At 36.4% G+C, this 64,995-nt stretch overlaps 1 protein-coding gene and 5 long non-coding RNA genes across 6 annotated transcripts; 5 read left to right on the top strand and 1 right to left on the bottom strand.

The window, feature by feature from the left end:
- Positions 1-100: 100 nt before the first annotated feature.
- On the top strand, positions 101-2,309 carry LOC141363502 (uncharacterized). The gene is made up of 2 exons (XR_012368991.1): positions 101-1,433; positions 1,816-2,309. It is a non-coding gene; the product is annotated as an uncharacterized lncRNA (long non-coding RNA).
- Positions 2,310-7,145: 4,836 nt separating this feature from the next.
- LOC141363504 (uncharacterized) lies at positions 7,146-23,581 on the top strand. Its single transcript, XR_012368993.1, has 3 exons — positions 7,146-7,544; positions 21,933-22,037; positions 22,321-23,581. It is a non-coding gene; the product is annotated as an uncharacterized lncRNA (long non-coding RNA).
- A 9,865-nt stretch (positions 23,582-33,446) lies between these two features.
- Positions 33,447-48,718, top strand: LOC141363501 (uncharacterized). Its single transcript, XR_012368990.1, has 3 exons — positions 33,447-33,770; positions 46,508-46,591; positions 48,646-48,718. It is a non-coding gene; the product is annotated as an uncharacterized lncRNA (long non-coding RNA).
- LOC129425587 (uncharacterized) lies at positions 42,970-46,451 on the top strand. The gene is made up of 7 exons (XM_073866102.1): positions 42,970-43,036; positions 43,126-43,314; positions 43,408-43,513; positions 43,729-44,213; positions 44,313-44,524; positions 44,757-44,916; positions 45,067-46,451. The coding sequence occupies exons 1-7, from the start codon at positions 42,970-42,972 to the stop codon at positions 45,207-45,209; spliced, it is 1,362 nt and encodes a 453-aa protein (XP_073722203.1). The 3' UTR covers positions 45,210-46,451.
- An 8,277-nt stretch (positions 48,719-56,995) lies between the features above and the next one.
- On the top strand, positions 56,996-60,448 carry LOC141363500 (uncharacterized). The gene is made up of 5 exons (XR_012368989.1): positions 56,996-57,302; positions 57,960-58,008; positions 58,094-58,227; positions 58,333-58,428; positions 59,719-60,448. It is a non-coding gene; the product is annotated as an uncharacterized lncRNA (long non-coding RNA).
- Positions 60,449-62,339: 1,891 nt separating this feature from the next.
- On the bottom strand, positions 62,340-64,921 carry LOC141363503 (uncharacterized). The gene is made up of 3 exons (XR_012368992.1): positions 64,423-64,921; positions 64,204-64,311; positions 62,340-63,833 (listed from the first exon to the last, which is right to left on the bottom strand). It is a non-coding gene; the product is annotated as an uncharacterized lncRNA (long non-coding RNA).
- Positions 64,922-64,995: the final 74 nt, after the last annotated feature.

Here is a 64,995-nt window from a genome sequence, read left to right as displayed (position 1 = left end):
TAACCCAGCTATTTATATTACTTCATTTCAGGATTTAATCTGTCACACATCACTTGTTCAGAAGTTTTAATGTTCGTAGTGACTTAAACAGTTAGCCATACTGAAAACAAGAAATCAAAACATAATTTCAGTGTAAGCCATTACTTGTCACCCAAAGTTAGGGATGAGGATAGGGGAGACCGGGGCTGGTTGTCTCACGGGTTGGTTGTCACATTGCTTATTACAGACACACTACATGGCGCTGTGGTACAATTTTGATATCAATCTGTTAGCCTTTAATAGCTTACTCATTTGCACTTGTAATTTTGCTGAGCAGACAGAAAACATTGACGTTAGGAGACAATTTTTTATTTTTATGGGTCAGAGTAAATTTTTATGTTGGTTTTGTTTTTGTGTTGAGATCTTGTAGGATATTAGTCATTCAAAAACAAAACACTCATGAAAAAGCCAAAAGTATTAGCTTTATTTTGAGTCATATTTTAGCTATCAAGTTAAAGCCGTGTGGCAGCTAGCTTAGCATGTTTGTCAAGAAGTCAGTTGGGGATGGTTGTCACACAGCTTGCGGGGTTGGTTGTCACATGTAAGTATTGGAAATGTAGACCTTTTAAGACTGTTTGTCTGTTTGTTTGTTTTTGTTTGCTGTTAAAATAAATAAATAAAGCATTAAATAAAGAGGTTTTAACTAAAATTATAAACACTAAAAATTATTTCATTATATTTCTCAACACAGTAGACAATTCAAGTAACTGATCACCCACTTTAATCCCATTGTTTAAACATAATGGGCATTGATGACAACTATCAGAGGGTTGGTATTCATTTTAAAACTTATTTGCAGTTTCTAGCTTAAAAAACTAAAAAGTTACACATTATTTTTTCAGATCCCAATTTATCACTGAAATCCTATTGAATCACTATAGGGACAACCAACCCCATACCCTGTGACAACCAACCCCGTGATGGGGTTGGTTGTCACATTGTGTCAGAGTGTCTTTGATGGTTAATTACTTCCTGTTACAATATATTATAAAAGTAAAAAGTATACACATTTAAAGCCAAGACCCCAAGGTTTCATTTCATGTAGGAATTACTGCTGAAAGATTTTTTGAAAATGAGCAATTCATGCATGAGTAAAAATTGTGACAACCAACCCCGGTCTCCCCTATAGTTCATAGCACTTGTTACATGGTAGATGAAACAAGTGAAGTTGTGAAGTGTTAACCCATAGTGTATGTTTAAACATTGTATGCAATTGCTCATTACTGTTAATTGTGATTTATTGACCTTTAGGTTATTTGTCTAAGGTGAAGTAATCTTACATTTCTTTCACAGAATGATGTCAAATTGTCTTATGGCAAAGTTCAATATGAGGGGTGGTGGACATCTGGAAAATAAGTCTTTTAAAGGCACACCTTTGTATTATGTTATTCAAGGTAATTTGGGGAATGTTGATCTAAAAAAACTTGTTCTTGTATATTGATTGTAATTTTATTGTTATGCTTGATCTATTCGGGGGACATCACAGCTCACCTGTCTTTATCAGAAATATCCTGTTCATTTTTTGACACACCTAGTTAAGGGTCTTTCTCAAGGGCACCACAGTGGTTTTGTAGAGGGAGGGGACAAATGCTGTATCCCCCACAACTGATCTAACACTTATTTAAAGCAGAGCATATTTTGTACAATAATATATATAATATTAATATATCATTTTAGCTGTAGACCATAAAGATTTTGAAAGTAAGTGCATGTCATTTACCTCAAAATTTTAATTGTATTTATTTTAAAAAGAAACATATTCTTCTCTTCCTTCAGATGCTGTGAAGAGGTGGAGCCCAAATGCCAGAGACTCAGAAATAGATGCAGCTATGGCAGACCACCTCAAGCACGCTCCAGGAAGAGCTGGGGGTGGTGGATACAAAAAAGCCAAACAGCTGTGATGTGTTAAAGAGAGAGTTCACCAAAAAAGGAAAATTGTTATAATTTTCTTATCCACATGTTTCAAACCTGTATACCTTTATATTTTCTGCTGAACACAAAGATTGCAGAATGTTTGTAACTTCACAACCAATTAACTGTCAATATTTTTTTTACAATTGTAGTAATGGGTTGTGGGATCTGCTTTGTTAAAAACATTCTTTCACATATCTTTGTGTTCAGCAGAACATAGAAGGGTATACAGGTTTGAAACATGAGAGGGAATAAATGACTAAATATTAATTTTTGGGTGAACTATCCCTTTATAGAAAGTGTTTTGAAGTTGTTATTATAGTTAAATGGTTAAAAAAATAAAAAGTGCTAAATCAGAACATGCTTCTTTTTTTGTTATGGCCACAAATAATGTATTCTTTAATGTGTTTGTGAAGTACACGTGGTTAAAACGGTTTATGGACGTTCAGGTCTGACTGGACCAATATTGAACTGATTTTGAACCTTTGTGAATATGTGTTAAACCTCAATACAATTGATTGCCTTTCACGATGTTACACAATGGGTGTATATTCATTTTATATGCATACATATAAACTATGCAGCAACACATTTAAACATCCAGAAGACGGCACATTTAGACGTCCAGGGACGGGCAGAAAAGACGTGTAATTCACGGCCAAATGACGTCAAAGACGTCCGCTCAACTTTAATTTAGGGTATTTTTCAACCGCGATGGGACGTGACGAAGGGTCGTCTTTTCAACGGTCATAAAACGTACACATGTTTGCTATATGATGGCTTAAAACATATATTTAAACTATGCAGGAACACATTTAAACATCCAAAATACAGCGCATTTAGACGTCCAGGGACCTGCAGAAAAGACGTGTAATTCACGGCCAGATGACGTCAAAGACGTCGGCTCAACTTTCATTTTGGATATATTTTTCAACGCGGACGGGACGTGACGAACGGACGTCTTTTCAACGGTCATCACACGTCCAAATGTTTGTTGGGTTAGCACTCAACATCTCGGCTTCCTCACATTGCCCTTTTTCGCTGTCATCGGAGGCACCGGTGGTGGGCGTGCACGGGCCGCTAATGGACTGTTCTGCTTTCTCACTGTCGGCAGCCGGAATGTTTTGCATATTAAAGTCAATTATTGTGGCCTCTCTCTCGCTAACCTGTAGTCCGGTTCTTTTGAGATCGACTCCGCTGGTTCTGTGAATGTCTTGAATGCTGTTCTGTGCTGTTTCTTCCACGCAGATTGTCGGTTGTTCGTCGCTGATCTGCTGCCCTCCCACGGTGCTAACACCCTCACTGAGACGATCGCGATTGTCATATATTTCTAGCGTCTTACCGCCGTCATCACCAATATTTGGCTTATTTTTCGGAAAGACCCAATTTGTAAGAGAGTTTTTCAATTTTTTTACCTCTTCATCCTTACTTTTTTTGAGTTTTCGTTTTTGGGCGCCTGACAAATGCTTCTTTCGGTCCATAGTTAAATTTTGCGTCAACGTCATGGCGCTGGTTGACGAGCGTCATGGTCACGCAGAACTTTAATTATCAATTATTTAATTTTATTTACATGGAATTTATTTTATTTCACCACATTGTTATTATTAAGAATATATGTGTGTATGTACGATTAAAAAAAAACTAATTGGAAATTTTTTAATTGATGATTCTGGGGCCCCCTAGCGTTTTCTTGGGCCCATATGCCTTGCATACTCTGCACCCCCCCTAACGGCGCCCCTGTGTAGGGACATTCAGTTTTAGTGCCTCTTTAGCCAATTTGTCAGCTCTTTCATTTCCTGGTATATACATATACCCAAACAAAAGTAATTATTATTCCAGCCTGCCTTAGTCTATATAGAATATTCAATATTTCTATATAAATATCATATCTGACTGATTGATGTGTTTGTAGACTTACAAGTGATGCCATTGAATCTGAACAAATCACTTCATCTTCCCAACTAAGTGCCATTTGAATTGCCACCAATTCTGCTGTATACACTGAAGTCCCATCTGTTAATCTCCCATATTTTTCTTCTTTAAATTCTGGAACATAAAAAGCTGACAGATCGTTTTTGACGTCTTATTTCTAATGGGGAATCTCCTGTTTCAACTTGCATGTCTGAGATTGGAGTCGTTTTAATTGCTCCTGTGATGCAGGATCTCAAAGCTCGTGCTTGAATTAAATCTAACCTTTTAAGCATGCTATTTGATGCAGATCCATATATAATGCATCCATAATCTAATACAGATCGGAAGAGAGCATAGTATATACTGATCATAGACTGTTTATCAGTCCCCAATTCTTGGCCTACTAAACATCTCATTAGATTTAGTACTTTGCTGCATTTCACTTCAATATATTTGACATGAATTTTCCATGTTAATTTGGAGTCAAACCATAAACCTAAATATTTAAAATGTAATACCCTTTCTAGTGGCTGTTTATATAAATAAAGTTTAATTTCTTCTGCAATCTTCTTTTTTTTGTAAAAAACTGACAACACGTTTTGGATATAGAGAATCTAAATCCCCACTCCACTGACCATTTCTCTACAACCTCAATTGCTTCTTGAATTTTTTGTACTATATATTTAACATTTCTTTCCCTCTTCCACATCGCTCCATCATCTGCATACAATGATGTTTTAATTGATCATTATGTTAAATAATACAGGACTTATGGCACTTCATTATGGGGTGCCGGTAAAGTTATTACATTTTTTAAACTTTAAAATTACATCAATGGAATCCGTGGCTTACACCAAACAAAGCATACATCTCTGTTTTTCCACCATAAAAATAATTAGATATTTTTAATTTCTGAAGAAAAAAAACCTCCTACAACCTTTGTTCGATTTGCATGAAATTGGTTAAGCCTATAGCATCTAGACCATAGACTATAAAAAAAGATCTATACACAAGCCATGCTGCTGGGTTAAATAACACTCAAGCTGTGTCTGAAACAGCTCCCTATCCACTATATAGTGCACTATATCTGGTGTCGGCCATTTTGTAGTGGTGTCCGAAACCTGATGCTGCATCCGAAAACGCCTACTTCCATACTATAGTACGCAAAAAAGCAGGCGAGGCAAGTAGTATCTCCGAATACAGAGTATTCCAAAAACAGTATGCGAAAAGTACCCGGATTACCTACTACTTACGGTTAGATTTTGCAGTGTGCATACGATGGACACTTCACTATCCCATGATCCCCCCGGAGAGGAGTTATCCAACGAAGAAGAGGCATGCAGCTGTTTTCGAGGTGGAATGATATGACGTTATGACGACGTATGTCACGTGAGGTAGCAACATGGTGGATGTAGTACGTCCGAATCTTATTCATACTAGGACTATACAGTACTGTTTTAACGGCAAGTAAGTAGCTACTTCATCTTATTCAGTACCTACTGTACAGTATGCGGTTTTGGAAGCAGCCTGAGTGAACAACTTCATTCCCAACATTTGTTCACTAATTTTTACCCACAATGCACTCTGATTTTGCGGGTATTCGATGTACACTCGCTCACTCATATTTCCCATGATGCAACGCATGAGTGGAATCAGCCAAAGGATACTGACAGTAAACACCAAACATTTACGTTTATACACAACTTTTTTAATTCTTTGTCAGTTATTTTCTACTTTTTGTTTTAAATAAACGAATTCAAAATAATTGTGATATCTTATATTTAATTATAATACACATTTTTATTAATTAATAAATAAACAACAGTAAATAAATATGACAAGCAGTTATTTTGTTCTTTTTATTATTAACTAATACAATAAACATGACAAATGACGTGACAAACAGTTAGAAAGTAAACTTTACCGTTTCACGGTACAATCAATAAAGCCACACTCAGGTGTAAACCGGGTGTGCCTCATAAGCCTTGAAAAGTGAAGCCTCTGACTCTTTGATCGCCCCCTGGTGGCTGGCTGCAGTACAAGTCATAAACCCGCCCTCTCCATTCAAATGAATGGGACTATGCTCTAAATAAAAAAATATTTACACTTCCAATAAAAGTTTTCGAAAGATGGTTTTGGTCCTTTCAAGTAGTTGTTATCACGCTGATATATGTTCAAGTGTTCATTTTTGTGATAAATTTCATTTTAGCTTGTAATTTGATGCTATAGAAACGGGGCGTGTCGTTATGAATGGAGTGGTTGAATTGGCCGCGCGAGCGTTTGGGCGGAAGTTTGATACCGCGGCTCCGCCTCTGGCTCCGCGGACGATTCCTTCTGGGCATGCCTTGGCTCCAAACTGACGTTTTACGTAACATGGCGGCGACCGTGGTCGAAAATTTTTGGCTTCAATTCATTACTATGGTGGGAGGCGACGTCCATCTTTTTTTACAGTCAATGGGTAACTCATGGTTGCGTGCGATGTTCAACCATCTGTCGTCAGAGCAAGGCTCTGTGCTTTAGCCAATTCGTACACAATACTGTTGCATGTCTTTTCGTAGAGGTTGGGAATTATCTCAGTGCTGAAATAAGTGCGAGACGGTAGTTTGTAACACGGATCGAGTGTTTTTATTAGATGACAAAAGCCTGCATCTCCGATCCCCGAAAACGGCTGTAAATCTTTGGCAATGAACACCCCCACTGCCATTGTTAGTTTTATGTGCCTCTCGGAATCAGTTGGGTATTTAATGTTATTCTGGAACGATTCAGCGAGGGACTGTTGTTTTTTGCAGGACTTTACCTGCTCTGCTATCCTGCCTTCAGACAGTGATATTGTTTGGTGATGGCGCCTCAGATGCGAAGTCATGTTGGAAGTGTTTCCGTGCGACTAGGCTATACGTATAAAACAATGCTTGCAGACAGTCATTTTTTTGTTTACTGTTTTTTCTTCCTCTGCATTATACTCAACTGCAAATCCGAAATGTCTCCACACCACGGATTTTAAAGACGCCGGCGCTTCCTCGAACAGTAGCCTGACTTCACCGCCGCTCGCCATGTTAAAGTGTGCAATGATGTTCACGCCCCCTAACTAGAGCATAGTGTGAGTGACTCGCAGGGAGGGGTTCCCTCATCTCAGCTCGTAGACTTACAGGCACACACAAACAGTCAATTCGGAGAGAAATAAAATGCACATAAATCATTTAAACGTAAAAACCGAAAAACCGAAATTCACAAGCGTGTATTGAACCATGGATGTCGCACCGTACGGTTCAATATTATATTGAGAATTGTGGCATCCCTATTGGCCAGTGGTATTCCAGTACTGATTTTGCTTTCAGTGTTTTTATGAAAGTTGAAATTGAGACTGAGGTGATTTATTTATGTGTCCTTAGATTACAGTATTGTTTACAGTGTTATGCAATTGATAACCTGACATGATTTAGCCTATTTCCATAAGTGGCCCACTACTTACCAGTATACTCATTTTCTGTGAAGTATTGAAGTTGTGTCCTGATTCTGAATGTGAAAATGACATGTATTGTCTTAATGTTTAGATTGACTGCTTACCAGTTGACATTTCAGTGAAAGACTGTTCCTGTGTTGCTGGAAGAGCACCCGACTGAGAGCTCACCCTTCCAACTGATGGAAAATAAATGTCCCATCTGGGGTCGTGGCTGTAAGCAGAGGTAAGAGTTTCACAGGTGACTGGGACTTTAACTTTTTCTCAGCAGGTGACTGGAACTTTTCCCTCTCGCTCCTTAGATTCTTTACGGTAATTTCCTCACGATTCCTCTGAACTCGGAGTGGCTTCTGTTCTGTCAACACAAGTACAGTGCAAGCCTTAGGTGTACACACACAATGAAGACAAAGACTCACCCACGACACTCCACACACTTTAAGTGAACTAAGGACTTAGCCAAATTCGGCCCGGGTTCGTCGTGTGGCTGGTTAGACGGTGTTCTCACCCACGCTTCTCTCCACGGTCGGGCCGCAACTGTTCATTGAATTCACAACACACGTTAGATATTATACCCTTTTCCACTCTGCACAGTACAATGTGCAGCGTTTCTCACGTGCGATGTCGATGCTTCACAGCGTTGGCTCTCTATATAGCAGGGGTCTCCAACCCTTTTTCACTGCAGAGCTACTTTCTAAAAAATAAAAGTGGTCGAGAGCTACTTGTGTCACGTAATACCTATATTGTTAGTGAGTTAATAGACACCTGTCTATTAACTCACTGTGATTTGATCTCTATACCCGCCAGCATTTTTTTAAAAAGTTGCCAGCCAGTGCCAGCATTTTTCCCCCCACAAAATTTTAATACCTTCCAGAAAATGCTTTTCTTTAAACATAAACATACGATACATCAAATTAAAGAACCTTTTTAGACAACAACAACAACAACCTTTCATGTTGTCTTTATTTATACTTTTTTTATCACCTCTTAGATAGGATTCTTCCAAAAATACCACATTTTGAATAAAAAAATCATTTATTAAAGATCAGATTTTGAAAGATGATCCAAACATACACAGAGTATTTACTGCTTTTGGATTCATAATAATAGGGATGTGCATGTATGTCATTTTTTCATTTCGATTAAGCCATAGGTCTGAAAAACGAGCACTGGATTAACTGAGGGCGAGGCAGTGAAAAGGGCGTCATTTTGAAAATTAAAATATTTTTATAAAAAAAACTCAAATAAAAACTTAATTTTGATGAAACTATGACAGAAAAATGAACCCTTACTAGATTATTAATGAAATAAATGTTTTTTTTTACAGAAACCTCTAACAGGAAAAGATGGGTGATACTAAAGGGTTATAAAAAAACAGACTGATGCGCTTTACATGATATTAATCCTTAATACAACATACATGTATTATACAACGTGTATCTGCACAAAATTCAAGACTTAAACTAAGTTATGTACTGGACAGAAAGTTTAACTCCTGTTGTGGATGCGCATCATCAGCATGCTTTTAAACACGTCCAGTCTTCATAATATTAAGCAGCTTTAAGTCTTTTGCTATCATTTTAGCGATTAGCGATAGCTGTGTCATGTCGTCCTCTCACCTGTTCTCAGTCAAGATGTAATGCTCATATGGCTCTCTTGGTATCTCTTGACATTTGATGTTTAAATATGAGATGATAACCAATTGAACTTGTGATGACGACTGTATTTTCATTTGATCAAAAGTGAATCCGAAAATCACGGCATCCTTTTTAACTATAGTGCCTCGACTCGAGGTGTGTCCGGCTTAACAGCGTTGCGCGGATCGGCTGGTTGCCGCGCGCGGGCTTCAAAGCGTTGCACGAATCGACCGGTTGCAGCGGCGCGGGTGCACGGACTAATCTATTTGTTTTTGAATCATACATGCTAAATTACTGATGTCATATGATACGCCGGTCTACACCGCTCAACGCGACATCAAACACGCACCCAGTCTTTACTACCACAGGCGCTTGAAACACTAACCAGACATCCAAATGCGTCATAAGAACCACAGAAAATAAATAAATAAACCCACGAGCGAGCTACCTGCAATTAAGAGACGAGCTACCAGTAGCTCGCGAGCGACGTGTTGGAGACCCCTGCTATATAGACTCCCAGTATTACTCCCCGGCTCACCACGCTTCTCTCCACAGTGGGGCCGCAACTCTGAGTGCTAGACTCACAACACGGCAGAGAAAAAGCACTTTTTCCATGGCGCTCCTTTAATTTCCAGTCACAACTCCTTCCTCTTCGCCTCTTTCGGCTACTGCACTCCTCCACTCGCTCTAAGCGATCCCTTGATCAACGACGCCTTTAGGCTCTTCAAAGGAAGTGTGAGTTGTTGTCCGCCCTTGGCGGAAAGGCTCTCGCCCCGAAATCAACCGCCCTAAGCGGAACTGCATCTGCCCAAAGTCAACCGCTCTCTTGTGTTTCTCCAGCTCTATTTATATGTCTCATCTTCACACCTCTTCCAATCACGAGTAGCCACATAAATCTTCCACACCTGTTGCTCGTAGAGCCATGATTTGGGTTGTCAAAGAGACCAGGAAGTACTGTTGTTCGAAAAATGAGGTCTGGGCGGAAACCATCTTCGGGCGGAACCAATCTTCGCCGCTTTTGGTTCCGCCCTATAATAGTCACCCTGTGACATCTGCACTACATTTTTCCTCTTTAATAAATAGATTACTTTAATGTGCTCCTATGTGTGGCTTCCTCTTAATGCTATCAGGTCAAGTGTATAAAGCAATGCTAAACTTTCCTTAGTTGTAACGTGTAACTGTCCATCTCATAAGTTTTGGAGAATGAAGTTTAAAGGGTTCATATAATCTTTTTAATAATGTAAATGATGTAAACAAAATATTGTTTCATTAATCAATTCTGGTAAGTAAATATCTAACAAAATTACAGAACATTATTTATAAAGTACCGTATTTTCCGGACTATAAGTCACACTTTTTTTCATAGTTTGGTTGGTCCTGCAACGTATAGTCAGGTGCGACTTATATGTCAAAATTAATGAGATGGGTATAAACGGAGGTCGGAGCCAGCTGCAAATGGGTGGGTTAGCAGCAAGTGGGTGGAGCTTTACCCGCAAGTGGGCTGTACAAACTTCCAGAGGATTTTGATTGGTTTATTTATATCACCTGTAGCAGCTATTGGTTTATGCTCCACAGTTGGTGGCGCTAATGTGTAAGTTTTGTTGCGATCGATCAGAAAACAAAGAAGAAACCCGCTTTCACATGTTAGCGTGTCGTTGAAATGAAGGTGTAAGCTTGCTTTACAGTTTTTAGTTTTGTAAAAAAGCATTATAATTTCTGAAGAAGACCATTTTATAATGGCGTTTGTACGCTGTTTTTAGTCTTGATGTATTAAAAAAGATAAGGGTAAAGTGTATCCAGATACATTTCTGTAGTTTTTTTATTAGCACACAAATTACAAAATCTGTAACGTGGATGACAAAATCTTTTCTGCATTCCATTTCTACAATTTGCTCTCCAGATTATGGATTCTGAAGACCATAATAATAAGGTATTGTGGTTGTGTAATTTTTGTACGTTTTAGGTCTGCATTGATTTTCAAATTGTAAATGTCTTAAACGTTTTATAAATGGATTTGATATTACAATAACGTTGCAACTCCTAATTTAATTGTACAATGCATGCAATTCTTTTAAAACTTTTAATTTTTAAAAGTTTTCATTGTAGTTATGCTTTTTTTCTGCGTAATCCATAATGTTATGTAATGTAATGTAATGTAATTGAAACATTTGTTTTCATATCATAATTATTTTATAAAATGTATTACTCATAACCATCAGTGAAATAATTGTGAAACGCATGTTATTGTGTTTTAGGTTCACTTATCAGTAAAAGATATTTTTTGATGTTCCACATGACTATGATCACAGCTTCTGCTGTAATGTATAAAGTTCTTAATTTACAAGTTGTTGTGTGTTTATCACATCAATTAATAATTTATGGTGTGTTTGATTTCATTGCTAGGACAATGCAGGACAAAGGCTGTCAAATAACTGGAGTGATTGTCTTGAGGGCAAGTACGTACTGTAAATGAGGAACATCGAGGTGTAATCAATTGCTGTTACCATTTAACTTTTTTGGTGTGTCTTTCCATATTATAGTATGCACTGTATGTTATTCTGGGACAGAAGTTTGACTTCACTGAAGTAAGTATTTATTTTTGTAGCTATATGCATTTTAATATAATTGAAAATTGTACTAATTCATTACTTTATGTACACAGCTAAACATGAAGAACATAGAAAATGGTGGTGTGCCATCTTGCTTGAAAATTAAGTAAGTGTGAAAAAATTAGCTGTACTTTTAACGTGGTGTTTTAAGAAACTCTTAAAGAAGTGAAGAAATCTTGTTCAGTCTGTAAACTGTTTTGGGAAGACATGGAACGGAATGATTTAGTGACTCGCTCATAACACTATTTCAGTAAAAATATATACTGCAGACACTTTGAGTGAAAAGAGTGTTTCAGTGATGATGAAAATCAGCAAGTGTAAACACTACTTGCTCTATCAAACTCCTTTAATAGCTGTTCTTAATACTATTAGGGGTTGGCAAGATTTTGAAATGTTGTTATATTCATTGGTGAATTCATTGGTGAATAATTTAAAATTGGACCATTAATTCGATTGTTTCTATATTTACAAAAGTCTTTACTGTAATTTGTAATCAATGTAATGCATCCTTGCATTTAATTAATTTTGATATTGAACTTGTTCTATTTCTTACTTTATTTGTTTTTGTTGCATGACAATCAAATTGTGGAAGACATGGGAGAAAGAGAAAATGAGCTGTTGTAGCTGGTATTGTCAGCTTTTTATATTTTGCTGATATTTTTGTCAAATAAAAAATTAATGGATAATTTTATCACGTTTTTATTCTAATTCTCTTTCAGAAGAAGAAGAAGAATGCTCTGCACTCCCTGAAACCTAGGGGAAGAAAAAAACTGAACTTGCATATGAAAGTAAGAACTTTGCTATAAAACAAAATACATATACTTTGCTGGGTTTCAAATTATGTAACTATAATTCATTTCAGCAGACCAAACCCCAGTTGTGCCCTCTGTTTTGCATAATCAATTGCAATGATGATTTAAAATGTGTATCATAGAACAATTTTAATCCACTTATATTTTTCTTTAAGGATGAGCTGTTAAAAGATGATGACCGTCCATCATGCTTCATCTTCAAGGTAGTTGAATGTTATATCATGTGCTTTTTAAAAAAAATGTAACGGCCTGTGCTAACTTTTCAGTTATCAGGAGCGTTGCTGAAGAACATACTGCTTGAAGTTGTTCTTCAAGAAGAAGATGCTGCCTACACGACCCTGTCATTGGCTTGCTCAAGGTTCAGGGACATAGTTGGGAATGACAAGTTCAAGAATCAGGCACACTTCTTATGGCTAGAAAGTAAATATTGACATTAAAAAATAAAATGCATAACAAGAACATCATTGATAATGTTAAATGTTATGTGAATTTTTTTGCACCTCAGGTGTTACATGCTGGAAAAAGTCATCTCACTACAAACAGCTCTTCTGGAAGATGTACTCATTCTCCACGTGTTTGCTGTACACCTGGTACTTTTTGTGTAAATTGGTGATGAATAAACTAGTTGTTAGTCTAAAGGAAAACTAAAAATCTAATTTACTTATATCATCCCTTGGAGTTTAAAAGTTCTGGACACCATTCACTTGCATGGCATGGACCTACAGAGCTGAGAAATTGTTCGTAATGTTTGTAAATGTTCACTGTCAACTATAAACCCTAGTTCTTATTGTGCTTCTTGTGTATCCATCAGGTTATGCTGGGAAGGGAAAGCGAGATGAACTCCAGGGCATTTATTCAAAAACCTTCCATCCTGGATTTTGCAGATTTGACTGCATGCAGATCAGTTCTAATGAGCTGATATAGTTTCCTTACAAAGACTAAAAATAATAAAATAAAACAAACACTTTTGCAAACAATTCTGAGTGACTTGTACATGATTTTATTCATTGAAAAAATAATTTAAATGTAATATATGTGTAACACGTTCAGAAAAACATTAGTCTGCTATTTAAAAAAAAAAATGCAGTAAATATGGATGGTAACTTTATTTTACATTAGCCACATGATTTTCATGTATTTACACATTCACTTCACTAAGTCCAGTTGCATCACATTTTAATATGTTCATTTACTTGATATTGATATATGGAGCTTCAGAAATGTGTTTGAATAAGGCCTACAGCCTGATGAATTTAAAACGCCATCACTTTAAGTGTAAAAAAAGGTGTAAAACGTGACCTCATCATTGACAGTGAGTGGTATTGGACACACACAATAATAACAAAGCTGTAAGAAATCAGACCATGATGAGGAACGTGATATTTGATCGTTTATTTTCATTACTGTCGCTACTTCCTGTCATTCTCATTCCCCGCCGTCCCATTTGCGGCGTAAACTCCTCCTACTTGCACATTTCTGAAATCCCTCCCACTTGCGGCGTTAGCTCCTCCCACTTGCTGCGTAAGCTCCTCCCACTTGCAGTCTCCGGGCTGCAGCGATACATACATGAAATTAATTCATACTGACTAACATGAACCAAAGGAAAACATTACTGTCTACAGCCATGAGAGGGCGCTATATGTTGCTCCTGTAGCCTACCCTGAAAAAAACTTAAAGACAACGGAGAAAGACTTAACAAACCAAATGTCCCCCAAAAGAATAATAATTTTCTAAATAAATGCGACTTATAGTCCAGTGCAACTTACATGCCGGAAAATACGGTATTTACAAGACACTATAATAGAAACATTCATTATAAAGTGTTTACATGAAAACATTTTAGAAATACATTTATTAGAAGGTTTTTTTAAGTGTAAAAGAGTCAAGTCCGGTGTAGGAGAACTGGTTAAGCTTCTTTTATTAATCTCCTCAACCCCTTAGTAGTCACTACGAAAGATGCCTGCTACACACACATACAGGTAGGGTTGAAGCTGTCCCTACGGATCTTGACTTACCGCAGTATCAGGACTGAAAACATATCTCCGCATTATTATAACGTGACGACTGGGAGCACAACAATCTAATGCTGACTTCTTTACCCGTTGGAAGGCTAGTCGCCTTTCTCTTAACCATGGGTCACCAAACTAAGGCCCGCGGGCCGACTCAGGCCTGCCACCCCCCTTTGACCGGCCCCCCAGCCCCTCTGCCCCCCACTAATTGAACAGCCCTATGAGGCAATTTTATTTTTGTTATTGTTTTTTTGGAAAGGTATAACACGTCACATCTCGTATTTTGTTGATTTTTTTTAAGTAAAAAATTATATTTCTATATTTGCCAAATTTTCATCACCCGACATGCTCAAGTTTTCAAAGAACGGTGGACCAACAGTTATTTTTTTGTTCATTGTAGGACCGTGCAGTTTGTATCATATGTAAAGAAAGTGTGGCAGTTTTCAAAGAATATAATCTGTGTCGTCATCACGAAACCCGCCACAAAGTGTATGCTAGCTAGCGAGGGCAAGCAACAGAAGACAGGATTCAGAGGATGAAAGTCAGACTGGCAGCACAACAGAATGTTTTTCTTCGCCAAACTCAGGTAAACCAGGCTGCTGTCTGAGCTAGCTATAAGGTATAGCTCACCTACTAGCTACCCATGAAAAGCCGTTTACTAATGGGGACTTTGGCTGTGCCAGGCTAGTAATATAGCTAAAATATAGCTGACCCGGCCCCCATCACAGTCAGGAACGATAATGTGGCCCCCAGAGAAAAAAGTTTGGTGACACCTGCTCTAAACATACCTCTTTGTCGCTGTTTGTTGAACTCGGTCGCTCTCTGTCTACCGCTCTCGCTGTCAGATCACCAAACCGGAAGTTTTCACCGGAAATACTGGGCCTCACAGTCAAGTTGGAAACGTCAGCGGTCGCCATATTGTGCACAGAGCCAATTAGAGAACATATCATTTACATAAAAGTTTTGGCTTTTAGATCCACTAAGTGGCGCTTTTACACAACATATAACACACTTACTTTGTGTAAATCATAAAAAGTTCAAAGTAAAGAATGATGACCATTATTTGTAAGTTTTTATTTATAATATCAATACTCTATCAGTGAAATGACTCCCACTGTATTTAGAAACTGTTTTTATTATAAAACAGTGATCAAATATTGAAGCAAAATCATAATAAATTACAGTTTATAAACAAGAATTATATTAAAGTTAACATAGCTTACCCCAAAAAAATTACAGGGTTAGTTAATTTTAGGACATTTTCTTCACTTCTAAAACACAACACAATTCAATGCCTAATTTAAAATACAAGTAAAAACGAAACGTAAAATGTATTTACAGTGAACAGAACATTAGCCAATTAATTTCTATAATCTTTTGAGGATAAAAATACTCCACCGAAGCTTCAGACACCAGGCGTAGTTCTAAAAATGACCGCGTGAGGGCGCTTTAGAGGCGCTTATGTGCGTTGGTTGCTATTATTCAAACCTCCGCGGAAGAACTGTTTTATAAGTATCAGATTTTGCAGATAATTTGTTTAATCAATGGGTAATTATATTTTGGTAGCACGGACTGTTATATGTTGTAATCGACAAGATATATTAACTTTTATATTTTTTCAGTAGTAGAGGAAGGATGTTCCGATTGGTCGATGTACTATTTGTCCCGCCTCTCCTCCATTGTGATTGGACAAAAGCGATTTACAGCGCGCCACTTAACATACACATTATTAGCAGAATAACAATTGTTTTACAAAGCATCTTTAAAAACGTTTTAAAATGTATAATATAAAATGAATATGTATATTTGTTGTGGAATATCATTTATTTTATAAAAAATATTTTTAGCCAATGGGGGCCTGCTCCACCACAAGCTCCGCCTATGCCTGCATTGAGCTGCAACTTAAGTATTCGAAACTCGAAAGTCGTCATTTTCTATCTCTATGATAAATGTTGCTGGTTTTACTTTAAAAAATGCATCTTGCGAATACAAGAAAAAGTTAAGCTGTGAAATTAATTAATTGCACTTTAGTGATGACTATAATGACACAGTCTCGATCTTTGCACGTCTCTCTGTATTGTGCATTTAAATCATGAATATTTAATAAAAGGCGGTCTTTACTCTGATTTTATAGAGACAGAGCGCCGTTATGCAAATTTGAAAACCACGCCCACCGGGGGGGAAATCAATCCAACCGTCTCCATTGAGTTTGTATTGCGAGAAGCCGCCTCCTTGTCATTTCTGGCTTATAACAAAAAACTGAATAATGCCTAAAAGCTGCTGTGTGACAATATGTACAGCTAACAAGCCAAAGAACCCAGAAATAAGTTTTTATAAACTGTCGAGCCGTAAAACCCAGTCTTTAAGGAGAATAAAGTGGATCGCCGACTACGTTTCCCCCTAGTGGACGCAGTTCTACTAATAGAAGTACTATGAAAAGTTGCCTGTATCCATTTTTGTGTCTTTAAACGCTCGTTTTTTGGGGTCGACAGCTTATAAAAACTTATTTACAGATTAAACTTAAAAACAGAATAATACCTAAAAGCTGCTGTGTGACAAGGTGTACATCTAACACGCCAAAAAAATAAATAAATAATTTTTTATAAGCTGTCGACTTCAAAAAACGAGCGTTTAGACACAGAAATGGAAACAGGCAACTTTTCATAGTACTCCTATTAGTAAAACTGCGTCCAATAGGGGGAAACGTAATCGGCGATCCACTTTATTCTCCTTAAAGACTGGGTTTTACGGCTCGACAGCTTATAAAAACTTATTTCTGTGTTCTTTGGCTTGTTAGCTGTACATATTGTCCCAAAGCAGCTTTTAGGCATTATTCAGTTTTTTCCCAGCCAACATTGCAAGGTGGGGCCCATGTGGGCCCCATATGGGCTTCCTATGTGGGCCCTATATGGGTTTGTCCATGGGTTCCACTATGGCCCCACGTGGGTTGCCCACATGAATTTGATATAGAAACTGAGTGGGGCTTATGTGGGGCCCAGCTGGGCAACACACATGGGGCCCATGTGGGCCCTATATGGGCCCCATATGGGCTTCCAATGTGGGCTGTACATGGGTTTGTCCATGGGTTCCACTGTGGCCCCACCTGGGTTGCCCACATGAATTTGATATAGAAACTGAGTGGGGCCTATGTGGGGCCCACGTGGGCAACACACATAGGGCCCATATTGCACCCATGTAATGAAGCCCACGTTACATATCAGGGCCCAGAATGGATCTTTAATGGGTACTGGACTGGTCCCTTATTATGAAATAATTATACTTTTAATGCTTAATTGTAATTTACTTAAATAATATATTTGTTTTAAATTGAAAACCGATAAAAGCAAATCATTTCAGTTCGGTAAATATCAGATTTCAGCATAAATATTCAACAGTTCATTCATCTGTAACATCATAAAACATGAAGGAGGTGCAATATGAGAAATCAAATTAAAAAACTGTAAAGGTTCAATATATCAAAATACTTTATTGTCAATTTATAACAATACAATGCTAAAATAATCATAAACATTTTAAAACTGCTAAGGCAGGTAATGACTAACAATTTAACATAACACTTAAAAAAAGCATTGAAAGAAGTCAAACTCTTAAAATACTTCGAACTCAAAAACAACACAAACATTGCTCACTCTTCTGGAGATGGTCTTCTGATCATCAATTAATCTTTGCTCAAACGTTTTATGAAGAACTTCCAAAGCATCCACAGCCAAACTCATTAAATGTCCTTGCACGTTTGCTTTGATTCATCCCTGTGCAGTCCGTAAAAGCACAACTCAGGATAAATTACAAGTGTAACAGTTGTGAGAGACTCCTGCTGCTCTGATAGAAACCGTATCCTTGCGCCTGAGCGGAAATTCTTGTAGTTTAAATGTTTATCATCTTTGTAGTTGTAATTTTAAAAGTCTGCCTATTTTAGCAAAGATTATTTAAAATATGATATTATATTATGTGATAAAAATCACAATTAAAAACATTTGAAGCAGGACTACTTTGTCAAGCGTAATGTGTCGTTGCAGTGAGCAGATCGTAATGAGGTCTCCTTATATGAAACACCTGACTCCACTAATCAGACTCCTTTCAGAATGTTTGAAACATTTCTTTAATTAACACACTTATCAAACTGATGAACTTTCTGACATTTCTTATTTTCACTCATGCTCAGCTGTGCAAATTAAAATTAATAATTGGCAGGTGAACATTACAAATATCACAAATAAATGTTAACAATAATGCATTTTTATTTAAAATGTTTTATACTGATCATATCCTATCTGTGATATTATTTGCTCTTTGTCTTAAAGTGACTATAAACCAAAAGTAATAATTTGAAGAGTTTAAATGTATATAAAATGTATTTTAAGCATAAAATGTTTTGCCCACATAGGTGCCATGAGGGCCCCACATTATTATCCCACATGGGCAAACCTATATGGGGCCCACATAGGGAAACCCACATGGGACCCACATAGTCAACCCACATGGGACCCATATATATTGCCCATGTTAAGCCCATGGCCACATGAAACCCATGTTGCCCATATGGGACCCATGTGGGGCCCACATATCAATGTTAATTAAATGTAAAAAAATTATGCATTTTTATTCAAAATGTTTTATACTGATCAAATCATATCTGTTATATTATTTGCTATTTGTTTAAAAGTGACAATCAACCAAAAGTTATTATTTTAAGATTGTAAATGTATAAAGATATATTTCAAGCATAAAAATGTTTTGCCCACATAGGTGCCATGAAGGCCCCACATTTTTATCCCACATGGGCAAACCTATATGGGGCCCACATAGGGAAACCCACATGGGACCCACATAGTCAACCCACATGGGACCCATATATATTGCCCATGTTAAGCCCATGGCCACATGAAACCCATGTTGCCCATATGGGACCCATGTTGGGCCCACATATCAATGTTAATTAAATGTAAAAAATAATGCATTTTTATTTAAAATGTTTTATACTGATCAGATCATATCTGTGTTATTATTTGCTATTTGTTTAAAAGTGACAATCAACCAAAAGTTATTATTTTAAGATTGTAAATGTATAAAGATGTATTTCAAGCATAAAAATATTTTGCCCACATAGGTGCCATGAGGGGCCCACATTATTATCCCACATGGGCAAACCCATATGGGGCCCACATAGGAAACCCACATGGGACCCACATATATTGCCCATGTGAAGCCCATGCCCACATGTAACCCATGCTGCCCAGATGGGACCCACGTGGGGCCCACATGTCAATGTTGGCTGGGTTGTTATAAGCCAGAAATGACAAGGAGGCGGCCTTTTGCAATACAAAGTCAATGGAGACTGTTGGATTGCTTTCCCCCCCGGTGGGCGTGGTTTTCAGGTTGTGACGCGCTGCGCTCTGTCTCTATACCATTCAGTGTGGTTTTGCATTTACAGTATACAGTATAAAAGACACTTTAATCTGTTAATCATTTGTGATGCTGGCAAAATGAGTTGGAATAAGCAAATTTAAATTTTTGTTATTAAGATTTTGAAATTCTTTTTTTTTTAATCACAGGGTTAGTTAATTTTAGGACACTTTCTTCACTTCATATATATATATACAGTGAACAGTACATTAGCCCATTAATTTCTATAATATTTTGAGGATAAATAAACTCCACCGAAGCTTCAGACGCCAGGCGCTGTTCTAAAAATGACCGCGTCAGGGCGCTTTGGAGGCGTTTTTGTGCGTTGGTTGCTTTTATTCAAACCTCCGCGGAAGTACTGTTTTATAAGTATCAGATTTTGCAGATAATTTGTTTAATCAATGCGTACCCATTTTGTGGTAGCACCGATTGTTATATGTTGTTATCAACAAGATATATTAACTTTTATGTTTTTCAGTAGTAGAGGAAGGATGTTCCGATTGGTCGATTTACTGTTTGTCCCGCCTTTCCTCCATTGTGATTGGACAAAATCGATTTACAGAGCGCCACTTTTGATAAATACACGTTATTAGTAGAATAACATATGTTTTACAAAGCATCTTAAAAAACGTTTTAAAATGTATAATATAAAATTAATACGTATATTTGTTGTGGAATATCATTTATTTTATAAAAAAAAAAATGTTTAGCCAATGGGGGGCCTGCTCCACTGCAATGGCTGTATTGAGCTGAAAGTATTAGAAAGTCGTCATTTTCTATCTCTATGATAAATGTTGCTGATTTTACTTAAAATATGCATCTAGCGAATACAAGAAGAAGTTAATCTCTGAAAATAATTAATTCAAACCGCCAGGTGCTGTTCGAAAAATGACCGCTTGAGGGCGCTTTGGGGGCGCTTATGTGCGTTGGTTGCTTTTATTCAAACATCCCCGGAAGTACTGTTTTATAAGTATCAGATTTTGCAGATAATTTGTTTAATCAAAGCGTACTCATATTGTTGTAGCACGGGCTGTTATATATTGTAATCGACAAGATATATTAACTTTTATGTTTTTAAGTAGTAGCGAAAGATGTTCCAATTGGTCGATGTACTGTTTGTCCCGCCTCTCCTCCATTGTGATTGGACGGCTGGATAAAAGCGACTTTACCGAGTGCCACGTTTTAATAAACACGTATTATTAACAAAATAGCAATTGTTTTACAAAGCATCTTAAAAGAACCTAAATTAATATGCATATTTGTTGTGGAATATCATTTATTTGATAAAAATCCTTTTAGCCAATGAAGGGCCTGCTCCACTGCAAGCTCCGCCTATGCCTGCATTGAGCTGCAAGTATTAGAAAGTCGTCATTTTTTTACCTCTATGATAAATGTTGCTGATTTTACTTAAAAAGATGAATCTAGCGAATACAAGAAAAAGTTAATATTTAAAAAATAATTTATTACATTTGAGTGATGACTATAATGATGGTCTCGATCTTGTATTGAGGATCTTTGCACATCTCTCTGTATTGTACATTTAAATCTTATTAAATAAAATACAGTGTTTTATATCAGGGTCAAGTTTGGTTTTGCATTTACGGTATAAAGTATAAAAGACCCTGTTATCTGTTAATCATGTGTAACCCGTGCTGGCAAGATGAGTCAAAATGAACAATTATTTTTATAAAAAAAAAAGATCCAAGAATAAAAATGTTCTGCTTGTATGTTTATCTTCCTGTAGCAGGTGATTTAGGGATATTTAAGGTATATATGACGCAATGCAATACATAATATGAATAGTCTATAATAGATAACTGTATACTGTAGGCTATATTGTTCGATAAGAGGGGAAACTCCAGCTAAAATAAAAAACAATAATAGATACAGATGCTCATTTACTGAAATAATGTCATCTGTACATTTTAAGCATTAGGGTTTTTGTTTAGTTTTTCCTAAAAACGGCGGGTTTTTAAATAAATTTAACAACAACAAATTTTACCTGCCTTAAAATGTTTAACACATGTGGTTTTGCATAATTTCTAATTAACATAAGTGCTGTTATATCATCATATAGATATTTAAATATCACTAAAATCATGAAGTCATTTGTTTTCTATCTTCAGGTCATAATGGAGTCAATCTGTCTGATAGGGCTAAACTTTTCCTGCTGGTTTTGTCCATCTCGGTTTCATTTCTTCTTGGAAGTCTGAGCGCTCTTATGATGAATTGTAAGTACTGTTACTCTTGAACAACATCCTGAATTACATCATAACAAACAGACGTGTGTAGTCTGTGTACATACATCAAAAGGGGTTTGAGCACCTCGAGAGGAAGTGTATTTTATTTTACAGTATACTATTAACACTGATATGCATGTAAATGATGTAGAAGTGATGTGTTTATTAAAAATAGAGAGTATGAACTTTCATTCGATATTTTCTCCAAGTTATTTTGCACATTTCTGTGTGTGGGTTTTAAGATTCAAATCTTTTAATTTCCTCTTATTTTTAGTGTCTTCATCAGATCCTGACAGAGAACTGATGGAAAACTACAGCAGAATTCAAGAGCGTCTCTCTCCTTATCATGGTAGGATTTTACTTTTAGACGACTACAATGTTCCTACATGATGCGTACAGTATCAGTTTGTGATCATAACTGTATTTAATATCTTAAAACACTTAAAATTAAAAATTTTCAACTCCTGTCCCTTGTTGGGCTCTAAACACAATACAATTTACATACTAAACTACTTTAATTTTAAACAAATAACATGATAGTGACAGTTCATGTCTCTAAACATACACAATAAAATTTACCCATAAAATTTACCCGTAAGGTTTACATACACACGTATACACTGTCAGAAAAAAGGGTACGGTTGGGGTCCATTTGTGCCACTTAAGGTACAAATGGCGAAGTTGTACCCTCAGTGGGTCATAGTTGCACCTTAGGGTACTAAAATGTACAATTTAGGAATAAAAAAGGTACAAAAAGGTTTCCAACAGTCAGAGGGTCCATGTTTGGACCATTTAATCTCCAAACAAAGGTAGGGGAGACCGGGGTTGGTTGTCACAATTTTTACTCATGCATGAATTGCTCATCTTCAAAAAGTCTTTCAGCAGTAATTCCTACATGAAATGAAACTTTGGAGTCTTGGCTTTAAATGTGTATACTTTTAGATGATAATGTTTCAGAGGAAGCTAAAAGACTAAGAGATCAGAATAAGAATCAGCACCCAGATGTGATGACAAAAAGGAATGCCTCTGGAGATACTTTAGATGTAGATTTTTCTTTATATGAATTAAAACGGGCTCTAGGGGGAGTTAAACATACATCTCCTGGTAAAGACTATGTGTGTTATATAATGATCGAGCATCTGACCGATAGATCCTTGAAAGTTATATTACGTCTGTTCAATAGGATTTGGAATGAGGGAAAGCTTCCATCCTCATGGAAACATGGAATAATAATTCCAATAGGCAAACCGGGTAAAGATAAATCAAACCCGACTGGATATAGACCAATTGCTTTGACTTCCAATATGTGTAAACTGATGGAAAAAATGATTATTTACAGGCTAAACTATGTTTTGGAAAATAATGGGCTTATGTCACCATATCAAAGTGGATTTCGGGCAGGGCGGAATACAATGGACGCTGTGTTAAGCCTGGAAGCTGATATAAGGAAAGCTCAAGTAAATAAAGAAGTTCTGGTTGGGGTTCTGTTTGACATTGAGAAGGCATATGATATGCTTTGGAAGGAGGGGCTACTAATAAAACTTAAATGCATGGGAATTGGAGGGAAGATAACTGGATTATGGACTTTCTCTTTGAAAGAACAATTCAAGTCAGGGTAGGAGTAGAGTATTCTAAGACGTATAAGATTGATAATGGGACACCTCAAGGAAGTGTATGTAGTCCAGTGTTATTTAATATAATGATAAGTGATGTTTTTAATCATATTAAAGGTGATATAGGACGGGCATTATTTGGAGATGATGGGGCAATTTGGAAAAGAGGACGTAACATTAATTGTGTGTCAAAAAAGTTACAAGAGTCAGTGGAAGCTGTTGAAGCATGGGCAAATAATTGGGGTTTCAGGTTGTCAGTACCTAAAACACAAGTTATTTGCTTTACAAAATAGAAACAAATACCAGTTGTTAAATTGAAATTATATAAACAAGACCTGGAGCAAGTTTCAGTTATTAAATACCTTGGAGTATGGATGGATCAAAGACTGACTTTTGCAACTCATGCAAAAAAGTTAATAGAGAAATGTAAAATAGGAGTTAATATATTACAATGTTTATCAGGAGTTGAATGGGGAGCTTGCAGAATATCATTGAAACGAATATACTGTACATTAATTAGGTCAAGTCTGGATTATGGAAGTATTATCTATGGATTTACATCTGAAACACTACTTAAAAAGATTGAAACAATACAGAGTCAAGCTCTAAGAATTAGTTGTGGTGCCTTCAAATCATCTCCCATTGCAGCCTTGCAGGTAGAACTTGGAGAAGCTCCTCTTTCCTTGAGAAGGTATAAGCTCAGAATGAATTACTGGATTAATATAAAAGGGCATAAAGAAAATCATCCAGTAAAAGGAGTAATGAAAGAATGCTGGGAACATGGGAATAAGAATATTAAAAGCTTTGGATGGACTGCTAATGGGGAAGCAATGGAAGGTGGTATTGATGGATATGAAGTTAGCCCAACAGTGACTTTATCCAATATTCCACCATGGATATATTTCCAATGCCAAGAGTTGATTTTCAAATTCATAAGCAAATTAACAAGGACAAAGATACTCCCAAGAACAGGATTGCACAGCAGTATTTAGATCAAAGCTATACATCGTGGTTGCATATATATACGGATGGTTCTAAAGATCCTGCCACTGGAAGAACTGCCTCTGCAGTGCATATCCCTACATTTCAATGTAATAACTGATCATGTATCTGTGTATACAGCAGAACTAATTGCCATTCTGGTAGCACTTCATTGGGTGGAGGATGTAAAACCAAGGTTAGCAATCATTTGTTCTGATTCATATGCAGCACTTTCAAGCCTTGCAAGTGGTCTAAAATCAACTAGGCAATATATTATTTATGATATTCTTGCAAGCTTACTGAGAAATAGTAGTTCAAGTCTTATTATGATTCTGTGGGTCCCTGCTCACGTAAGAGTGGAGGCTAATGAAGTGGCTGACAAACTAGCTAAGCAAGCTCTAAATCATGAGGAAGTTGACATACAAGTGGCTCTTAGTAAAAAAGAGGTCCAGGCTCAAGTGAAAGAAGATACTCGTAATAAATGGCAGGAAGCATGGAATACTGATATCAAGGGCAGACATCTTTATAGTATTCAACAACTTGTAGGAAATGGAAGAGGTGTATTTAAAGCAACACTAAAGAACTCTGGCTCTTTGCTCCCCCTACAGGTTAGAAGCGTAATTGTTCATTACCACTGTCGTAAATACTGCAGCATAGCTGGATCTGATTGGATTGTTGGTCTGCCGTAAAGCAAGTTTTTGTAGTTTTCACTCGAACTACAGGACCGCTACCCGACGGTTGGAAACTTCTTTAGTGCGGTTTTGGCCGATAGAGGGCTGCAAAGCGAATGTGAAAGTGCCATTCACCCTGTTTTGTGTGGATGAACCACTGAAACTTTTTTGGAAACGTTATTTTAAGGTAAAAAAACTCTTTGGTGTTGCTTTAAAAACAGAAAAGAAGATATTATTATTTCACGTCTTCGAATAGGACATTCTGGACTAAATAATTCCATTTTTAAAATAGGAAAGCACGCAACTGGTAAATGCAGACATTGTGATCAAACAGAGACAATAGAGCATATATAATTTATTTGTCAACAGTATGAAAATGAAAGAATATTAATGTTTCAGGAAATGGAAAAATTGGACATAATAACTTGTAATTTACAAAGCTTTTTGGAATGTAGTTTAGAGCAATGGAAGAGATATATTTTAACGATCTGAAACGCAAGTCCGAAGCGCAAAGCGCAAGTGACTTTGTGGGCGGATCTTGGGCGCTGTTGCTATTTTCCCGGCGGGAGAAATAAGTCTTGCGCCGGGCGCAAATCAATAAGGGGTTGGTATGAAGTAGGTTCATTATTCATAGGTGTGGTTTGGGCGTAACGTCAAATAAACCAATCAGAACGCTATCCAACATTCCCTTTAAACGCAAGGGCGCAAGTTCCATGGCGGGTTGCTATTATTATGACGGATTTGACAGGCGCACGCCAGGAGCGGTTCACAGCCGAGGAGACCCATGTTCTTGTAAGAGCAGTCAAAGACAGAGAAGTTGTTTTGTATGGGGATGGGAGAAACCCGCCCAAATCAGCGTCGGTTAAACAGGCGTGAGAGGAAATAGCCGCAATTGTCTCATCAGCTGCGCCAAGCACAATGATGTCAGGAGACGGGGGGATCCCAAGCTTGCCAGCATAGATCGGGCACGCCGGGCACACAGGAGGACATCGCTGCGTCCACCCTCACCGCTGAAAGGGTTTGGGGGCTTTGAAATCGGACACAAGAAACGCAAGCAAGGTCCAACCCCAAAGTACACTTACAAATCAAGTTCACATACATGAAGGTTTCTTATGAAAACATTTTAATTATTATTTAGATAGAATAAACGTAATACAGCCACAACAAACTTATGAAAATATTTTAATCGTTATTTGCATGATAATTGTTTAACGCTGCCACACAAAATAAATAAAAACTATCACCACAGTGCTCACCACAATGCTTTCCCTTATCTCATGTATTAATATTTTTATTGTAACAATTTATGATTTGCAAAAATAACTGTTGCATCTGTGTAGATTAGATAAGCAATGCGCGTTGTGCACGCTATACATTATGGTCAAGCATGCGCCCTTAAAATAGCATAATGAAAAACGCGCAGCGCGCCACTGACTTTAGACTAGTTTTTTTTGGTTAGTAGCGCAATTGTTTTTTGAAACTGCAAAATAGCATTAGAGATGGTTTGCGCCGGAGCACGCCTCCTTTTTTGCGCTGAACCGCCCAGGGAGCGCAAGTTCATTCCCTAGTTTGCCGACGTGCGTCTGTGAAGGGAAAAACCCGCTGTGCGCCAGTGCAAAATACGAAATGATACATGCGTCACTGACAAAGTCAATTGCGCTGGGTGCAAGATAGGGCCCATAGAGTCATTATTAAATTTATTAAAGAAATAGGGTTATATGGGATAATTTTATGTTTTTTTTTTGCTTAAGCATTTCCTTGTATATCGGTGCTCCACACTCCAGTTTAGTAGGTGGCGGTAGTGCACCATAAGCTGGTTTGCCAACCGCCATAAAATTGCAGCAGAAGAAGAAGAAGAAGACTGACATTTTTGGCTTCAATTCATTACAATGGTTGGAGGCGACGTTGCGTCGTCCATCTTTTTTTACAGTCTATGGTGTCATAACACAGGGTTTACAAGGAAACTCTGCGACAGCTCTCAGACGTCTCCACCACAGTAGGTGGCGTTATGCACCTATGAAGTTGGTTCGCAATCTGCCATAAAATCAAAGGAGAAGAAGAAGAAGTTGTCCAGTGCATAAGCTGTGTCCCAATTCAGGGGCTGCGACCTTCTAAGCATGCGACCTTAAATATGAGCACTCTGTCTTTCAAGGTGGCAGCCTCAGAAATCCGCGAAGAGAACTGAAATGAGACGGTCTAACCCTCAATTTCCACCGACTGCGGAGCGGCTGCGGATCCGCTGCGGAACGGCGGCGGAGTCAATCGGTTTCCATTAAAGTCAATGTGTGTATTTCCACTGACTGCGTTCCGAATCCGTCACAGCTCCGGCCATCCGCAGCCCTCCGGCACAAATACGCAGAGCTTCTATTTTTGACGGATGCCGGACAGCTCCGCAGGGCAGAGCCATGACTTTATCGCGAGATCATACCTGAATTCGCGAGAACTCGTGTTTTTTTTTTTAAATCTTTGCAATACAAACATTACAAACACACACAAATAAAGTCATTAATACAGAAACAACAAACAATAGACAAGAACAGAGCCAGGGGGAGTTTCAAATAAATAAATTAAAGATATAGCATAAATAAAGGTTTTAGCAGCCTTCTTATTTTTATAATTTTGGATGGATTTGATGTACTGCTCTGTCTACGCGAGATCTCGTGTTGTGATCTGGGCTGGTTTGTAAAAACAGCATAATTCAACGGCATAATGGGCAGAGACAGAACTCGGTATCGCCGATCATCACGTGAATTTGCGAGACCTCATGGGTCCTCGTCACTTCAGCACGCAGCCGATCTGCAACAAATACGGATCTGGTGGGTATTGACGGACGGCGGAGTGCGGAGCCGTAACGCAAATGGAGCTGATCTGCAGCCGCTCCACAGTCGGTGGAAATCCGGGGTAACCATAAATGGCGTCACCTGCTGCGCCTGTCAGCAGGACATATACGGAAACGTTTCTGACTTATTAAAATAAATATGAAATCAGAAAAATATTAATTTAGTTTAGAAAATATGACACGTTGATGTAGATTAAACTATTCAACAGTATATTAAATTAATCAACCTTAGAAATATATGCATCATAAAAATAATAAAATTAACACAAGACATAACTTATAATACTAAAACAGTGACAAACTTTTTTTGATAAATACACACTTTTATTTAATGAAGGTTTTAATTGTTTATTTTAGAATATCCAGCCGCCGTTGCAGGCGCGCAATGAATCTTGGGATATCCTCGGCTGTTAAGGATCCATTCGTTCTATCCTTAACAGCGCGGAGATATGAGGACGCATTTTGAGGCTTCATTCTAAGCATCCTCCGAATTGGGACGGCCTTACCAGCCTGAAGTCGCGCTGCTGTGACGCTATCGGTCTTAAAATACGTCCTTAGAAGGTTGCAGCCTCTGAATTGGGACACAGCTATAGACATTGGCTGTTTCTCAATATGCGTTCTTCAGCGATCTTGCGTCCTTGTGTCCTCGCTCTACGTCATCATTAACAGTCGAAGTTCAATTCCAATTGTCAAGAACACAAGTACAGAGGACCATGATAATACCCGGATGTGTTCTTGATATCGAGGATGCATCGAGTGCAGACTTGCGTGCCGAAATCTGGGGAGGTCGCGTGACCAGCAGGAAGATTGCACAAATCTCAATTCTCACAAGTGCGTTTTGTGTTCTCGCGACCTTCTGAGTTCGTTCTTCCGAGGTCGCCTTGCAAGACCAGTCTCCACGAGAACACAAGTCCGTTCTTTGCGTTCTTGGAATTCATTTGGCGGAACAAAGTATATAAAGTGGGAGGAGTTGGATCTAGATCCAACCCCGCCCCCTGGATGTTGTGTTCCGCAGTGAGAACCATCTCGCTCCAATAGGCTACGAGGTGTCTACGTATATAATGTCTATGGTCCAGTGTGGGTTTGTCTGTGTTACTCGGTTGGTCAGGTCTAAGTGTCTACAGTAAGTCTTGCAGTATATTTATCTTATGTTCCAGTTCGTGTTTTGTTTAAGTAATAGTGTTCAGTGTAATTTTGTTTGATTTGTGTTTGCCCTGTTCTGTTTGCCCCCTCGTGGGTTTTTGTTTTCCATTTTTTACCCTTGTTTGTTTAATAAAGTCCTGTGTTTCATCACGTCCGCATTTGGGTTCTTCCTCGTTTCAAATTTCTGACATATAGTACGCAAAGAGTACGAGAAGTAGTGCTGTTCACCTACTGTATGGAAGTATGCGGTTTGGAATGCAGGGCTAGTTTTAGCTTTACACATCCACAATAAAATGGCATGGCGGTAACGCCCATAATGCAACACTGCGTGACATACCTTCACATTCTGAGTCTGTGACCCCCATATAAGGGCATAGCCGCCCTGCAGCTCAAAACCTATGGCTAAAACATGCACATAAAGATGTTTTGATGGATAAACAAGAAGACAATAAACGCGGTAGGGATTATATATGGTGCATCTGTGTGTTTGATTTAGTAATCCGAAGCCACGTCAGCTCCAGAGCTGCCAACTTCTGAGTTCAGCTTGGAGTGAGATTTTTTTTTTGGGGGGGGGGGGGTTGTGGTAATAATTTTTTATATAAGTCCTAACCATTTGCCAATTGATAATAGTGTGGATTTTAGCTATTTCTGTGTTAAATAGTTGGAAAAGACTGCGTTAAAATGTTTCAATACAAATCGAATCATATTTTAGAAATTAAATTGAAATAAAAGCTTTTACTGAGTTTAAATGCCTGAGATTAGAGTCTTTATTATTATTTTATACACTTCTATTATGCTTTCCTTCTGATAAAAGTGCCAAAAAAGTTCTTAAAATCTAATGAATACTGGTCTCTGTAAAATGTATAACTGCAGATGACAGCAGCTTTGATTCAGTTTATGCAGTGAGAAAGAGAAGCGTAAAGTGATGATTTGTGATTGGTGATAGAGAGACTGTCACAATCAAATAAACCAAATTAGTAGTTTATATTAAACTAAAGCAAGAGATAATGTGTACGTCAAGACCATATAATTATATTTCGTATATATTATTGTTTATAGATGTCAAATATAAATTGACCTTTTTCTCTTTTATTAAAACCTGTCACCGCAAACATCACGCAGGCTTGTACTGCTTGCAAACATACACACGTGACGCGAGTGATGGTTGATTAAAATTGCTGTTTTCTGAGGGTATCTGCGTGCGTGGAATCTCTGCTTTTCATCCAGACCTTGACGCTTTGTGTGTTCGACTGGTGCGGAGCTGACTGATCAGCGTATGACATCAGAGTCACGCGAGAGCAAAGGTAAAGGCGGACCCTTTTGTAACATTTCGACTTGCTCTCGCGGTACTCTGATGTCCTCGCTGCCGAACTTCCTGCGCAGCGCCACATAAAGTGAAATGCTCTTTGACTCTTTGCAGCAAAGTACCAGCACCATGAGAAGTGGTGGCACATAAGACAGTGAAGGTACGCTAAAATATAAAAGTGTCAATACTGTGAGCACTGCTTTAGCTACTTACATCGTGCGTTGCTCTTTCACCATCGCGCAGCCGCGCACTCGCTCTCTGTAGTTTGTAGCTGGCGCTTCGGCATTTGTAGACAATAACTCCACCTTCTTTGATTTGATTCGCCTTCGCATCATTTTGACTTTGACGAGCGCTTTATGCTGTTGGAGGCACGCCAGATAGAGATAGGCGTTTTACAGTATTTACAGTTAGGTATTTTTATAAAATTATTTAATGTCTTTTATTAAACTCAATGGGAATCTAAATGGTGGGCACGAGCCTGCGTGAGAAAATGAATGTGTGGCGTGAGAGCGTGAGAATGGGGTCAATTGCGTGAGTCTCACGGCGAATGCGTGAGAGTTGGCAGCTATGCAGCTCACATATTGTTATTTAAAACACTCGACTTCTGTTATAAAGTCAGTTTGTAGCAAAAAAAAAAATGTTTTAATCCCACCAGTTCTCCTGTTTTGATGGTGTGCTAAGCTAATACCTGCTAAGCTAATGTGCACCTGCTAACATTTAGATATGTAAAATAGGTTTTAGGCAGGGACGTGCACAGGAATTTTTAGGGACAGTTGCTCTGTCCTAAAAAAGGGCACCCCCCTGAAAAAAAACTTACGGCCTATATGAAGGACTGAGAATAACAGGGTCTTTATTAAAAATCAGCAAACATGTTTGCCTAATGCCTACCAAAAAAATAGTAGCCTAGGCTGCTTGTCTGCAAGCTATGATAGCTAGCTGCTATCTGTCTGATTATTTAGGCTAACATGGCAAACTCAGCCTGGATTTATGAAGATTTTAACAGAGGTGGAAAGAGTAGCCAATAACTTAAGTAAAAGTACAAGTGAGTAAAGAAATAATTACTTAAGTAGAAGTAAAAAGTATGCAATGAAAATAATACTCAAGTAGCGAGTTACTAGTTACTCATGAAAAAATAAATCTATACATGCACGCGCACACACACCCACAATACAGTGCCCTCCATAAGTATCAGAACAGTAAAGACAACATTTTTCTTTTTGCTGTGGAGACCAGATATTGGTAAGATAAATATCAGTGTGTCAGAAGTTTAGAATGTCACATTTTATTAATCTTTGTTTATGTTGCAACACATACATGGTTTAACAACAAAGAACAACAGCATTAAATGCTGATTTATGTGTGTTGTACCCAAATGCACATAAATGAATCAAACTGATTCTACACATTTAATGCTTTTCATGTGTAAAAAATCAGGACACAGCTCAGTGCCCATAAAAAAAATAATGTGACAGATTCTGTACTTTTGTATAATGTTCATCTTTTAATGTTTAGACATTTCTTGACTCCACAGCAAACAGAAGAATACTTATGAAGGGCACTTATACAGTATGTGTAAAACTGCAACATACACAAACGGTACAGAAAAAAGAATACAAACACAGAATAGACAAGCATTACAAATTAACTCTAGTCTCAATGTTGATGTAGCGTATAGCTGAAATATCAGACAAGTAAACTGACAAAGAGTTTTGCATTCATTATGTATAAAGTTAGAATCTCCTAAGATGGTCTGAGGACATTGACAGTTTACACTTACACAAACTGATTTTAGACAAAACTCATGTTTTCTTATGTTGACATGTCGCGTTTGTCTTGTGAGAATCACTTACATCATACAGAACAGTATACAGCGAATCAGACGTCAATCATCGATGGATTTTCTTCAGTCTGTGCTACAATGCTTCTGGAGGCTGCGCACGTTTAACTGTGTTTGACGACGAACAGGTCGCGTGTATGTAATCCCAGGTCAAAAAGACGTAGTATTTAATGTATTAAAAATATACTTAAAATACAAATAGTATGTTTATAATACATTTGTATTTCCAACATACTTATTTGAAGTGTATTAAAATAGGTTAAATTGCATTTAAACGTATTTTTTAAAAGTATACTAGAAGTACACTGGTAATAAATATATACTTAATTACATTTTTAAGAAATATGCTAAACTTAAGAATATTGTTAATGTTTTTGTATTAAGTGTACTAGAAGTACATTGGTAATAAATATATACTTTATTACATTTTAAATAAATATGCTAAACTTAAGAATATTGTTAATGTTTTTGTATTAAGTGTACTAGAAGTACATTGGTAATAAATATATGCTTTATTACATTTTAAATAAATATGCTAAACTTAAGAATATTTTTAATGTTTTTGTATTAAGTGTACTAGAAGTACATTGGTAATAAATATATACTTTATTACATTTTAAATAAATATGCTAAACTTAAGAATATTGTTAATGTTTTTGTATTAAGTGTACTAGAAGTACATTGGTAATAAATATATGCTTTATTACATTTTTAAGAAATATGTTAAACTTAAGAATATTTTTAATGTATTTATATTAAGTTTAATAGAAGTATGCTGGTAATAAATATATGCATAATTACACTTTTAAGAAATATGCTAAACACAAATGTACTTCTAGTAAAGTTTTAGTATATTTGGATAAAACATACTTTTTTTCAAAACATGATTCATTAATTGTAATAAGCTAACATTGAACTTTCCTCAAGCATTTCAACATTATATCATTCCGATTGCATAATAACATTTTTTTTCAAAGATTTGCTTAAAATCTTACGTTTGCTAGTGTTTATGGTGTTTATTTTCAAACAACACAAGTGACACACGTGACTAAACCTGATTGGTTGTTGTCATAGTACACGTCACGGTGCTATTTGAAAGCTGTTGTTGTTCAGTTCAGTTCACGAGGTGCATGCGGTCGCTTGCATTAAACGTATAAACTGTTAAATTAGATGGCGACTCTGCATTAAACGTATTTATTTAATTAATCGGCGATCATATTTCACCAGAGGACTAAGATAAAACAACTCGATTTAAAATGTGAGCAGTTTTAGTGGATCTGACGTCGAGGGAAAAAGTATTTCGCTTTTTGTTTGGAGATGAACGAGACAACAGGGTAAGTGATGACAGATTTTCGCATTTCTTTATTTAATTAAATATTGAATAAGTAAAACATTACAGTTGTCCTTATTTTAACCCAGCTTCCTTATGTAACGTTATGTCGGTGTCACGTCTGGTAATTGGAACGTCGTTATTGTGTGACTAAGCATCCCAGATAGCAACACATTCAGGGCCAAAACTGGCTTACTTTAGGCACTTCAGGCTTAATTCAGGCACAGGTTTTTTTCGTGAAACATCATTGGGCTGAGTTGTGGCGTGAGTTTGGCCAACCAAAAGAAATAAAATGCAAATGGCTTTTTTGGCTGAGTCTTGGCTGGAGTTTGGTCCACCTAAAGAAACAAAAAGCAAATGGCTTTTTTGGCTGATTCTAGGCTGGGGTTTGGTCCACCAAAAGAAAAAAAAGCAAATAGCTTTTTTGGTTGAGTCTTGGCTGGAGTTTGGTCCACCAGAAAAAAAGTCTTCTGCAAACTGGGTTTTGCTAGCCAAAGATCAATTAAAGAGCTCACAGCCTGTGTAAATATCTTGCTTAGCTTCATTTTTTGTACGTCATACATCAATAAAAGATGAATTTTGTCAAAAACAATTGCAATAATGAAAATATGCTTGATGTATTTAAAATAATTAAATATTTTTTCCGGGATAGAAACTTTTTACAAAAGCTATTCAAATGCATTCCAATAAAGGAAATAATAATATGAGTTTTGTAAAGAAAAGAATTGATGTCTTTCTTGACAAGATTAGCCTGATAGGCACTTAAGGCAGACAAGGAGGTATCAATGTGCAAAATAAAAACAAAACAATAATAAATGTTTTAAAATATAGGAATGGTTCAGTCTGCCACATCATTCCTAAATAAGACTTAAAGAATTGAAGTTGTATCAAACATTGAACATTGAGGGGGCCAAAGCATTCAACATTAAATTGTGGGTGACAATTTGTCCCCTTTATGTCTATTGTGACTATAGCCATGAACTGAATAGTTACCTTTTTACAGGTATGTATTGTTAAACATTTTTGTGGGATGGTGAAACGTAATAATAAAATTAATTAGTTAATTAGTAATAATATAAATTAATAATACAAATACTATAAAATATTCTTAAATGAAGTACTTCAATTGGTTTTCATTATTTCACAGTTGGCAATATAAAATACATCAGGAATATTTCAAAAATAAAATGGCAAGAAAAATAAGCCAAATAAATGCTTGACAATGTCAAGTTTTCACAACTGTTAGCAACTTAGTTGGTTGGCAATGGGAAATTGGTTGGCAACTCTCAAAATGTAATTTCATAGATATTTGTACCATGTCCGGACATGGTACAAATAAATCTATGAAATTATATTTTGAGAGTGCGTTTTTTCATTTTTATTTTGATACTTCTTTATTACTCGCACTCATAAACTATTTGGGAGTTGAGCGCGTCTGTTCTCAATTCTAAATTGCATTGCAACCACGCACCCCTGAACAATCCCTCGTTTTGGAATCAACGCGGCGGCGGATTGAATAGACCTGTTCGACTTCATGCGGGAGCTGCTCAGCCCGATCGATCTAAATGTTCAGTGTTCTTTTGAGTAACTCTCGCGGTATTGTGATGTCATGCACCAATCAGTCTGCGCAGGCGCCGCATGAGGTCGAAATAACCCACCCACAAGAGGAACCGGAAGTTACGTAGCAGCCAGCCAGCCACGCATATTTACGCACGCCGTGGATGTGAAATTCAAACTGCTGTTTTACTACATGCTGCTGAACTTCTGCCTCGCTTGTTGATCTTTATCTTATGGTGTTTTATTACACAAAGGTAAGTAAACTTTATTTTTTAAAGAAAGCTTAACTTAGACACATGTTATAGTAGTTCACAGCAGCGTACTCGTTTGTTCACTTGTGGCTCTTATACTTTTTATGCTAGAACGCACGCCGTGGATGTGAAATTCAAACTGCTGTTTTACTACATGCTGCTGAACTTCTGCCTGGCTTCTGTGCAGTTCAGAGAGTTGATTCGGGATGGTGTGGTTCTTAAAACTTCAGAAGGTGATAATTGTATTGAGGTTAATAATGTTGTTGTTCTGGTACAAAACATTATTTGCTTTAAAGGGAGTGAGTTTGTTGTTTATAAAGAGTACACCAAGAAAGAAAGTTTATTTGACTACCCAATAGATTCACAGGAATTAGGGATTTTTGTTGTTTCAGACCTGTCATTGGAGCTGAAATGTGCAAGGCTTACACAAAATATACACAAGTATGTGAGATTGCCTCTTGAGGGACAGGGCAGGTTTGCGGTTTTCCCCCTTCTACATTTAAAATGAGTTTTTTGTTTTTTGTTTTTGTTTCTCTTTTCCAGAATTTGTTTTACAAGGGGTGTGGGATTTTAATGTCATATGTTTTATTAATATTGTATTTAGAAGTGTTTTCAATAATCATTATAGTATGCTAAAGTAAAAGATTGTTTGTGTTTGTCTGTGAGAGTGGAAAGCTACCAGCTTGGGTGTGTGTGTAAAACTGCAAGAAGGATTAGCTGAGGAATTTATGTCTGGAAATTGTCAAAGATAAGAGAGAGACAACCATGTATTAACTAATACTTTAATATTCACAGGATAAAATATGCAATATATTTCTTACTTAATCAGTATTAATCAGTGAATAATTGATGTAATAAAGATATGATGTTGTCTTTGATAAATGTGTATTAACCAATGAAATGAAGGTTGCATACAGAATAACTTAATGGGGGGGATGGCAACTCAAACTTGGAAGAACAGAATCTCCTGCGCTTGTTCGTTGTGTGTGTCTTTTCTTCCCTGACAGATGTTTTTTTGAATAATGATTAAAGTGTTTTGCTTAGAAGTAGTATTGCAGTAAAAGATTTAATATGTGTTTATCTATCTAAAGAAATTAATGTGTGCCTTATTCATATAACCAATTTTACGAATAATGAAATGATGTCATGATATTGAAATGTGTTTTACATAATAATCACTTTCATCTTACAGCTTATGTTTTCTGATGAATAAATGAATGTTTTATTAATTTGTTTTTAAGAAAGCATTATTATATTCTATGTGAAGTCAATCATATGTGAAGTGAAGGACTGCATGGCTCTCAGGGATGAGCGGAGAACAGTTAGTTTTTTCTTTGTTTGGGTGTGTTTATCTTTGCCTACAGGGTGTGGTGATGGAGTCAGATAGACGAGGGGAACGGCCTTTGTGGGTGGAGATTCTAAGAAGAAGATCGACGTCACATACTTTATAAATAACTGTTTTCTCCAAATGCGGGCTGTTAGTCGATTGCCTATTGTGGCCTTGAGACTGCCCAGCGCTGTAAAACTTTTTCATATCTGATCAATAAATAGTTTAATTTTAATACCGTGCCTTTCCTCTAATTATGAACATGCAAATGGACGCTTTAAAGTCCAACAACTGGTGACCCCTGACGTTTTGTAGAGGGAAAGGAGAGAGTGAGCGGAAGGAGGGTTTCACATTGAAGAAACCAAAGTAAGCGAGGATTCCCTTTCAACACAAAAAGAGCGCTCTATTAAAATAAGGTAAGCAGAAGCCTGTTTTATCAAATTCTGCTAATTGGATATACCAAATTACTTGTGTTGATAAGGAGATCCGAACTGAATTACAAATTTAAATTTTTTATAAATTGATCAGAGTGAAAAACTTTTTGAAATTTTTGAATTTTGTTATTAAATAAAAGGTTGAGGAGTCCTTTAACGCATTAGGCGTTATAAAATACCAACTCAGGTTGTAGCCTGTAAGGGGTGAAAGGCCCGTTGGATGAAAGGTCCAAGAATACTGTTAATGGCGGTGTAAGTTAACAGAATTAATTAAAAAGGTTGAGGATTCCTTTAACACATTAGGTGTTATAAAATACCAACTCAGGTTGTAGCCTGTAAGGGGTGAAAGGCCCGTTGGATGAAAGGTCCAAGAATACTGTTAATGGCGGTGTAAGTTAACAGAATTAATTAAAAAGGTTGAGGATTCCTTTAATACATTAGGTATTATAAAATACCGACTCAGGTTGTATAGCCTGTAGGGGGTGTACAGCAGCCCGTGGATGTAAGGTCCACGAATACTGGAAAGAAGAAGTGACGTCTTAATGTGAATAGTATTGTTGATATATTGTTGTTATTTTTGTGACATTTCTGTGAAAGTTGTATTGTGTTTGTATTGCGGGTGAAACTCCTGAAAACTACTGGTGTATATATCCTTTTGTTAGATAAGAGTGACGTTTTGTGCTTTTTTTGAAATTTTGAATGCTTGTAAATTGTGTGAAAATGGCTAAATAAAAAAATGTGATGAGTATGGTTGCCTAACAGTGTATGTGCAATGGAAAAAGGGCAAGTAGTTTGGAAAGGGACCAACTGTAAAAGACTTAGAAACAGATTTGAGAATTTGGACGAGATTAGCTCTGGTTGCTGCTGCCATGCAGGCTATTAAATCAAAGAAAAATGGGAAGTTGACAGTTGTGCTGTGAGCCAGTACCCTCAGCCCCACCCATGGCTCCTCCTCAAGTGAAGTCACTATACCCCTCACTGCACACACCTCCTCCTTATGAGGAAAAGTCTGTTTCGATCTCAAAGCAACAGCCGGTGTTAACAGTAAACAGTGGTGAACTAGATGTTGAATTTGATGAAATAAAGGCCCTGAAAAGAAAAATGGAAAGATTACAACAAACAATTATGACACAGGGAGAGATAATCACAACTCTATTAAGATTACAGAGAAATACAAATGATAGCAACATGAGAAAGAGATCTTGTGTATTACACAGACAGGGCCATAAACAAATCACACAAACAGAACTTGTAGAGGTAGATAAGATTAAGAATAAGCTTTTGAAACTGCAGCTAGAACAGACTAAACAGGCCAACACAAAAAAGAAACAAATGCCCAAGCAGGCCCAACCAACACCAGTAGCTATGACAACTAGTGTCCCGGACAACGTACAATATCCCAATCAGCCCATAGATTCATATAAAGGCCCACCCTATACAGGAAAGCCGTTGGAGGGATATAACCAACAGAGAAGGGGAGGGCCAAGAAGGAGTAGTACACCAAAACAGGGAGGTTTTGGAGGTTTTGGCAGGAATACATGTTATGTGTGCGGACAAGAAGGTCATTGGGCCAGAAGATGCCCTCAAAATGGGTCACAGCCCCAATATTCCGGTGTAAGGTATCCACTTAACGCACCAAATGCAAGGGGATGGGGTCCCAATAGAGGAGGTGGCGGGCGTGGAAATGGTGGTTTTGCCAGGGGACCACCAGCGCCACACAACCCATCACAACCAGATTTAATGGCGCCTATGAACCCAACATGGGGCCAAAGGGAGTGATGCGGATGAATAAGGGGGCACACAGGAACCAACCATAAGAGGAATGGCTGGACCTCTCATGGACCATTAAGAGCCCTAGTGGATAATGGGCCTAAATAGTCCACCGTAAAAAAAAAAAAAAAAAAAGTTTCAACAACGGTGGAGATAATGGGTTTCTGGTAAAATTGAAAAGTGACTATCAACAAATCACTACCCTACAAGGTAGCAAACCAGTCTAGTTTGCACACATTTCTGTATTCCTCCAACACACTTGTTAATAATAGAAAGGGACCTATAAATTACAATGACCTGTCAATGTTGTAATGTGCCCCCGGACGGACGGGGCACAAATGAATGGCTAATTAAACTATGGAGAGATAGAGCCTTATGTCTGACCCAGGACCAGAGACTTATGTTATTTTTTATTTTATTTTTTTTTATTTTTTGGGCCTTATAAACAACAAACAATAGATAATAAGGTATGTACCAATATATAAAACGGTGTCTTAGATAAAGTTTACCAAAAATCCTGGCCAGCCGAACCTGAAATTATGTCCATGAGGGTGTAAACATGACTGATCTAATCACTGAGGGTGAGCCATATAACTGCATACCATTGACTGAAAAAAAAAAAAAAAAAAAAAAAAAGCAAACAAATTGAGAGATGGTTTGTTCGCGGTACCACTGACAACTCCCCCACCGGTAATCACGTTATTTATGGATGGCTTTGTTTTAGAGCATCAGATGGTACGCTTAAGGCAGGGTTTGCTGTGGTTGACCAGGTTGAGGGTGATTTTGTGACTAGAGTGAGTGGTAAATTGGAGGGTAAGCAGTCAGCACAGATAGCTGAAATGATAGCTGTTATCAAAGCCTTGCACTACACTGGTGAAGAGAGGGTGATTTTTTATAGTGACTCTGCATATGTGATTGGTACAGTATATATGGAACTGCCATATGGCAGATAGGGGGGTTAGAAACCAGGAAAGGCCGGCCTATAATAAATAAATGCTAGCGAAGCCTGACACATAATAAAGGCTGTGAAGGTACCTAATGAAGTGGTTGTTGTCAACTGCCTAATAAGCCACTTATTTGCCCAACCATGGTTTCCCAAGACAAAGTTAGATCTGACAAACTGACAAACACGCACTGGAATTGACAAATAGTTTCGGGGCTGCTTGTCACCCCAATGCCAGAGCAAAGCTGACATAATGACCCTGACTTTGACATTAAAACTTGACTTGACAAAATCTGTGCACCGACAGAAATAATATGGCTTGACGCATTGCCAATTGCATTAATATCTATTCGCTCTTCTGTTAACAGGATTTCTGGTCTCACTTCCTTTGAATTGCTTACAGGTCGACAGTTTCCAGGCCCACGGAATGCCTTGGTGTAGGATCCAATCCTGCCACTAACTAATGATGTTGATTTCTACAAACTAACTGCTATGATTAAACATTTTCCCTGCCAGGCTACACGACACCGGGACAAAGACTAAGTTGTTACAAATGATGATTGAGTAAAAGTGAAGGTGTTCAGACGGTGCTGGGCCGAATCGAGACGGTCCAGGCTACCGAGAAGTAAAAGAAAAAACCTAACATTGTGTCCAGCTACAGGTCAAAGGCGACACATGGTTCCATCTCTTTTTGTGTTCCATGTGATTTTCCCAGCAGGTCTCTCACAGAAACAGGTGTGGACCTGAGGACTCAGGTCCAAGAGAGGGAGAGTGTTGAAAGTGAAAGTAAATGGAGAAAGTAAATGGAGAACAAACAGGAAGTGAAACATCAGTGGTAACACTCACACAACACCAACAACAAAGTCAACAAACACTCTGTAAAATTGTGCATAAAAAAGGTGACATTTTTTCCAGCCCAGCAACAGAACCCCTTGCACACTGTGTGAGTGCAGATTGTGCCTACGGAGCAGGTATAGCCGTACAATTCAAAGCGAAGTACGGTACACAAAAGGTTGTAAGACAGAACAAACACACAGGTGAATGTGCAGTTACCCATGAGGACGACGGCAGATTGATTTTTCATTTAATAACAAAACAAAATTGTACTGATTTACCAACATATGAGAATTTTACCAACAGCTGGGGTGTGGGTTAGATAAATTGGACTTCCATAAGGTGGTGGAAATCCTGACAGAAGTGTTCAGGGACCTGAACATCACAATTACTGTTTATTCATTATAATCTGGGTAGCTATATACCATATTGACCTTTGAATTTCGAATTTCTTAAGTTTCTTATATAATCTTACATTTCAATGTTTCCTTTTGAATCTAATTTTTAAGTTTCTTATACAATTCTACAGTATTAATTTTACATTTCATTTTTTTTGAATTTATGATTGTTTTTTGAGTATTTGCCAATAGGCATAAGTGTATTTTTCCACAGAGATGAAGCTATATGGAGATTGGAAGGTTCTGTGGGCCCTAGGGGTTATGACTGCAATTATAATTACCATAATATTTAGCATAAACAATGAAGGTAATCTGAAAATTGACAAAAGGTCCAAAACTACATCACAAGATTAGTGTGTAAAGAGATATGGGGGAATTGAATTAAATTACACAAAAAAAAAAAAATTCAACGACATCATACACCTTTGATTTATGAACATCTATAGTGGTCTCAATTGGAGTATTTGTGGCCATACTGGTCACTTGTGGATGTTGTTGTATCCCCTGTCTCAGATCCCTGTGTAACAGGCTGATAGTGTCAGCAATAGAGAAAAAAGAGAATAATCCTCCCCCATATAGCATGCCCCTATTAGGCCTACAGAACCTAGAGAATGATGAAGAAGAAAATGTGTGACCTCTTTCAGAGGTCAAGAGAGGGAATTGTGGGATTTTAATGTCATATGTTTTATTAATATTGTATTTAGAAGTGTTTTCAATAATCATTATAGTATGCTAAAGTAAAAGATTGTTTGTGTTTGTCTGTGAGAGTGGAAAGCTACCAGCTTGGGTGTGTGTGTAAAACTGCAAGAAGGATTAGCTGAGGAATTTATGTCTGGAAATTGTCAAAGATAAGAGAGAGACAACCATGTATTAACTAATACTTTAATATTCACAGGATAAAATATGCAATATATTTCTTACTTAATCAGTATTAATCAGTGAATAATTGATGTAATAAAGATATGATGTTGTCTTTGATAAATGTGTATTAACCAATGAAATGAAGGTTGCATACAGAATAACTTAATGGGGGGGATGGCAACTCAAACTTGGAAGAACAGAATCTCCTGCGCTTGTTCGTTGTGTGTGTCTTTTCTTCCCTGACAGATGTTTTTTTGAATAATGATTAAAGTGTTTTGCTTAGAAGTAGTATTGCAGTAAAAGATTTAATATGTGTTTATCTATCTAAAGAAATTAATGTGTGCCTTATTCATATAACCAATTTTACGAATAATGAAATGATGTCATGATATTGAAATGTGTTTTACATAATAATCACTTTCATCTTACAGCTTATGTTTTCTGATGAATAAATGAATGTTTTATTAATTTGTTTTTAAGAAAGCATTATTATATTCTATGTGAAGTCAATCATATGTGAAGTGAAGGACTGCATGGCTCTCAGGGATGAGCGGAGAACAGTTAGTTTTTTCTTTGTTTGGGTGTGTTTATCTTTGCCTACAGGGTGTGGTGATGGAGTCAGATAGACGAGGGGAACGGCCTTTGTGGGTGGAGATTCTAAGAAGAAGATCGACGTCACATACTTTATAAATAACTGTTTTCTCCAAATGCGGGCTGTTAGTCGATTGCCTATTGTGGCCTTGAGACTGCCCAGCGCTGTAAAACTTTTTCATATCTGATCAATAAATAGTTTAATTTTAATACCGTGCCTTTCCTCTAATTATGAACATGCAAATGGACGCTTTAAAGTCCAACAGGGGACACAAGATTGTTGTTAGTTCTTCACTCTACACAAGTAAGTGACTCGCCTAAGACGTATGTTTTCTGTGTTTGTCTTTTATATTACCTTTTTAGTAAATGTTTATCTAATTGATTTGCTTTCAGAAAACATGTACCACATTGTGAGCTTTCTTGATACCCAAGAAGTGGAGGTTGTGCCAGCAGTCTGGGTAAAAAATGGGATTTGTTTATGGCCTCCATATAAGGGTGAAGGAATTCAGAGGGCAACCAAGTGTTTGGAGCAACCTAGGGAGTCTTGGTCTGCTTATAAAATAAAAATTATGTATACTGCAGGTATGTATGAAAAAAAATTATATAATGCATTAATTTCAAAATATTAAATGGCTCTTCTGATTTGTTTTTATTTTTCAATTCTGTCTTTGATAGAAAGCTATGGTGAAGCACGCCGGAAGCTGCCGCTTGCTGAGCTACAGACTGATCTCCAGTCTGAGGCAGAGCTTGAGTCCCAGAGGCCACCAAAACGCAAAACAAAGTAAGATATGTGTATTTAATATTACATATTATGTAATGCATATATCGCAGACCTTTTTACACTAATGATTGGGCAAAGTAATATGCATGTCAATTATCATACACATCTTAACACTGAATTTGCCCCTGAATATTATCTTCACATGGACATGCCATCTTTCAAACTTCAAGCTTATTCCATTTTAGTGATTATTACATGTTTTTCCTTCTCTACAGACGAAACCGGCGCCTTTTGGAAGATTATGACACTGATGACGAGGCTATTGCACCCCAAAAAGACAATTTGCCACATGCCCCGCAAATACAACCACCACCTAAAAGGATTTGTTCATCTACTGAGGTACAACCAAGTCCTCAAAGACAACCTCAACCCTCCATATGTCCTCAGAAGTCCTCGTGTCTGACACGGATCCCAGAAACTCCAGGCCCATCCTTGTTGGACATAAGCCCTTCAATTGAAATGCAAGAGAGAAATCTTGGGTCTTCATTACGCCAAGCAATAGATATGCCTGAACCGATGCCTACCCTGCCTTTTCACAATACACCGTCTTCTGCCAGATCATCACAGCATATCACAGGACATCAAAATGAAACCACTTTACAGTCTCCTGATCACGCAGTGGAATCACTGTGGCATTATGACTCTTTGACTCCCAGAGTCCAGACAAAGCGCCTCCCAAGCAACGATCCATTCCAGAGATGTACGTTTTTGTTTAATTATTTCATAATCACTGTAAGTGTAAGCCTGATGTCAAAGAAAGGACTGGTGTGGTAACCTTACAATTTGTTTAATGTTTCAGCAATTCTTCATGACATTTTGACAAAACTTGAAATAGTTATGGAGCAGCAAAGACGTCTTGTAAGAATGGTTCAAGATCTCAAACAAAACAATGTTGGTGAGATCACGGAGGATAACCACTTAACTCCAAAATATTTTCCAGTTGAAGATTTAAGATCATTAACTTCCCTGGAAAGTGATCTTCAATCCGCACCGGAAACGAGACGAAAAGTGGTAGGTGTAACTAACGTTTATGAACAGTTACCTAATGCCTACTGTAATATCATACATATATTTTTCTCATTACTCTTATAATTAAACCGTGTTCAGTCTATAGCAAACGTATCGAGTTAAACGAGTTAATTTCTGAATTTTGTGATAAATTTTATGTAGTGTAGTAATTGCATATTAATATTCAAAAGTAATGAAAGTGTTCAATGACAAAGTGTGTTTTAAAACATTTCAGGTACTCGAACTTGGATTGCTGGGTGGGGTGGACTTGAAGGATACGGTTTGGAGAATAATGAAGCAGGCGATTAAAAATGACTTTGCTAAAACCATTAACTGGAGAGGTTTAAATGGAAAAACGCCATTCCAAAATTTGGAGCTTAAAAGTGTTGTCATTGGTAAGTGCTTTTGATGTGTTTGAAGAAGTTTTTATGACATTCATTAAATGAATATGTAGTGTCTTGGATCTTTAATACTGTATTGTACTGTATGCTCGATTACACTTTATTTAATGCTAATTTTTCTATATCTCTATGCTCGTATTCTAGAGGCTGTAAGAAGAAATCCAGTTTGTGCCCAAATTACTGAGCAGGAGGTTGAACAAGTTATTAGACGGTGGTTTTACTTTGCTGGTGATCGTGAGGGTGGCAGAAAAAAAAGAACATTACAAAATTTAAATTTTAATAACTGATTTTATTGTATTTTTAATTCTGCGCACTTTTACTTTTGCACCTTTTTTACTTTTGCAGGTATTTTTTACTTTTGCACGTGTGAACAATTTTGGCTTTTACTACCTGTTTGTTGGTTTCACTTGATTTATGCACATTTACTTGCTTCAATTTGCACTTGCTTTCCTGTTTAACATTTTATAACTTGGATTTTAATTTCTTTTACACTTATTATTTTCTTGATTTGCTGTTGGTTAAATCTATTATTCTCATTTTATTTTTGAAGCTTGGTTGATTTTTCTCTTCTGATATTACATTTTTAGTTTGTCTTTTATAACCAGCCTTTATTTTTGGGTTCACATGTACTTTGTCCATTACTGCTTTGTTTAACATTTTAACCTACTGCTTGATTTTTAATCTGTTATTGTAATTGTTGCTTTTATTTTGTCTTCTGCTGCTATTGTTTTTTAGTTATATTTTTATTGCACATGTAAATAGTTTGTATTTTTTAACCAGTTTTGTTGTTCTTTTATTACACTGCACATTTACTAAATTTTTTTTTTTTTTTAGGTTGATTCACTACCTTTTTTTTTGGTTGGTTTTTTGATTTGTGCACTTTACATTTTTTTACTTATTTAACACTTGTTTTTATTGTATTGTGACTTGTTTTTTGTTGGTGGGTAATGTATTAAGAAAATTTACACTTTTGGTTTGTTTGATTTGCGCACTACACAATTACTTTATTTTTGCCTTGTTTATTAAACACTTTGCTTTTTATTTATTGTATTGTTTTTTGCTTACTGTTATGTCATTCTTAATTCCTATTGTTTTAATTTTCTTGTATTTGGCTGGGGTTTGTACCTCCGTGTTAATAAAAACACTATATTTTCAAAACACATGGTTTTAATTTATTTAATAATGATTAAATATTATGGTTGCATTCAGGCTCAGTTTTAAGGATTTGGGGATAATATTGGTGTAGTTTTGGGGGGGTTCTGGAGAAGTTGGGTGAGGTTTAGTAAAGTTGTTGGCAGTTTGGCTCTTTAATGGGTTACACTTGGGGATTAAGGCAGAGTTCTGGGACAGTTAAGGCTGGTTACAGGGACATTAAAGAAGTTGTGGGTGAATTTTGGCCTGCTTCAGGCACTGTTCAGGTATCCTTTAGGCAAGCAGCTTAAGGGCCATTTGAGGGGAGGGGTCCATGGCGGTATGTGGGCCACAACAACAGCCTGAATTCAACCTGATAAGGCCCATAACCAATTTGCTATCTGGGATTTCTCTTAAGCATTTCAGAAATCATTCAAACCTTTCATTTTTTTAGCACAGCGACATAAATATGACTAACCAGAGCCAAGTAGACAGGAACAAATGAAGATACAGCCCATAGAAATACTTATTCTTGGTGGTAAGTTTGTTGTTGATATTTGAATAAGTTTTTCTGTTGTTTCTCTTGCAATGCTAAGGTTAGTTTAAAATGAATGTTTGAGCTGTCTTACCTGAAAATACCATGATATGACCATATGGTTATTATAACTACAGTAATGATCAATGGCTAATGTATAGCAGTTGTATAACAACCTTATTGTGTTTTTGTTTATTTTTAAATGTATTTCTAATTACATATGGACACAAAAATGACATTGTAAGAAGGGATACTTTTATGAGAGATTGTAAAACTGCAGAGGCTGGGATTGATTATATTATATTGTCTTAAAGGTATAGCGGAAGATTTTCGTTTTCCGGGTGGATCATCAAGATTATTGGTCATCCCAGATGTCAATCATTCTGATTAGATGTTGACGTATAACCGTCGTACGTGCTCGCCTCTAGGTTCGCTTGCTGCACATGCGCACTTTCACATGTATGTGTGTTGTGCTACGGTTTCAACCATTCATTGAAGCTCGCGTTCTCGCTGTGTTTTTTTTTTCAAAATGTCTGAGGTTCGCAGGAGAAAAAGTGTCTACGAATTGTATGACAAGAAGAGAAAGGACTATAAAGAAAGAAACAAGACCAGAATGTTTATGGGAGAGCTAAAAGGACAGGTTGGGCTTCGCACGCAAAGTTTCTACTGGAAAGGTACATTTTGTCATGCTATTTGGAGAAATCCATTTAAAATCACTGCTAGTAAAAGTTCACTCTAAAACAAGTACTGTGTAAATATGAAGGAATTTTCCGTATTTATGTTTTACAGGCATTTATCCGTTTTTTTTAATAACATGTTGCATTATGGGTGCAATAACTCCTGCTGCAATCTTTCACTTTTGCCTCTCTTTCACCATCTCTGTTTGAAACCTAAAATTACAACTTGCTTGCAGAGTTATTTTCTAACATGGATGATGTTTAACTTCTAAAAAATGCTGTCAGAACAAGATACAAGTGTTGAACTATTCCAGCATTGACACATGTGATTTAGTAGACAAATCTTCTTTCTGAAGTGACGTGTAAGTCAAATGGATATTTACCACAACATTTATCACATTAAATCTCCAGTTTGTGTTTGTTTTAGATTCCTTTGAAGTCACCACTATGGTGATTAGTGTTCCCTTTAGTTAGGCTTTTGTCCCTTTACCTTCATAGAGCTGATTCTGCTCTTTCAGCATTGCAACAGTGTTTTTGCTTGTAGCAATTACAACTTGTTTCAGTTTGTTGCTTTAGGAAGGAGAATTGTCTATAATGTCATATAAGCTTAGTTGTTTTTATGTTATGCTGCCTAACATTTAAATATGAAATGATAAAAAAAGAATAAAGAACTGAAATGTATAAAAGAGACGCTCTATGCTGATCTAAAAACACATCGTCTTGAATAAGATGGCTGCAAATGTGTCAGCTGTGGTTTTTGCTTCAGAGACATCAACACTTTGGATACAAATGTCAACAATGGTGAGAGTAAATGTTAAGAGAGTTTTCTACAATCCTGGTACCCAGCATGCATTGCGGCATGAAGCTTTGTTGTTGATTGTCACCATTGTTGCGTTTCATAGGCAGATTGAAGTGCCCCTAAAGGTTACGGAAAATGTTCTGTAAATCTACGGACAGTGTTCTATAAATCTACAGAATGTTCAGTTGTTGAAAAAACGGAAGTGTCTGTAAACATAACGGAAAAAGTGCCGGTAATTTTCTGCCAGGACATTATCCGTTTTTTTACGGATTATTTTTTTAGAGTGTTGATGTAAGCTATGATTAGCGATGCTAGCCCTGGCACAAGTCACGAAGAGAAGAACTGAGCTCCTGCATGCTCTCTCTCTGTCTCTGTCTCGTGCACGCGTTTAACAGGTGTTCCCTCTCGGGAGGAGGGGAGAGTGTTGCGTGCGCATTTTAAAAAAAAAATCGAGGGGCGGTTCTTTTAAATAATTCGGGAAAATCTTCCGCTATACCTTTAAATATATTGTACTCAAGGTAAGTAATTCTTAAAAAGAAAACAAATCATTAATCATCATTTACCTGCCTGTTGTTTTTCAGATCAACTGCTATTGACAGTTTTGAATCGGGAAAAATGTGGAGTGATTCGGAAGAAAACGTTTGCAACACATCCATTACAGGTGGCTAATTTCTGTCCTTTTGAGTTATTCAAGTAAAAACCCGTTTTTTTAATTGTAAAAAAAACTGTTTTTTTTTATTGTAAAGCTGTAAGGGACTTGGCCTTGTCATCCTTGCATATACCATTTGGCAGGGCTCCAGACTAACTTTTTTTACTAGGAGCACAGTGGCCCCCAACTGAAAATTTTAGGGGCGCAACCAGAAAATTTAGGGGCACACACGGTAAATCAACATGCTAACCAAATATTCACATGTCTACTAATTTTCACTGTATTACTAATAAATACTTTAATTATAGATTCAGAAAGTACAATGTGCTGTTTCAAATTCAGTGTCATATCACAAAAAAAGGTCAAATTTGCTGGTCGCACATGTGCGACTGGATGTAAAATTCAGTGGCACACTCTCAAATTTAGGTGGCAAAATGCCACCATTTGATGGCAGTCTGGAGCCCTGTTTGGTATCATTTCTGATTTCCTTAAATCTCCTTAAACAGAGGTGAACCTTACGTTTGCAAGATCACAATAGACAAACAATGGAAAATGATCTAGGTTCAAATAAAACACAATTATCAATGTAAAACATATCCTGTAATGCACACAGGTTGCTTCAGGGGTCGGCAACAGGCAGGAATATTTTCTGGCCCACCGGATTAATTTGAAGTCCGTTTTTTTATTTTTTTTAATCATACTTTTTTATTTTACAATACCAGTTTACAAAAATGGCCCCGTGTATCATTCCTTCATTCGTTTTTTTCAAATCAAAACCAACAAGAAAAAAAACGACTTGTTTTCTATTATTTATTTCCTGAACTAAAATAAAACGATTCGTTTTCTGAATGTGCGCTCAGATCAAAAATAAAAAAATAATGAAAACGGGTTCGGACAAATTTTTATAGAACACCTTAGCAGACATATACCAATGAAATAAATTTAAACAGATCAGGTAGCCTACTAACAGATTACATTTTAATAAGGGTTTTAATAAGGGTTTGAATAGCAACCATGCTTTCCTGTATGTCTCATTCGCTTACAGTCCGACTTTTGAACCTTTTTTTATTATTATTTATTCGCGTATAACACACTAATAAATAATATGTATAACCTGATCAAAAATATTTGCACTAAATGCTGCACAAAACTCTTCCTCTAGCCCAGAGGTCCCCAACCACCGGGTCGTGGACAAGTTGCCACCGGCTTGCAAGAATGTCCTGAAAAAAATGCGTATACGGGCCGCTCTTTCTCGTTCTCTTTCTCTACCAGCGCATCCGCGATCATAGGGGCTGTTTACACTTGGTATTAAGATGTGTTTTCATCGATCGAATCATAAGTGGACGAGAGAGACACATTACGTTTACACCTGGTATTTAAATCCGTCTCTTTTGTCCACTTTCGACCGCTTCTGTGCTGAATACTATGAGGGGGTGGTCTGTGAGACGGTGGGCGAGTCTCTCTGCTGTCATTTAAACATGAGCGGGAGTAATTATGAGTTTATATGGACGCAAACTAATATTTTGTCGGAGTTCGCTGCTTGTTTAGCAAGTAAACATGCTGCACAGTGTTTTGTACATGTATATGTTAGAGCTTTCTTTGAATTTTCAGCGCAATTGATGAAATAGGATCACGCAACTTTCACACGCTTTCAAAACGAAACTACGGAGATCAGCCGCTTAGTTTTATCAATGAAAGGCTAAAAATAGCGCTGTTCACCGAATGTTCACGGCAGAAGTCAAAAAAGACGTAAAACTTGTGTTTAATAGGGCTTGGGCGCCGCGTTGCATTCTGGGACGTCGCGGCCATGTTGGTGGCCTCGCGAATGTAAACATACAGCAAGTTGAACGAGGAGAAGCGGCGGAGTTGGGAAAATTAAAAGAAAGAAAAAAGATGTTAAAATCCGGAAAAGGATGTGGAATTTACTGGGATACGTTAAACAGGGAAGCAGGCACCGGTATGTGGACAAAATCGGAACTATTAACGGTTAGGATCCATATGAAAAAAGAGTTAATAAAGAGCCTTTTAAGATAACAGCGTGGTTGTTGTGAGAGCACGATTTCACGCCAATCTGTAAGCAAAGTCACGTATGACCTACACTGTAAAAAATCCAACTAATGAAATGTTGGACGGGCAAAAATATATAAGTTAAACCAAGTTTTTTGTTTGAGCTAGTTGAGAAGACATATTATTTTAAGTCTAGATAAATCTGTGTTTAAAATATTAAATGAATGGTTATTTTCAAATTCAGTCAACATTCAGAATGGCTATGTTGACTGAACTAATTAAGACAAATCAGGTAAATATGTGGACTTATGACAGCTATGTTTCCTGACAACAAAATGCTCATAATATAACTGTTATTTGGTCACAAAATGTAATTTTAAGAGTTGTTCAGGCGTGAATGTATGTGCTTAAAGTTTAAATATGCGGTCGGTTAATAAAGATAGCGTCTATTTAAAAATGTGCTCGGACACTTTCGGACGTAGATGAGCTCCATATGAGCTCCAGAAAATCACAGACACTTAAGCGCTCACACCCCGCCCAGCGCAGCCTCGCCTCGGCAAGCGCATCAGAAATCGACTGCTGGCTCTGGTATCTCTGTGGCGTTTAAACGTGATTGAATTCATTTTAATTTCTCATACTTAACAATGAAAGGGTTATGTTTTAAATCATATTTTAGGATTGCACTTAATTGATATCGCTGTTGAGTGATGTTTCATATCTTTTACATTTGTTATAACCGGACTGCATGCGAATTTGAACTTCAGAGCTGAAGGAGCGGGTGGAGAAATAGTCCCAATATCATAACAATCTTAAATAAAACTTCTAAATATACCCGTGTGCGCGCGCCCGTGCGCGCGCGTGTGTATGTACAGTATGTGCATGAGTTTTTAATTTAAAATGTCTTAACTTAACTTGGAAGGATCTGAATCACAGGTCATTTCATCTGAGATCATTCCGCATGTACCAGCTGGAATCACTCACTGTTTCCCACAACGACACGAGTCATCAGCCGTTTCTTCAAGGTCACGTCAGGTAAGTGTTTGTAAATAAATGTTAATTTTAGACTATATTAATTGGCAAAGACGCAAATACTCGACGTTTTTGTAAACATATAAGTTATATAAAGGTGTGTTATGTTATGTGTCCGAGTTAAAGTGTGTGTTATGTTATGTGTCCGAGTTAAAGTGGAGCTATTTTAGTTAAGATAATACCGGACAGGGTTTAGGACTCCGTCTTAATTATAATTGGGACATTTTTACAAACAAACCTTATAAAATACAATACTGGCGTGCATTTTGAGACAAAACAATAGCACTCATATGTTAAGAGATGTCAGTATTTTAGTCAGTGATAAGTCCTGTCCGAGAAAACCGCCCAATAGTGTTTAATTCAATTACGTGTGATGTCTAAGGGAAATTTGGCAATTTTAGGGTATAAAATCTTTCACCGTCAAGCTTTATTATATTAAACATGTTATTTATGTATGTGTTTGTGTTTATATTCCTCTGTTTATTAAACCAGAGCGGTGATGATGTGGAAGAGGCAGACCAGAGGGCTGAAGAAAGTCTCCTAAATGGCCCTGCAGATGTTCTGACGGACTTTGGAGTGCCTTTTGGACTGTTTTATGCCCTCTATTTAGGGAAGACTTAATTCTGTATGTTCAGTCTGTATGATAAGTGAATAAAGCTTTTGTTTTTATGTGACTGAAGTTAATTATTTGTTAACAACACCAGCATAAATTATTTGATAAATAATTTAAAAAAGTTTCTTAAAAATTCCCAAATAATAAATATTAATTGAAATAACACATACAACATTGAGTAAATACTTAAATTTTAATTGACAGAGTCTTTGCTGTAAGTTTTTAAAGATTCAACTGATTAAAACATTTTAGTTGAATGAACTATAAAGCTAGTTGAGCAAACATACTTTTTTATATTTGAGTCAAGTTTGGGCCAACTAAAAAACATCAATCCAGGTAACACTTTGGAGTCAGAAATTGAGTGAACGTAAAATTTCTGTGGAACTAGTTACTAAAAAATAATTCATTGAGCCAACAATTTATTTTTTACAGTGTAGCTTCACAACTAGCTTAGTTAATGCAGCAGTTTTTGCTGACAGCAGAGGGATAGCAACAGAAAGATGAATGTTGAAATTTTCCCGTATTTTGGGCGAGTAAACCGGGACAGTTCCCTTATGTTCAATGTTGACTTAAGCTATATAAATTAATATTCAGATGTTATACTTCACTGTCGTATATATAAATGTCATTTATATGTCATGTATACACATTACTGAGGGGTTGAGGTTAATGTTTGGTTTCCGATATTGAATAAAACATAATGAAGTTTTCTGTAATCTGTCATTTTGAATGTAAATTACTTTTAATGTGTTACTTTATTATTAATACAGCAACGGTTTACCATGGTTGAAAAAATAACGACAAATGAATTAAATTAAGACACACAATTGAGAGAAAGTATGTCTATAAACAGAGCGCAGCATGGAGCGCAGCATGGAGCGCAGCAGTAAAGGAGGCAACCAACATGGCCGCCACGACAAGTAATGACGTCACGACGCCCAAGCCCTATACCTCAGATTAGATAAATGGGCGGAGAGAAGGCGGTCGCGTGTGGCTGTTCGAAAGCAACCACATGTGCGTTCCGCAACTCCAAAGCGATCCGATCGAAAGTGGTTTCGACCACCTCTGGATGTGGTTGAAAGTGGTCGAAAGTGGACGAGCTCAAAACGTTTTGAACACCGTTTACACCTGGCATTAACGTCGTCCACTTGTGATCCGATCGACGAAAACACATGTTAATGCCAAGTGTAAACAGCCTCATAGCTGTCATTAGAGTTTGAGCATACTTCTAAAACACAATCGATCAAATAATTGCAGAGGTATAACTTCATGAATCATTTGTGAATTTACCTCGTAAATCATGTCAATGCGTCAGACGTGAAGACGTTAAACTCCGTGACATCGCAAATTACTGAAAAGTAATTGCAGGCTTTTAGAAATAAACTCTTTTACTGCAGTAATATTTTAACTGATACACTTTTAACGTAAATGTCAAAGGAATCTACTGTTCTGGGCTGGGTTTCCCGATAACGATTGAACTTAGCACTTAAAGGGGTCATATTATGACATATTTTTAAGATGTAAAATAAATCTTTGCTGTCCCCAGAGTGTGTATGTGAAGTTTTAGCTCAAAATACTCCACAGCTAATTTATTATAGCATGTAAAAATTGATAATTTGTAGGCCTGAGCAAAAGTGAGCCGTTTTTGGGTGTGTCGTTTAAAATGCAAATGAGCGGATGAAGTGCAAACACTGATCACAATGATGGTGGTTTGTTGTAATTGAAACTCAATTGTGCTGTCAAGTACTTTTTCCTTTCTCTCTTTCTCTCTGCACTATGGCAGTGCTGTGGTTGGATATTGCAGATAAAGGGGGCGGTATTATTGTAATTCGCCTTACTACCTACCTCACAAAACAGGCAAATTCTGAACGACCTAATTTTTCACATGCTTGCAGAAAATGGCTTACCCAAACAAAGTTACTGGGCTAATCTTGATTACATTTTCTACGTTGATAGAAGCACTGGGGTCCCAATTATAGCACATAAAAATGGAAAAAGTCTGATTTTCACGCTATGACCCCTTTAAGAGCGCTTTCTACGAGCTACTTAACAAACATTCGTTGTTCATTTACGTGCGTTTCCCAAAGATGCACGTGAAACGATCGCTCGCAGCTGGGTTTTAAGTGCTACTTACGAGTCGCTATCCATTTGTCAAGTGCTGAAATGTCACCAATAGAATGAATCGAATTTGTAGCAGAAGCTTGTTTAGGCTAATGATTTTCAGCCGATGTGCACTAATATTTTTAATAATATATTTTCATTATTGTTCAATGACTTTTAAAGTGTTTTAATAATTTATTAAATATAATTTTTTGTATTTAGTTAGGTCTCGTCCCACTGCGAAATGCCTTCTGCGTTTCTATTATAGTTTAGATTATTATTATTATTATTATTTGTTGTTTATTATCTATGTTTATTTATTATTATGGATTATTGCATTGTACCGTAAATATTTATTTGGTTTCTTTAATTAGATGCCATTTCCCTTCAAAACAATGTTTAGATGAATTATAGCAGCAATCGGTATGAACCATTTATCAATTTGCTATACCAACTTGTACCAAAATACAAAAAACTTATACCAACTTGTACAAAATACGTTTTCCTTCTTTATTAATTTATGTTGAGTCATTTAAATTTGATTTCTCATTTGAATTTTAAATATATTATATTATATATTTAATATAAAAGAAACAAAGAAGAACCCAATAAATAAATAAACATTTAAAACATTACATTATCGTCATTGCAGGAGTGCAATATGCTGGTTGTCCTGTTGGTGACCTTGTAACTCTGTTGTCTTACTATGTACTTATGAATGAACGATTACTCCAGAGCACTCGTAGATCTACGATGATTTTCAACTGCAACTTAAGTTACGAAGGGAACTTGGGAAGGTTTTGGGAAACAGCCCGTAATTCTAAGATGATTCACACGATCGTTTTTACGATCTACTTAGCCGTACGATGCTTTTGGGAAACCCGGCCCTGTTCTGTTGAACTTGGGGCTCAAGCCCGACCTAATTGGTTCGACCTGCCTCCGAGAACAGGAAGTCAAGTTCGTTTACCGTTAATTATAAAGACTAAATGGGCAGGTAAATTCGTTAAAAAAATGAAAGTAATCCGCCAAAATATGGTTTTACATGTCTATTAAAATAAAGCCATTATTAATTTTTCCTAATGCATAGTTCTTTAATCTTTGCCTCTGTTTAAAACGTTATAAATTTGGAAAAGGAGGATTTTCAGCAATTAGTTTGAACAGCAATTCTGCAACCAACTATGGTTTCGGTTTATGTTGGTTAGAAATTTGAGTAAGAGGCTTTGTCCTATTTAATTTATTATTTATATTTCATTATTTTTTCTGACATTTTTCTCTGTTGACAATACAATGTTAAAATATAATTTATATTGGCACGAACACAATTTTTGTATAACATTTATAATTGTTATAGGCTACTTCATCTCTCTCTTTTCGTTAGAGACATTTGAATGTGAGATTCTGGAAACGAGATCTAACGTTAAGTTTTGCGGACCCGTCAGGTCGGGAAATAAAGGGGGTGAACAGAGAGTGTATTTTAAGTGGTTTACTGAATAGAACCTTGTCGGAGCTGGACAAAAAAACTGTCCAGCGGAGACCTCCTTAAACCTTAGGTGTGTATGTGTGTGTCCCGGATAAATATTAATAAAAAAGGAATACAGTTCAAAAGTCGGACTGTAAGTCTTTCATGAGAGCATAAATGCCTGTAATATGTTACCACTATAGTACTATTTAAAATGATTTCATTGATATATTATGCCTATAAAGGTGTTAAATAAAAAAATTGTCTAATCCAGTAATTAATTTTTTGATCTGAGCACACAATCAGAAAACCGTGGTGGTTAATTTTTTCATTTTTGTTTTTAATTTGAAAAAAACGATTGAACAAATGATTCACAGACTCATGACCATGCTTTTAAAATTTTTCAATGCCGTCTTTTAAATAGGAAATAAAGACAATGTTTCTTGACAAAAGATCAGATAGCCTATACTAGGCTAATTAAAAATAAGACGCAAGTGTGCCAACAGCAGTTGGCCCACCATCTACTGGCTAAAAAAAATATTGGCCCGCGGCCAAAGTTACTTGCCGACCCCTGCTTTATATCATGAGCCTGTTCTAATCCTATCTTCATTCCCACTTGTGACAGATAAAACTGACACGGTTGATGAGGACACAGTCAAAACTTTAAAAGGTAAACTGAGAAGTTAACAAAACTTCCATACATGCATATCTATGCCAATTTATTTTAAACATGGATAGCCAAATGTTCATTCATTATTGGTTAATTGGTATATTCTGTTTCCTTTTCACAGACCGTGTGATAAAGCAGTCTTCAATTACGGTGTCTGAATTGCAAGAAGAAGTGACCCTCCACTTAAACATGTGACATCTAAACTGTTTTGTGTTTTGGTTCAGCTTTTAACAGGTTTATCTTAAGTTGGTTGAAGGCGGAGTGCACCATTATTGAAAGCCAATGTTAACATTTGAAATTACCTAAACAAACATGTCTCTACCCCACTAGAATCTGGACCTTCTTTTGATAGAGCCACCACACACATACGCAACCCGGCAAGGATGTCGGTTAGTAGACACGCCCCTTACTACACTGTAAAATGTAATAGCTGAGCTTACTAAAAAGATTAAGTAAACTTAACTTATTTAATTAAGTTTGTTAACCTTACTTAGTTTAACTAAGTAATCCCAACTTTTTTCTATGCAAACTCAAGTCAACTTGATTAAACTTAACAGATTAATTTAGCTCAACTTAAAATTTCAAGTGTTTTCAAAAAGGATGACTGCACAGTAGGTGGCAGTAATGCTCCCAAGGAGTAAGTGGTGGCTTAACTGAGTGGTTAACTGAAGAAGACGACAACAGCACATGGTCAGATGAGAGCATGAGGAGGTAAGTTTGTGCTTATATATCATTTTTATTTTTTATTTGCTACGTTTTTATCGCAATATTACAATCACAGTTTGTAAACAGTAATATTTTGTCGGTAATAATAAAACTGATGCATGCTATTTGATCACAATTAGCAACTCAACAACTGCTAATCATGTATGTTTAAAGATAAACATTTTCGTTCAACAGACATAAGTAACTAATATGCAGAGGTAGATTGAGTAAAAATGTAATTATATAAAAAGTTATAGTTAAAGTTAGGCCTTATAGTAATAACTGCTTGAGTAAAAGTAAAAGTATGCAATGGAAAAACTGCTTAAGTAGTGAGTTTATAATTCGTGTTGGTGTGGTTTATAATAATAAACTACATGAAAATGCTTAGAACTGCTTATAAAAGGTAAAATAGCACATTTAAAGTAGGTGCTTTCAAAATTGTTACTCAAGTCAATGTAATGCAGTAAGCATGTTTCTACCCACCTCTGGAGAAAAAACATTAATAATTTCATACCTTAAAATGCCAAGTTATGTTAAATAAGAGATGTGCTGTATAAAACGTTTTAAGTTTATAGAGTGAATGCTAAAAATGTTGTTTTTACAATTGCTTTTTAGTATCTATCAATCAATATACTATGTTAATTGTATATTATTATTATTTAGCAGGAGCTTGTTTCTTTGAAGAGAGCGCATACCCTTCATGGAAAGTCAGGTAATTAACACACATTTTATTTAGGGCATGTCAAAACTTTTTAAATCTTGATATGTTGTTCTTTTGTTATCCTTCTTTCATATAGTAACGTTACTGTGGAGTACAACCAAGTCGCAAGCAAAAACTTCAAGCAAGAATTGTTCTCATCCCTTGCTAAACACGGTTTTAGAAGATTTTGAATGAAAGAAAAAATTTAAAAGCTCTCTTCAGTATCTAATAGTAAGTATTTTTGTTTGTTTGTTTTAAATTGTTTAAGTCCATTTGCTAACTTTTATGTAATCTGTTCTCACTGTTGATCTCAATGTTTTATGTATTATTCGTCAGAACATCACTGATGTCACTGCTCGGTGGACGGTAGTTCTCTGTGTTCTTGCTATCCTTCTTGCGGAAGACACTACAGACTTCCTGAAAACAAACATGGTTAGTATTCTTCTCGTTTAATCAATATGAGATGTCCTAATTTTTGTGTTAGCATTTAATTAGCATTATTAAAGAAATAATGTGTAAATAGAAGATAATTAAAGGCACCAAGGCACATCCTTTTGTCCCACAATTCTATGCGTGAGCATGCTCAGGATTGGTCCAGCCTGGTTGAGTTCGATAAAATAAAATGGTGGGCAAGAAAGCAACTGAGCACACATTTAGTGTAAATAAAGTAATATTTTCACTTTTGGTTGCATTTCTAGCGAGAAATTTGTATTGTTAGTTTTGAACTCTTTCCCCGCCATTGAGTTATTCCGTCAATTAAGAGAATCAATAACTTCTGATAAATGCTGTGAATAAATGAAAACATAATTTATTTGCCAGGTAAAGGTTTTATGCCAATTACATAACCAATTCAAAAATTATAAAGAAAGCAAAAAATCAAATAGTTAAAGATCAATCTGAGATGTATACCTGACAGTAGCGAAATACATCAACATGACACTATGGGTTTTGGTTTATCGCATTATGAGTGAACAAAGCTTAATACAGATGTTAACAGTGTGTAAACCGTTTTGAGCTGTCCACTTTCGACTACATTCAGATGTATTCAAAACAGTTTAGAACCGCTTAAACACGCTGTAACCCGTATGCTGGAAATAATTTTGACAGGTACAGTTTAATAATACACAAAATTAAATCAAATGTCTTTTAATAACATATGATGTTATAGTTACAAATGATTAAACCAAATAGTGACATTTGAACGTCTTGTCTTAAAACTGAAAATAAACAGGTTTTCCTGTATTTGTTAAAAATAAGCTAATAAAATAGTTCAAATAAATATTTAATGTTGCTTACCTTGAGTAAAATAGCCACATAATAAGTGGGATAATGCACAGACAGCAGGTTGTTATCATGAAATAAGCCCCTTCAGTTTGATACAAGACCCTCTGCTTGACACAGAGTCCTAATCACACTGTTGGGGATTATTTCTGCAAAAACAACCTGCTGCCTATACAATATAACTTACCTATAGAAGAGTTTTCTAACAAGATATTATTAATTAAATATGTTCCAAGGATGTTTTTGCACCACCAGGAAAGAAGCTTCTGCTGAAAGGTCCCAATTATTATTGGCAATTCCAACTGAAGCACTGTTAGAAATTTACGTGTCACTTCAAAAACTAGTAACATCACCTTGAACAGTTTAAATTTTTAAATGACACATCCACTTTGCATTTGTATTATGAGAATGTATATTAATATTGCGTTTCTATCTTATTAGGACTGTGATGGTGACCCACCTCAACTATCAATAGGAATTCTCAGTCTGGTGCCGGAGGACAGACACATTTCTCCACATGGTTTACAGCAATTATTTGGTAGGGTGTCACAGCCATGGATGGACTTGAGAAAGGATCACATGCCATGTGTTTAGTTTTTGGACTGATCGTTGTTTTAAATATGGAGTACCTCTTCACAGCTTATTTTGAGTTTTTTCACAGGGTTTTTCTTTCCCTGGGGCACAAATCACTAAAGTCAAAACTGCCATCACTACAAAACATACTAATGTGAAGTAGTGTGTTTTGTGTGAAACAAGTCCGTGTTACTGTAGATCTGTTGCATTTTGGAGTTTTTATTTTTCGTCAACCTGGATACAAGTTCCAGAAAAACTCAACTTTAATTGCTGCAAAACTTTGATGTTTTAGTTAAGCTGTATTTTGCGTGTTTCTGATGGCAGAAATAAGATTGTTACTGTAGGTCTGTTGATGCAATTTGTGATTTTTTTATCAGTCACATGCCACCCTGGATACAAAACCAAAACTGCAGTCACTAAAAAAAACCTAGTTTTGAATTTGTTTGTCAAGGTGTGTTCATTGTGTTTGTAATAACAGAAACAAGACTGTCTTAGGTCTATTGTTGCATTTTGGGTATCCAGATTGATGGGTGACTGAACACTGTGTGTGTGTGTGTGTGTGTGTGTGTGTGTGTGTGTGTGTGTGTGTGTGTGTGTGTGTGTGTGTGTGTGTTGCGCGTGCGCGCGTGCGTGTGTGCGTGCGACAAAAATGTTTTACTTTGTACACTGTGTTAACATGTTTAAAATAAATGTTTTAACCTCATTTTGTTGCTTTTAGGCTTTACTCATTTTTGTTAGTTCAGCTTACTTACAAATGTAAGGCAATCAGTTTCCTTATATTTACAAGTAAAGTGAACAACAAAAAGAAGTTATCTCAACTAATGGTTTTAAGTAAAGAGTACTTAACTTTACTTGATTAATAAGTTTAGTCTACTTGTACTGTTAATTTTTGACAACTTAAAATCAATACTCTACCTTACTTGATGAATAAGTTTAGGCTACAAATAATATAAAGTTTTGCCAACTTAAAAGCAATACACTAACTTACTTAAAATTATGAGGCAATCAGTTTCCTCACTTTTTTAAGTAAACTCAACTTATTACATTTTACAGTGTACTGGTTGGCCACAAGTGTGTTTTGGTAGTCGGCCCAATTTCCTTTTCCAAAGCGTTTTTCAAACATTGTGCACTCCGCCTTTAAATTGCACTTAAACATTTTTTTTCAGTAACTTTTTAAGCAGAGAATTACATTATGATTATAATATAATCATTGCTTATGCCTATTCAGTGATTGCATATTCATAGTGTACTTTTCATTAATACATTTAATGTTAACATTGTACAATTTGATAGCTCTGTAAAGTAGCTCTGTAATTGCATTTCTCTGATATTTGTTTTATATTGTTTCTCTTTGGTCAAAAGATTATTAATGTCTCTGTGCTTGCTGGATTAAAATTTACTTTAGATATTTTTGTAATGTACACAACACAATATGAAGTATATTACATTGTTCTGTATTCAAAATCCGTGTATGTGTCTTAATATTTAATGATTTTAATGTAACATTTTAAATATTAAAAACAGCTATATAATAGAATAGTAGTGTAATCCTAATACATTTCTATTAATGTAATGCTAGTATATTTCTAATATACTGAAGTACTATTAAAGTGTTCTTAAAGCACAGTTAAATTAAGCTTTAAATGTATTCTAACTGTATTTTTAAGTGTATGAGAAGTGCATTTCAAATGAATTTTAAAGAAGTACACTTAAATTGCACTAAATATATTTGAAGTTGTTCCAATTTAACACAATTGAAATATAATGCAAATAGATTAAAATTGACTTTAAATATATCTTGAAATGCATTTAATATATTTGAAGTGGGTTCAATATAATACATTTAATATGCATTTAGTATAGTAGCTTTTAAATTAAGTATGTCCCAAAAATACTCTTTAAATATATTTCTTTTTCACCTGGGATGGCGGGTACATGTGTGAAGTTTTGCTTTTAGTTAAAAGATTGGTAAATTCATATCCAAGTCACCCAAAACTGTTTATATTCTGCGTGTTTCTATAGGCTACGAGTAAAACAGCATCAGACGATTCAGTTTTAGCAGCGATCTGAACAATTCATTCAAACTGATTCGTGAACCAATTCAAAACTTTTGCCCATTTGCTTTGTAAAGAATCGATTCAAAAGACTCATTTATTTGCAGCACTTTGTAAGGAATCGACTCAAACGAGTCATCAATTCGCGAATGCCTCAGAAACACGAGACAGCAATTTAAAAATAAAATATAAATTTCGTAATTAATAAAAATACAGTAACAGAGGAACGCTGCACAATGTAAACGAAGTAAAAGTAAACATGTTTCCACCTCGGAAGCGCAACTTGAGTCGAGAAGGGCATATGGGCAGTTGCCCGGGCAACCTGAGCAACCCACCTGTGCACGTCCCTGGTTTTAGGAATGATTTCAAATTGAAAAGCTCATTGAAATGTATCTTTTTGTAAGAAAAGGCATTGGGCACAAAGTCAGAGAGGTGAAGACATTTAATCAAAGAGGGATAAAAACACTGTTAATAGACAGTTGTCAGTAATTATTATAATAACAAAGAATGATAATAAGACGCCAAATCCAGTCTGAAGACTTCATTTTTGTGACAACTGTTTCGAAAATACGATGGTTTAGCACTATAGGGGGAGTTGATCACAAATGAGCAGTGTCTTGGTCGGTTTTTACTATTATGGGGCGGTTTCCCGGACAGGGATTAGACTAGTCCTAGACTAAAATAAATGTAAGAGCTGTCCAAACTGAAAACAACTTGCACTTACATATCTTAAAATACATCAGTGCCCTTTGTTTTGCCTCAAAATGCACATAATAATGTTTTTAGTACTGTATGTTTCTTAAAACTAGTTATATTTCCCAATTAAACTCAGGTCTAGTCCTGGCTTAAGCTAATCTCTGTCCGGGAAACTGCCCCTATAAGTTCAATAAACATTTATCATACTGACTGATAACGCTACAATTTTGCCTAGTTTTTATTTATAGACAGATTTAATGACAAACATGTGCATAATTAAAAGAGGGTAAAAGTCTTAATAATGATCTGTTTGCCCTAAAAAAACAGAATACACTTTGACTTAATGGCTTTAAGAAGTGCAAAATGTTTGGAGTGAGATCTTGTTGCTTTTATGTTTTCCCCAGCAGGTGTTTCAAGCACTTCAATCATTTCTGTGGCTTTAGCTTAAGTTCATTCTAGATTCATTTAAGGCCAATTGCAATTATATTATCATAAATATATATTACATGTATTTCGTAAAGTAATGTACTTTTAATCAGCTCTTAACTTTACAACAAAAATAATAGCCAACAGCGATAACAGAAATAGCTGCAGAGTAGCAGTTTACATAAGATTACCACAGATTTAAATAAAATAAGTTAATCAAAATGTCTTGATTGAGAGAAATCATGCAAATTAAACTAAAACACAGAGTAATGAAGGGTATATTTTAAGGTTTAGTTCAAGTGTACTTACTTATTTGGGTTAAAACAGCATCAGGTTTAACATTGTGTCTGATTGGATTTACTACGTTAACTCCCAGTATTTTATACCAAGATCAAGGGTTTGATATTGCATATGAAAAACATGTACATAATTAAGCCAAGTTAATCATTTTGTTCAAATAAAAAATTAAAAAAGCAAATTAAATCATCTGCTAAAGAAAAGTCTTCCATATTCAATTCAATTTTATTTATATACTGTAGCACTTTTCACAATTGTTTAATTATTTCAAAGCAGCTTTACATTAATAAACCTGACTCCCTAAACTCCTAGGAGAAAAAAAACCCTAGAGAGCCAGACATAGCTGATTATATAGAGAACTTACTATATATTAGATACTTTATTTTACAACTTTAAAATACAAAAACATTAAGAATTAAAACATTTTTTTTTTTATGTGTTCAAGGATGAGACGGGATCTGCATCAGATGTTCAGTCAGCGGTCTGTGTTCATGAAGTCTGAAATACAACCTGAAGATGAGAAAGAAAGAAAATGTCAACATTTAATTTTTAGTCATTATATTTATAGTATATCTAGAACCTTAAAGCCACAATATCAGTGGCGGCTCGTAACTGTTCATCCGAGGGACGCTAATTTAAAATAAGTGTTTGGAGTGTCATGTGAGTTGCTTGCGTTTTTAAAATATTTGTTTGTTGCGTCATGTGATCCATGTGCATCAAGTGTTTTGTCAAAATAAGTGCCTGCTGCACACACGTCAAAACCATTTATGATAAAAGAGACGCTCACGTTCACAAAATACAAGCAAGACACTCCCTTAACAGTAAACTTTGATTACGCACGAGATTATGCGATTATAGTTAAAAAAGCATTCATTCATACCTCCTTTAAACTCCATACGTCTCAGGATGATGAAAACAGCATCTCCAATCATTTCCCTCTCCTTCAGTCATTCAGCTTCATCCTTTTCATTTTTGTGTGGATAGTGCCCTGTAGAAAATGTACATTTAAAAGTAAACAATCTTACTATACAACTAACTACACAAAATAAAAAGCATGTAATCTGCAAAATGCAGTTTCCTTCTTGAAAAGGTCTGTTACCTCATTTTGTATACGAGTAGCTCTTCTTCGTCAGACTCAGTTTTAAACCAGTCATGATCTAAGATCTCCTTGAGCGTCGGACGATCACTTGGATTCTTGGACAGGCACCATCTTAACAGATCATAGATTTCTGTACAAGATTTAGGAGAGAGCTGATTAGTCATCATGACACACAAATGGCAATAATGATCACGGCATAAAGAGACGCTTTTGTTGTCATTTAATAATACTGCAAAAAAGTCTGTCTGTCTGTCTATCATCTAAAGGGACCCTGGTTTAGGGCTGGGTATCGAACGTCGATACTTTTATGGTATCGAACGAAAAACTTTGATACTTTGAGTATCGAAAAATGATTTATCTTTCGGTGCCAAATTTCGGTTCCAAAAGCCAAGCGGCTGTGTCTGTGTGAGCCTGTACTTGCATGTAAGGACCTAAAGCGCCGGCGATTGGCTGTCCACCACCACGTGACGGGGAAGATTTCGGAAGATACTCACAGTCACCCAACACACGTGTAAAAAGGATACAATATGAGAAATGTACAGAAAGGCTTTGTGACAGTGTAACCAATTCAGT

This window comes from Misgurnus anguillicaudatus, unplaced genomic scaffold (genome assembly GCF_027580225.2).
Source record: "Misgurnus anguillicaudatus unplaced genomic scaffold, ASM2758022v2 HiC_scaffold_39, whole genome shotgun sequence".
Classification (NCBI taxonomy): Eukaryota; Metazoa; Chordata; class Actinopteri; order Cypriniformes; family Cobitidae; genus Misgurnus; species Misgurnus anguillicaudatus.
This window is presented reverse-complemented; position numbering and strand designations above follow the sequence as displayed.

Excerpts from the sequence above, each read along its gene's own strand:
- LOC129425587 (XM_073866102.1), top strand. The coding sequence starts at position 42,970 with ATGCAAATGGACGCTTTAAAGTCCAACAGGGGACACAAGATTGTTGTT. Across the intron at positions 43,315-43,407 it reads AAAAATTATGTATACTGCAG|AAAGCTATGGTGAAGCACGC; the intron begins GTATGTATGAAA and ends TGTCTTTGATAG. Across the intron at positions 44,917-45,066 it reads GCTTAAAAGTGTTGTCATTG|AGGCTGTAAGAAGAAATCCA; the intron begins GTAAGTGCTTTT and ends CTCGTATTCTAG.